We start from the raw sequence: 60948 nt of genomic DNA, 5'->3' as shown, positions 1-60948 counted from the left end.
TTTGTGTAAAAAGTTTTGGCCCTCCCTTCACACCAGAGAATACGTCTGAAATTGTGTATATTTATGGTATTGAAAGATAAACTATGTCGATGTTATACAATACCATACATATATTTTATGCATTTCTAAACTTTTCCTGTGTCATCTGTTGTCCACGGCTTCTGCAAAATTCCCCCCGAAATTCCCATTTAATTTCCCACAATGTATCAACACCACGATGGGGAAAGTTGCAATGCAGAAGGGATAACTGTATTGTCTTTCCAGACTGGCCGTGGCTCTCCAGGGTCTCCTGTGGAGGTCTTTCATCCCTCCCACACACCTGATCGTTTAATGGGAGATGCTGGGGGTTGAACTGGGACCATCTGCATACCAATTAGATGCTCTGCCTGCCCCTCCTGAAGGGGCTGTAGTCACAAGAGATGTTCTAAAACCTTTGCCTCTCCATCTGGATGCTTTTGGTGCAGGCCTCTCTCCCTGTTGTGAGGAACATGGTGTTCTTCCCATACATGAAGTTTTGCTAGCATGTACACCCTAGTTTATGGGCTGAGCCCCCCCCCCCAAACCCCTGGCTGCCCTCTGGGGCACTGCCGCTACATTTTGCCTTCGGCAACCTTTAGAGAAGAGGGGAAGCCAGAGCCGGAGTTGGCAACAAGGCCTCTGCTTGGCCGACATTTCCACATGGCCAATACCCTTCTGCATGAGCGGATCTTGCATAACTTCGCTTGTGTGTGCCTTAGAGATGCCCTCGATCCGTCATATTCAGAGCAGGGGCACAATGGGACCCCTGTCCTGTTCATTTGAATCCGTTCCTTGACACGTTTTATTTACTCTTCTTGGTTGCAGAAGGGAAGCCGGGCATTTAGATTCATTCAGGACTCCAGCTGGGCGATAAAATCAGGCACAAAACATCAGCCGACAATAGGGCAGGGGCAGGGGCCCACAGGTTTTGGTGCTGGCGACGCCCTGGTACAAACACAACAGTGTCAAACAGGTCTCTCGAGGAGATGTTCAAAAACCACTGGGGCAAAAGAACTCCACTTATTCCACCCCCCTGCTGACTCTTCCTCTTTTTCACAGGACTCTGATTCTTAAGACAAACAAAACAAAACAAAAGCTTGGCCACCAGTTCCCAGAGGTCATGCCCATGTTCCTCTATAGAAAAGACCCAAAGAAAGTTTGGGAGTATTTATATGCAGCAGTTAATGAACGGGATGCTGGAAATCTGGGCCCTGGCGGCTTTTCATTGCACAGATACAAGGAACGGGGTTCTAGGCTGTGGCCTTAAGAAATCTCAAGAGAAAATCCCATTTTATATGTGACTATTACTTTATAAATAATCTGTTCAATATATGGAATAAAGAGCAAATTGTCCCCACCTTTCTCACCAAGTTCAGAGGGCTGTTTCCATTGTAGGATGGCAGGTAGCGGATTGAATCAAATAAGAGGAGTCTGGATTAGGACGTTTTGGTGATTTGATTTGTAGCTTGTCTCTTGTCTTAAAAACTCTACGAGGTCTCCCTAAATCGACTGGAAACTGACTGCACTTTGCCGTTTGAGGAATTGCGCAGTAATTGTAGCAGAGAATATTCTCCAAATTGAGAAGGGGTTTTTTTTGCAACTAATGTATGTGAAGGAAAAATTATCCAATCATACTTCTCTCTAAAATATTTTTGGAACCAAACAGTGCATCCAATAGGAGCTTTATGTTTAAAATGGCAGAACAAATTAGGGAACATGACATGAGGCATATCACGGTGTGAGAATGGGCCAAAAGGCCAAAAATTGTATTTGATATCTTACAAATATGGGGTTTGTAAGAACCAGAGAAATGGTTTTATAAGATCAAAGGCTTGCTCTGAACCACTGTCTAGGCCTGCATGCAGGCAAGCCAAGATTAAATCTTTAAGAGTTACCCTGTGTGTGAACTATCAAATTCAGCACAGTAAAATTTCTCTTTTGTATGGGGAAGGTCTCTCTCTCTCTCTCTCTCCCCTCTCTCCCAAACACCTGGGTCAGATACCTACGCTGTCCAGTAAAGTTATCTTTTCTGTTCAAACTTTGGCTCATTCTGCACTTCTCCTCCATAAATCTATCCAAGCCACTTTTAAAGCTATCCAGGTTAGCGGCCATCACCACCTCTTGTGGCAGCATATTCCAAACACCAATCACGCATTGTGTGAATAAATGTTTCCTTTTATTAGTCCTAATTCTTCCCCCCAGCATTTTCAATGTATGCCCCCTGGTTCTAGTATTGTGAGAAAGAGAGAAAAATTTCTCTCTGGCCCTTTCCCCACTTCCCTTAAGCCCCGCGCTACTCGGGGAGAGTAGCGCGGGGTCCCTCGGCACTCCCCACTGAGAGGGGCGGCGACAGCGCAGCCGCCCCGACGCTGCTGCTGTCGCGCCCCTCAGCGCGAGGCATTCCTGGCGCTCTTTCAAAGGGCGCCTTTTGGTGACCCCCGGGCGCGCACCAGGGATGCCGCACACTGGGAATTGCCCTCGGAAAAGGGTAAGTGGGGAAAGGGCCTTTGTCGACATTTTCTACCCCATGCATAATTTTATAGACTTCAATCATATCCCCCCTCAGATGTCTCCTCTCCAAATCAAAGAGTCCCAAATGCTGTAGCCTCTCCTCATGAGGAAGGTGCTCTAATCCCTCAGTTCATGAACATCTGGAGGGCCATAGGTTGGAGACCCCTGGTTCAGACCTTTATAGTTTGCACATAGCTTACAGGGGTGTTGTTGTTTTGCACGTTTGTTTCGATTTGTTTGTTTCCATCTCAGCTTGTCTTGTTTAAGGCACTGATTACACCATTGCTGACACTGAAGGCTCATCACATGACTTGGGTATGCCCACACTGAAGGTACCCTTGGAGACTTTATCACAGGGGTGTCAAGCTCTGGTCCTCCAGAATGCCCCTGCCAATATGGAGCTTGGAATGCCCCTGCCAACATGGAGCTTGACACCCCTACTTTATAACTTTGGGGAAAATTAGAGGCCAAAAGGCTTCTAAAATGCAAAGTGCAAGTTTAGATCAAAGAAATGCAAAGGAAATACAGAGAAGTGTAGAGAAGGGACCGCAAAGGGTTAGTGCCTCCCCTTCTCCATACCCCGGCTGGCTACTCCTCCCCCCTTTCCTTTTGGTCCCCCTTTTCCCTCTCCCTCTTTCCTTTTACCCTCAGGGCCCAATGGAATGGTGATGGTGGGGGGGGGGGGCTTAGCTTTTAACTACCCTCTCCCAAGCTGATCTTATAGCCCCAGATGTGCTGGAAGAGTCTTCTATTGATTCTGTTCTGTTTATGCTGGACGTTGTGGAGTGCCCTGAGCTCTTTGGGGGTGGGCATCGGAGAACTCTAATGGCTGCTATCTATCTATCTATCTATCTATCTATCTATCTATCTATCTATCTATCCATCCATCCATCCATCCATCCATCCATCCATCCATCCATCCATCCATCCATCCATCCATCCATCCATCCATCCATCCATCCATCCATCCATCTATCTATCTAATGTATATATGTATATGTGTGTGTATATATATGTGTGTGTGTGTGTATGTGTGTGTGTATTACATATCATCTATCTATCTATCTATCTATCTATCTATCTATCTATCTATCTATCCATCCATCCATCCATCCATCCATCCATCCATCCATCCATCCATCCATCCATCCATCCATCCATCCATCCATCCATCCATCCATCCATCCATCCATCCATCCATCCATCCATCCATCCATCCATCCATCTATCTATCTAATGTATATATGTATATGTGTGTGTATATATATGTGTGTGTGTGTGTATGTGTGTGTGTATTACATATCATCTATCTATCTATCTATCTATCTATCTATCTATCTATCTATCTATCTATCTATCTATCAATCAATCAATCAATCAATCAATCAATCAGGCGCCCAGGCCCGGACGTCGCTCCTTGGGGCGGGGGGGGGGCAACCACCCCTTGCCCCCTCGGTCCTGCTTTCGGGGTCCCCCGCTCCCTTGTGTCGGGCACCCCAGAGGGAGGGGCGAGGGCGGGCCGGCGGTTGGGGGCTCCTGGGTGGTGCCCGAGGCGCCCAGCGGCCCCTCCTCCCCAGGCCGGGCGGAGGAGCTGTCGGGGCCGAGCCCGCCGCGCCGCCCGGGCTCTTGGGGCTCTTGGCTGGGCGATGGCGGCTGGCCTGGCTTGCTGCTCCCTGCTGCTGCTGCTGCTGCTGCCGCCGCCGCCGTGTCCCGCGGAGGGCGCCAGGGGTGTCGGGGGTGGGGCGCCCGACGGGCCCCGGCTGCGGGCGCACATGCAGCGGCTCTACGCGCGCTGGCGGGACGGAGGACGGGGGGCGCCCCCCGGAGCCGACACGGTGCGCAGCTTCCGAGCCAGCCGCGGTGAGTGGCGCTGCTGCTGGGCGGGGGTCCCGCGGGGGGTGGGGGTGTGCGCGTGCGCGCGCCGTCGGAAGGTCGCCCCAGAGCCCCTGGGGAGGGAGGCGCGGGCGATGCCAGGCTGCGCCTGCGGGGCTGACTCCTTAGGAGCCGGCCTGGCTTTCCGTGGCCGCCTGGCAGCACCCGGCTCTCGAGTAGCCCCAAAGAAGTGGCCAGGTGCTGGGGGGCGGGGCGGGGTTCCCGGTGCCTCGGATCCAGCCCGGGAGCAGGTGACCCGAGCCGCAGGGCTGCCCCCCTCCAGATGGGAGCTGAAGGTCGCCCGAATCCCAGCGGTCCTCCAGGCTGTGGCGAGAAGGGGAGGGGAGACTGACTCCATGGTAAACCAACGAGACTGGGTGGGGAGCCCTCCCGAAATGTCCCTTCCTTCCAGAGGCACGAGCAGGGACCCTCTCTCCAATGGGCGGTGGAGGGGGTGCTTTGAATGTCCCGCGACCTGCAACGCCTGGGGGTCAGATAGGATGGGCAGATCTTGGGGTCTCCAAACTGTGCCCTTCTGGCCCCCAGCCACCCCGTTGCTGGCCTGGCTTCTAGTCCACCTAGAGATTCAAAGACAGTAATGTAGGAACTTTTAGATTGTAAGGCAAAATGGCCAGGGTCTAGAGGGGACAAACACAAGGCTCAAGTGAGAGAGCTGTCACGTACATATTGTTGATATGAGCAGCAGTGGCGTAGGAGGTTAAGAGCTCGTGTATCTAATCTGGAGGAACCGGGTTTGATTCCCAGCTCTGCCGCCTGAGCTGTGGAGGCTTCTCTGGGGAATTCAGATTCACCTGTACACTCCCACACACGCCAGCTGGGTGACCTTGGGCTAGTCACAGCTTCTCGGAGCTCTCTCAGCCCCACCCACCTCACAGGGTGTTTGTTGTGAGGGGGGAAGGGCAAGGAGATTGTCAGCCCCTTTGAGTCTCCTGCAGGAGAGAGAGGGGGGATATAAATCCAAACTCCTCCTCCTCCTCCTCCTCCTCCTCCTCCTCCTCCTCTTCTTCTTCTTCTTCTTCTTCTTCTTCTTCTTGTTTCGAATGAACAAGTGTGCTATCAAGGAAAACGGAGTCTGTGACATGCTGCTTACCGGACTCTGCTGTTCTGCCCTGTGACAGGCTCTACTGGGTCATACCTGGACCCACTGATGCTTTAACCAGCTGCAGACAGACCCTCTGCTCAATAAGAGATCGGGGGTCTCACCCTGCAGCTGGCCCAGGCGGTAGTCAATTCTGACACCAGGCCAATCACCTTCAGACAATTGTGTGGTGGCAAAATGTAACCTGTCAGGTATTTGCAAAGTTAAATTGCCTGCTTGAAAGACTGTATTAAAAAGTATCTTTGAAATGTGATCTATGGACATTGGATTGTTTGGCTGATTGCAGCACCCTGCCCCACTAGTATCTGCTTCTTTGAACCAATCTACGTCTCTCTGTGTAACTGGGAAACTGTTGGCATTTTCCAACAGCAAGAGAGGGGATGGAGCCTTTTGCTGCCCCACCTCCCCAAGGGTGGCTGTGGCTGCAGAAGGCCTTACCCAGGGGCTGGCCTGACCATTCTCCCCCCTACTATTCAGCTGATCCATTAGAATCATAGAATCATAGAGCTGGAAGAGACCCCAAGGGCCATCAAGTCCAACCCCCTGCAGGGGCGTAATGAGTCAAACTGTAGCCCTGGGCAAAACCTGAGTTGGATGCCCCCCCCCCCCCCATGGGTGGCCACTCCACCACAACCAATTTTTTTTTGCACCAGGACATTGGTGCTGCAGGGGTGTGTGCATTTTAAGACATATCAGCACCACAATTTCAGCGTATCATCAGGAGACTGTCCTTATGCTACTCTCCACGTTTGGTGAGGTTTGATTCAAGGAGTCCAAAGTTATGGACTCCCAAAGGGGGTGCCCCATCCCCCATTGTTTCCAATGGGAGCTACAGCTTTGAGGGTCCATAATTTTGGCCCCCCTGAACCAAACTGCACCAAACCTGGGGGGGGTCCCATCAGGGCAGTCTCCTGAGATCCTGAAAGTTTTGAGACAGTGCCTTCAGAAATGTGCCCCCCCCCCCCAGCCTGCAACCCCCATTGACAGCAATGCAGAAAACTCAATGCAGAACAAAGATTCTTGGGCAAATTTCTGGGATGTTCCTGCAGGGGGCACATTTTTGGATGTATTGGCACCAAAATGTCAGGGTAGCATCTGGAAACTGTCCTTATGGTACCCCCCAAGTTTGGTGCAGTTTGGTTTAGGGGAGCCAAAGTTATGGACCCTCAAAGGGGGTTCCCCATCCCCCATCTCCTATTAGCTCCCATTGGAAACAATGCTCTAAGCCACAGTCATTTAGCATATCCAGGAATGCTCTCTCCTTACTATGACCTGAACATGCATTTTTCCAGTTTATATGGGGATAGTTAAAATCACCCATTACCACTACATTTTTGTTTTTGTTGGCCTCTCTAATTTCTTTATCCATCTCAGAATCCTCTTGTGTACTTTGGTCAGGGGGACGATAATATATTCCTAATATTAAACTGTCCTTCACACCTGGTATTGATATCCACAGTGATTCTGTAGGGGAACCAGCTCCCCTTGCATTGTCTATTTTATGTGATACTATGCTCTCTTTGATGTAAAGGGCAACTCAACAATTGTTCCTCACATATCCAGTTTGGCAGGACAACGTGGCTCTAATTCCATTTGGAGGGTCAGTGTGATGAAGAGAAAGTATTGGAAAATCTGAGTTCAGTGTCTTGCAACTGAACAAGAGCACTTTTTGGTTTTCATGGCTCGGGCCAATTGCCTTCAAGAAGGTAATCAGATAGTTTAAAGAGACGTCACAAATTGGACATCTTAAATAAAAAGAGAGAATCAAATGTGCTAGAATGTTGGTTGCAAGGTTAATGCAAATATGTTTTTTAAAATATATTTTTACAGAAATTGTGGCTCAAAAGCACCTTTACTGCTTCAACTTGACGTCTCTGCAGGATTCAGAGTTGATCCTTGCGGCCACCTTCCACTTCTTTTCTGGAAAATGCAGCTGGCCTCACAAAGCACTTTGCAGATGCTCAAAGAACTCTGCCTGCCACCTTCTTCTCGGGCCACCGGTGCTGTGGTTCAATGTGATCTTCCACAGTTTTGGTGAGAACTTGGCCTATGGACAACTAAAGGAGAACTTCCTTGTGTTTCCTCATAGGTGGGAGGCCTGGGAGATGAAGGAGATCTCACATGTCATCAAACAATCCAGGCTGTTTCGTGAGTTTGTCCTGTGTGCTGAACTTGAATCTAGGAAGAGTTACCATAGTGTCTTTGAAGAAGCTGCATCTCCCTGGCCATACATACTGGTCTATGCCACTGATTTGGCAATATCTGAGCCCAACAGTCTGGCTCTTTCCCTCCAGCGGCACGACCCATTCCCTTTTGCTGAAAGTCTTTTGCTCAGTGCTTCTGCAGACTCCCGCGCAAAGAGGGACACCCTACTGTCCATTCCTGTCCAGAACAATAAATTACCAGGGTTGGTGGATAATAACAACAAGCACAATGAACAGGATTTCTGGGGGATCCCATACAAGACCCTGAAATCAAAAGTTGCACGCAGAAACCGGAAGAGGAAACAGCAAGAAAGCACTGGGATGCTCCCCAAGTCTCAGGTTCTAAATTTTGATGAGGAAACGATGAGAGAAGCCGAACAAAAACAGTGGAGTGAACCGGAAGTTTGCTCTAGAAGACACATGAAGGTGGACTTTGCTGACATTGGCTGGAATGAATGGGTCATCTCTCCAAAATCATTTGATGCGTACTACTGTGCCGGGGGCTGCGAATTCCCAATGCCCAAGGTAGGATGTACAAGTAGATTACTTGCAAGGCTTAGAAATCGATCTCATCTCTCAGAAATATTGGAGTATGGCAGCTGATACAATTGTAATGGTGACACTTAAGGCTCCTGATTTTCACTGAATTATGTTAAGATGCTAAAGTTATCAATACAAGAAGATTTAATAATATTTAACAATTTGTTGTATTGATAAATCTAACACCTAAACATAACAAAGCTGGTCTTGCCGAGTTTTTGGAAACAGTATCTCCTGAGTAAATTGGATTTGCTAAAGAAAATGTGCTCAAGGAAAACCATCTAAGGGTGTTTTCCCACTTATCTTCTGCCCCGCGCTACTGTAGGCAAGTAGCGCGGGGTCCCCTGGCACTCCCCACTACAGGGGCAGCGACAACGCAGCCGCCCCGACGCTACCGCTGTCATGCCCCCTCAGCGCACGTCATTCCTGGCGCTCTTCCAACCGGCACCTTTTGATGAGGGGAAGCCCCGGCGCACGCCAGAAATGATGCGCGCTGAGAGCAGCGCGAAGCATACGGGGGGTGGGGGGGGGCGTGGCAGGTGGGGAAATGGCCTCAGTTAGTTAGGCTTGTTTCTTTTGACTAACGGGGAAAAAAATGAAGGTTGGGAACCAAACTGGATTCCACTATGATGCTACATTGAAAGGATTATTTGCATGTAAAAAAAAGTTGTGTGTATTGGTCTGTTTTTCAAGTATATTTGGTAATGTAAATTGTTCCTTATTTTCTGTTTGCTATCATGTACGGAATAAAAAAGAAAAGAAATTGAAAAGAAATGGGAGATGCCTTGTCCCTCCAGTCTGGCCAGGACGTCTTATAGTTGTGACCATTTCTGTCTTCTGCAAAAAGCTTGTGCAACAGGTTGGATGTTCAGAGAGGGGCGTTAGTCTGTCCCCACCTGTACTTCTTGCTTTCGCTGAGGCACGCGAGAACACTTCTGGCGTGATTTTTGTGCCAGAACAGGGCAAGGGCTGGGAAGAACCAGAGGCAGGCAATGGCAAACTGTTTGTCTCTTACCTGGAATGCCCCATGGATGGAGTCACCATGACTCTGTTGTGACTTTATGTATTTTATTGGACGTATATCCTGCCCTATCCCCATGGGGCTCAGCACAGGCTTCTTCTGCCCTGACTTGCCTGGTCTCATCAGATCTCAGAAGCTCAGCTGGGTTGGCCCATGGCTGCCATGCAGAGGCAGGCCGTGGCAAACCACCAGTTTGTCTCTTGTCTGGAATGCCCCATGGATGGAGTCACCATGACTCTGTTGTGACTTTATGTATTTTATTGGACGTATATCCTGCCCTATCCCCATGGGGCTCAGCACAGGCTTCTTCTGCCCTGACTTGCCTGGTCTCATCAGATCTCAGCAGCTCAGCTGGGTTGGCCCATGGCTGCTATGCAGAGGCAGGCAATGGCAAACCACCAGGTTGTCTCTTGCCTGGAATGCCCCATGGATGGAGTCACCATGACTCTGTTGTGACTCAGCAGCACATTCTTCTTCTGCCCTGACCTGGATGGTCCAAACTAGCCCAATCTTGTTAGATCTTAGAATAGTGATTCTCAACCTTCCTAATGCCAGGACCCTTTAATACAGTTCCTCATGTTGTGGTGACCCCCAACCCTAACATTTATCCATTTTACAGATGGAGAACACTGATACAGAGAGTCTTAGGCGACCCCTGGGAAAGGGTCGTTAGGCCCCCAAAGGGGTCGCAACCCACAGGTTGAGAACCACTGTCTTAGAAGCTAAGGGTTGCTTTGCAGAGGCAGGTCATGGCAAACCACCTCTGCTTGTCTCTTGCCTTGAAAAGTGGAACTTCACGGGATGACCCTGAGTCAACTGCGGCTTGATGGCACATTTTACCTTAAGAAGTAAAAAGAAGTCTTAACTATTCTGGTAATCTGCAGAGGTTACCTGCTCTTTGACTTCATCTGCTCCCTGGTCCTGTTTCCTTTCATGGGCTACATCTGTTGAAACACAACTATTCCGACTGCAGGCCCCTTTGTTTTGGAGTGTTGAAGGTATTATGAAAGAAGAAAGCCTGGTTCATCCTTTTGACCAGACTTCTGGGATGCTTTCAAGAAGGTATTTTCCCATTTATGAACAGCAAGGGAAACGTGTGTAACGACTAAGCAACAACAGGAACCCATTTATGCCTATAGACCAGTGATGGCGAACCTTTTTGAAACCGAGTGCCCAAATTCCAACCCAAAACCCACTTATTTATTGCAAAGTGCCAACATGGCAATTTAATCTGAATACTGGGGTTTTAGTCCTGCGTACACCCACCACTCTGCCCTGCGCTCGAGCAGGGGCCAGCCTGCTCTTGCCTCCAGCAAGTCCCATGCACGCTGCTCAGCACCTCTCTAGCATCTCCGCCTCCTCTTCCTCTGCCCCCCTCGGGCAGCAGCCATCCGGAGCACAGGAACCAGGCCCGCCAGCCGAGTCCTCCCTGCTCTCCGCAGGGCGTTGTGCCCAGCGGCCCAAACCACCCTAGATGTGTGTGTGTGGGGGTGCTTTTCTGCTCCCCCGCATGATGAACCCTGTGCGTGCGTGCCCACAGAGAGGGCTCTGAGTGCCACCTCTGGCACTCATGCCATAGGTTCGCCACCACTGCTATAGACCAAAATATTTTTCTCTGGATTAGCCAGTACTGTATATAAGGTGGCTGCTAACCTTTTCCGTCGTCCCGGTTTGTCTATAATACATTCAGATATATTTAATGGACCAAATATATCCATTGGATTGTTTAATTTGCCAAAAGTTTTTGATCTGGAAATATTGGTACTCTGACAAACCTATTTCTCTGGCCTTTTGTTTAAGTTCTGGAAGTGTAGAGTGGCATGTCCTTTAATAAAATCTTTCACTCTGAGAAATCCGAAATTTCCAGAACAGCTGTCTTCCACAAATTCCAAGCTATAGATTACTGAAGAGGACAGCTATACCAGTTTCCTCTTGTATCTTCATTAAGTCTAGATGACTACAGTTATTACCAAAGTTTGGATGATACCATTTGTCCCAATTTTGGAAGCTTCACCTTTGTTCTAGTCGGGCGTTCCAAGCGCTTGCGCAGGAGAGAAATAGTCCATATTGGTCTGCCTGAGCTGCTGTCCATCTTACTTCTTTGCCTAGCGCTAAGAATCCTTCCATGTTTTCCAAATGGGAATGCTTCCAAAGTAGATTCAGAATGTTTACACATGTAAATAAGAGGGGAATAAGAGGGGAAGTCCTCCTATGGATTAAAAACTGGTTGAGAAACAGGAAACAAAGAGTGGGTGTAAATGGGAAGTTCTCACAATGGAGAGATGTCGGGAGTGGTGTCCCCCAAGGATCCGTTTTGGGACCAGTGCTCTTTAACCTATTCATAAATGACCTGGAAGTAGGGGTGGGTAGCGTGGTGGCCAAGTTTGCAGATGATACCAAATTATGTAGAGACAGGTGAGAACCACAAAAGGATTTCAAGCGGCGAGCTGCAAGCCGGACCTTGATAAATTCAAGTGAGTGGGCTAAGAAATGGCAAATGCAGTTCAATGTAGCAAAATGTAAAGTGATGCACATAGGGGCAAAAAATCCAAACTTCACATACACGCTACAGGGCTCAGTGCTATCAGTCACAGACCAGGAAAAGGATTTAAGGCGTCTGTAGGGGTTGATAGTTCCATGAGAATGTCAACCTCAATGTACATGGCAGCTGTAAAAAAGGCAAGAAGCGCTCTATGCTGGGGATCATTAGAAAAGGAATTGATAATAAAACTGCAAAAGGGTATTGTCATGTCCTTATATATAAAGCAGTGGTGCGACCGCGACTTGGAGTACTGTGTCCAGCGTTCTGGTCGCTGCATCTCCAAAAAAAAGGATATTGAGGAGATAGAAAAAAGTGCAGAGAAGGGCAGCAAACAAGCGATGATTGAGGGACTGGAGCACCTTCCCTATGAGGAGAGGCTGCAGCGTTTGGGACTCTTTAGTTTGGAGAGGAGGCGGCTGAGGGGGGATATGATTGAAGTCTACAAAATTATGCATGGGGTAGAAAATGTTGACAGAGACATTTTTCTCTCTTTCTCACAATACTAGAACCAGGGGGCATTCATTGAAAATGCTGGGGGGAAGAATTAGGACTAATAAAGGAAACACTTCTTCACGCAACGTGTGATTGGTGTTTGGAATAATATGCTGCCACAGGGAGGTGTTGATGGCCACTAACCTGGATAGCTTTAAAAGGGCTTGGACAGATTTATGGAGGAGAAGTCGATTTATGGCTACCAATCTTGATCCTCCTTGATCTGAGATTGCAAATGCCTTAGCAGACCAGGTGATCGGGAGCAACAGCCGCAGAAGGCCATTGCGTTCACATCCTGCATGTGAGCTCCCAAAGGCACCTGGTGGGCCACTGCGAGTAGCAGAGAGCTGGACTAAATGGACTTTGGTCTGATCCAGCTGGCTTGTTCTTATGTTCTTATGTAGCATTCAGACTCTTCCGCACATGCAGAATAATGCACTTTTGATCCACTTTCACAATTGTTTGCAAGTGGATTTTGCTATTCCGCACAATAAAATCTAGCTGCAAAGTGCATTGAAAGTGGCTTGAAAGTGCGTTATTCTGCATGTGCAGAAGAGGCCATGTAGTCTGAGCAGTTCATGTAAAAACCACATCTTGTGCATTTTATGCTTTTAAGCAGGCATTTGCCACCAGAGGGAGGGATTGGCTAACATGGTGAGAAACATACAACTAGTGAAAATAATACGCAACACTTTATTTGTGGAATAAAATAGGCCGTAGCCGTAGGCATTTTATCGGCAATAAAGAACAGATGAGCGTATGGCGCAGCACGGGGGGGCCTGACGTCACCAGCCAGCCAGTCAGCAGCGCAGACCATGCTGACTCGATTACCCGGGGATGGGCCCGCCCCTCGCCAAGCAGGAAGGGAAGGGGCAGCACGCCGCCCTTCCCCCGGCAGCAAATGGCGGCCGCGGTAAGTCCCTGCCGCCCTCCTTGTTGATTTAATATAATTATATTTTGTTAAAGTAATCTTTTCTTTTCTTGCACTGGGACTTTGCCATCCATACTGAGTCAGGGAGTGTAGTTCTCTCTGTCCAGTGTTCCCTTTACTTCTGCAAGCAAGATGGGAAGCTGGCGCGAAGTGGGGAGAGCGCTACCCTGTCTTAAAAGTTTGCCTTTTCCAAGAAATAAAAGAACCAAAGCAGGGAGGGTAAGAAGGGCAGGCCAAGAAATTTGGGCAAGATTTATATAGGCAAAAGCAGCAGAAGGCAGATCCCTCCAGTACACCTTTGGTGTACTGAAGAGGTATTGAGGGTGTTGCTGTGATGAAAGAAAGCATTGCTACTCGGAAGGAGACTGGTCATCTGTCTGGATGCAACAAAACCCGGCCTTTCACCTTCAACCACTCACAAAACATCTCTCCTCCCTCTCGAGCTTCTGAAACTGTGCTGGGAAAACAACTTCCTTTGCCAAGAAGTGGTAATGATTTCCTCCTCTCTTCCAGATCGTGCGGCCATCGAACCATGCCGCCATCCAAAGCATCGTGAAAGCCGTCGGGATCATTCCAGGCATACCAGAGCCCGGCTGTGTCCCCAACACAATGAACTCCCTGGCCATTCTGTTCCTCGACCAGAGCGACAATGTTGTGTTGAAGGTGTACCCTAATATGTCTGTCAACAGTTGTGCCTGCCGATAGGCAGATTCAACACAAACTCTCTCTCTCTCTCTCTCTCTCTCTCTCTCTCTCTCTCTCTCTCACACACACACACACACACACACACACACACACTTTAATTATTGGCTGGAAATGGGAGCTCCCTGCTCATTTAAATTCCCAATTCCTAAAGAGGCTCTGAAGAAGTGAGATTTTTTTTTCTTTTGGCACATTCAAGTTCTAAACTTGCATAACTGAGATTAGGGTGCTTAGTGGAATCTTCTATATATAGCAGAGTTTCCCCATACCCTAACAGCTGCCAGTCAAGCTGGACACAGAGGGGCAGAGTCAATCTTTTCACCACATGGTGCTCCTCTGCTTCCTGTCGGGCAAACAGCAGCTCCCGAGGAACATCTGAAGCCAGGAAAAACTGCATTGTGGGACAGGGTTAAACTTCACCCCCATCCCATCCAAATGTGGAGTCCCTGCAGCTGGAATTTGTTCTTTCCAGACATTGGGGTTGTCCTGTCAAAGGCTTTCATGGCCGGAATCAACGGGCTGTTGTGGGTTTTACAAGCTGTGTGGCCGTGGTCTGGTGGTTTTAGCATCTGTGGCTGGCTACAGCCACACAGCCTGGAAAACCCACCACAGGACATAAGGACTGTGTTCATAGGCTTCCTGATGTCATGTATAATTTGGCATTTATACAAAATGTATTTAAATGAATACTTCTCCAAGGTGGGAAATGGATAGGACAACTCAGCTTCCCCCTGAATATCTTCCCTTTGGTTTTCTAGCATGTTTAGAACAGATTTCTAGTTTATCTCATAGGAATTTTCATTTCTGTACTGAAGCTTTTAGTGCGTATGTTTTCTTGTAGGGCACCGTAGATGTGAACGTGATGAGCAGAACAACTGTACAGTGGGGGACCCTTTAACTGACTCTCCTCTTAGTGCAGCCCCCACATATGTGCCCATTGCTGATTCTGGCAACCTGGCCACTCTCACATGCAGACTCTTAGCTTTTGGTTTTTAAAACAACGTATATAATTTGTGATGTACATAGAAGCATTGAACCCTGGGGGCAGCACTGATGGGTCAGACGGCCTTCAGTGAGAAGATGGAGGGAAGGAAATTATTTTCTGCAAGGGATCTCCACTCATGGGGTTTAGCACAGCTTGACAAATCCCAGCGCTAGGTCACCATGGCATCTAGAAATTTCATTGTGGCTACTGTTAGAAAATGTAGTCGTACACAGTGGTGGGATCCAAACATTTTAGCGGTAACGAGGGTTCCCCATGGTGGGTGGGGATTCAAACTGTGGCCATTAGCGCCAATGGGGCTGGGCGGGGCAGAGCGGGGCAGGGCACAACGGGGGCGGGGCATTCTGGTATACGGCGGTACCGGTCTGTGGCAAGAAGGGAATTCGCGCCTGGCATGCTTGCCGATCGCTTACGGCGCAGGAAGCGAATGCCGCGAGAAAGTTTGCGCAGGCTGCCACGCGCGCCCGGTGCACCTCCTGCTAGACTGCTTTAAGTTCTCGCGCGCTAGCTGCTGAGAGGGAGGGCGTATAAACTAAAGGCGCAAAAAAATCACGTGGCAAAATCACCAATTAGTAACCCCCTCTCGGCACACACAAATAATTAGTAACCTACTCTGGGGAACCTGTGAGAACCTGCTGGATCCCACCTCTGGTCGTACATTACCCTGAAAACTGAAATAGGATTCTGGCTTCTACAGCCAAAATTTAAAAAAAGGCAGCACCTGAGATACAGACTTAAAAAAAATCTAATAGATTTATTATCCTGCCCTTTCCCAGCCAAAGGCTGGACTCAGGGAGGCTCACACACATTATTAAATGAACAACAAACCAATATCAAATCCAAATAAATATCAACAATACTAAGCAATAAAACACTAAACAACAATTTCCTCATGGTGGCACCTAGTAAATTTAGATCACTATTAGGGTACCAATAGCCCTGACATAGCTTAAAAATTCTTCCATTTCCCCATCCCATTGTAATTTAATTTTTAGCAGTGGGGGGAAGAGCCAGCAAGTTAGAAAGGACTACAGCTGGCTCAACCAAAGGCCCGGTGGAATATCTCCTTCTTTAAGGCCTTTGAAACGTACTAAGATTCAGCAGGGCCCTGGTATCGGATGATAGGGTGTTTCACCAAGCTGGAGCCAGGGCAGAAAAGACCCTGCTCCTGGTCGAGGCTAGCTGGACATCTTTGGGGCCAGGGACCACTGGGAGGTTACTACCGGCACAGCGAAGTACCCTCTGGAGACAATGTGGTGAGATGAGGTTTAAAAGATACGAAGGTCCCAGACAGCTAGCACATGCAGACATGTAGCTTTTAAAAACAACATATATAATTTGTGCTATATTCAGAAGCATAAATCTGTGGTCGAATCCCCACTTGAAATTTGCACGCAGATCCAAACCTGTTCGTTGTGAAACTGTGTCCTCTTCATCGGAGTTTCGCCCTCCCCACCGCAGTGAGCACACAGCAGATACACCCAGTTGCAGAACTCTTAGCAATTCCCATTACCAGGCGATCTCGCTTCGGCGGTCTCCCCTGATTGGCTGGTGTGCCTTGATGGGGCGGGACCTTTTCCCACTTCAGAAACATACATTGTAGGGGTGTGATCAAAAAACCAGCATGTAAAAGTTTAATGTTTAACTGTTTAACTGTGCAAACAGTTAATCGTTACCTGTGTAAAACAATGAACGATTCAAAGTTACGCGTTTGACTGTTTAATGTTTGCATCCCCTTCTGCTGGCCGATTGAAAAGCGGAAATGGAACCAAGGAAAGGCTGCGTGTGCATCGCAGTGCTGATTGGGTGCCCAAATTCTGCGTCACACTCCAGGGCGGGAAACGAGTCAGGGTTTCAACCCTCATCCCTCCCCTTGGATCAGCCCTGAACCGTGTTAATGGGGTCTATGCCACTTGCAACCAGGTCCAGCCGGAATGCGGATTAACGGGGAGAATGAGTGCCAGAAATGGCATCTGCCACGCAAGCCATGGGGAGTTCGTCCCTCAAACCTGGTTAGTTTGTGTTCTGAAACCTGGCTAAGACGGTAGTGGGGATTTGACCTGTATCATGAGGAGAGGGAACCAAGCTCTACAGAGTGAGCGTGTGTATGTATATGTTAATCTAATGTTAGAATCCTGTTGCCACCTTTAAGACCAATGAAGCTTTATTCTCAGTATAAGTTCTTGTGTGCAGGCACACAAAAGCCTGTACCGAGAATAAAACCTGGTTGGCCTTAAAGGTGCCCACTGGACCCAAACTTTACTCTACTGCCTCGGACCTACATGGCTACCCACCTGAATCTATAGTTGAGGGTTTGTTTCTCTCTTCTCATAGGTATTTTGAACAAAGACCCTTTCCGCACAAATCCCCTAAAACGTTTTCAATCCCCCTTTACCACAATGTATGTCCACCCCCACCCCCTCGAAATGATTCCTGGCCATATTTCGTGATTTCTTCCCTCCCCCTTTTTTTGAGCACATTGTCCAACTGATGCGTCTGTGCTTTACAGCTTCATGCTGTGATTCTCCACTCCTTCTATAATCCATCCTTCAAAGATTAGCTCCCCAAAACTAAAGAAACTCACAGAAATAGTGCAGGAAAAACAGGGGGGGGGGGAAGGAGTGAGTTCAGAAAATGAGACCAAGGAGGAAGTTCAGGGAAGGCAGAGGCGCGTGAGAAACATCTTCAAGATATTGCTACAGGAAAATGAAGTCGTTTTGAAAATGTTTCAACTAAAGAATTGTTTTAAAAGGGGATTCATTTAAAACATTTTGAGGCTGCAAATAAAATGCTTTGAGAACCAAAGAGAGTTTAAAAAAATGCAGAACTCTATGGAGGAAACAGTTTATTTCCTGCCTCAAAACGTTTTAAAAGGTTTTTACAGAGAGGGGCTATGTAATCGTATTCCATGCGGGCTTTCGTTTCATTTCAGGTTGCTAAACAGACTCCTGGATTAATAGCAATGACTTTATTTACTAAAAATAAATAGAAAAATTTATAGTTTTTTTTTGTAAATTACTTATTCTGGTCTGATTGACTGTTGAATTTTAATTAAAAGAAACAATGCACTCATTTCTACAACTATTCTCCCTGTCTCTCGGCTGTATTATTACTCCCTTCCCACACATACACCCATACAAAGCAACATTGCTCATGGACACGACAATATTCCCAATAATTTTGTGAAGGGATAGTTATTGTCTCCTATAGACAATCTGTTCTTTCCATGTACTCAATAATTGAGAATATGGGGTAATGTATGAAGACGTTTAGAACAGATTATGGGTTATTTCTTTATCTGCCAAAAATGAACATTCTTCATTCTGTTTGCTGTGGGAACCAACAAAAATTTCTTCCACCCCTCCCTCCCCCCCCCCCCCAAAGGCTGTTTTCAAAATACGTTTTCTTGCTGGCGAGGAAATATTAAAGTCCCCATAATTAAGCAGCGATGATGATGGCCCCGGAGAGAAAGATAGATGCTTTCCTAGATGCCAAGTGCCTCGACCAGGCCCATGTGCTTGTCTGATGTTTATAGAATCTTCATTAGCAGAGAGCTGGAATAGATAAGGGGCTGAAATGTAACATCAATGGCTCGAGATAAGGGCAAAGTGTGCAACCAATCTGTGGGACGTCTCACAAGGGGCCGCAGCTGGAAAAACCCTTGGCAAACCACACCGTTGCTGTCCCCTGCTTTTCTCATCCAACAAGAAGCGTGGCCTCCCAGATCATCCTTGGGGTCTTTCCTGTTTGGAGCCACTGAACGCACGCAAGATGCACTGTTTGGGGGCCTGGATCCTTCTGAACGTCCTCCTCCTCCAGCTAGCACATGGCAAACCCCTTTTAGACCAGGGCAAGTTACTCACGAGGGTAAACACTCGCGAAGACGCTGGTGAGCTCGGGAAGGTGGAGGGTGATACTCATTTCAACTTTAAAGCATTCCTGGAGAATTTGAAAGCCGATTTCCTGAGGAGCTTGAATTTGTCAGCCGTTCCATCCCAAGAGAAGTCCCAAGAGGAGCCGCCCCAGTTCATGATCGACTTGTACAACAGATACACCGAGGACAAGACTTCCAGCCCCATCTCCAACATTGTGCGCAGCTTCAGCCCTGAAGGTAGGAGATGTCTTAAATGTGCAGAGGTGGATTTCCCAAGGAGAATGCCTTGTCCCTTGGAAATCCCAGACCCAGTGGTGAATGTTCTGTCAGCGGCACCTGGGCCTGTTTTCTTATGTCCTGTAAGAGATAGGACTATTTTACACAGCTTTAAAGAGATGGCTGTGTCAAACGGACAGAAGAACTGGGGATTTTTCTCTCAAAATAGCTTTGGCCACATAGAGAGGAACTAACCAGCAAATGTAGGTGAAGAATTTGGATTCTGGGGTTTGCATAAGCTCTACAGTTTGTTCCATATTTAAGCACATCACGTGATGACCCAGGCTTGTCACATCTCAGAAACAAATCAGGGCCAGCCCCGCTTAGTTCTCGGATGGGAGACCATCAAGGGAGTCCAGGGTTGCTATGCAGAGGCCGGCAAGGGCAAATCTCCTCTGAACATCTCTTCCCTGCAAAGCCTTCCAGAGCTGCTGTCAGTCGGCTGCGCCTTGACGGCATTTTCCACCAACTCCAGTGGAAATTCAGACTGGAAATGTGAGCGTGAACAGCATCACCCCAAGAACCAGGTTCCCAAAGGAAAATAACGGGGAGCTGAGCATCACTTCATCCCCCAATGAAGAGCAGGCCAGCTCTTCATTCAAAGGGATCGGCTGCTCATTCAACAGTCCTGTTTTGCACAGTGACTGAATCTGGAGGGTTGAACAGGCCCAGTGGGGCGAGAAAGTCCCTGTAACTTCCAGCCATTCCTCTTTCTGAGAAATATGCCCAGTTCCTGGCACTCAGCTCCCATTTCCCACGGCTGCATTCTGGTCAGATGTGGCCAAGGCCATCCTGCTCATTTGTACCTAGAAGAAGGGACAGTAGAAGTGCTGGCGTCCTCTTGCTTCCGGGGTGTGCAGAGGTGGGATCCAGCAGATTCTCACAGGTTCCCGAGAGTAGGTTACTAATTATTTGTGTGTGCCGAGAGGGGGTGACTAATTGGTGATTTTGCCACGTGATTTTGGCCTCTAGCAGGAGGTACACCGGCGTGCGTGGCAGCCTGCACCGGCGTGCATTCGTTTCCCGCCCAAGGACCGGTGCAGCGGCTGCGTCCTTGCCACAGCCCCGCCCAGGAATGCCCCGCCCCCGGAATGCCTGGCCATGCCCCCATTGTGCCCTGCCCATCCCCATTGGCGCTACGCCACAGTTTGAATCCCACCACCATGGGAACCTGTTACTAAAATGTTTGGATCCCACCACTGGGTGGAGCCCTTTCACACACCACTTACTGCCTCATCCTGTCAACTGGGAATGCTTGGGATTGAACCTGAGACCTTCTGCATGCCAAGCGGAGGGTCCTCCACAATGAGCCACAACTGCTCACCCCCCTGCTGAAAACCGTTTATTTCCAAATGAGACCCGGCAGAGGGGATCTGCTCACCTCGACTTTCAGTCCTTTGATTTAATCTTCAGAAAAGTCAGGGGCAGGGTGGGCTTCAATCATAAAATCCTTGCCCTAAAGTTCTGGCCTGCAAGTCCCATTGTTGCAAACCAGCTCGACATCCCTGGTGGTCAGCCACCCTAAAACACTCACGGGATGGCAAAGTCAGGATGAGAACCTACAGAACCCTACCTGGCCCCGAAACTCAGCAGATGTTAAAAACTTACCCCTTCGTTCTGTCTTTCTGCAGCTGATATATGCACTGAATTGTCTGCAGATCCCATAATTACTGCTCTAGGTCTGTGGTGGCGAACCTATGGCACAGATGCCAGAGCCCTCTCTGTGGGCACACACAGAGTACTCCCTCCCCACACATCTAGGCTGGCCTGGGCTGCTGGGCTCGATTATTAGCATTAAACCTAAGACCTAGTTTTGGGGAAGCAGTGTAGGTAACCCTGTTAAGTGCTGTTAAACCCCACTGATTTTCATGCGAAGAACTAAAGCACAATCCTTTACCTGGGTGTAAGTTCAGTTGCTGGCAATGGGGCTTGCTTCTGAGTAAACCCTCCTAGGGTCGTGATTCACTTGTTGGAAGAGTTGCACAGTTGTTTCAAAGCAAAGCCACCGACTACCGTTAAGCTTACTCCCGAGTAATGCATGCCTTGGAGCCAACCATTTTTTCTAAACTAAAACCTCAGTATTCAGGTGAAATTGCCGTGTTGGCACTTTGCAATAAATAAGTGGGTTTTGGGTTGCAATTTGGGCACTCGGTCTCAAAAAGGTTCGCCATCACTGCTCTAGGCAATCACTGAATACATTCAAGTTGCAACGAGGCTATGTGTGGGAAAGTGTCGTTTATGGTCTGTTCCATGCTACCAGCATCAGAAGCAGAAATATAATAATAAATAGTTAGGTGGCAACCAAATTATGGTGATTCCTGAAGTGGTTTTCAAAGCAAGGGATGATCAGGGGTGGTTTGCCGCTTCATTTCGCAACATAGCGGCCTCCCTCTTCCTTGCTAGTCTTCCATTCGAGTAGGGACGGCGGCCCACCGGGCTTAACCTCTGAGCTCTGAATTCTGACAAATTCAAGCTAATCTGGACTATTTAGGCAGAAGCAGGAAAAGTTACTGTGTTGTAAAATAGGGAACAGAAGGAAGAGAAGATGTGATGTGTCCTGGAGGAGGGTGGGGGCTCAGGGAGCAAACCTTGGTGCATAATTAGGGGCTGAGGGGGTCTAGAGCCCCAGGTGCTGCTTCCTGGGGGCCATGTGGGAGAGCATTAGGGGGTAGAGCCAACAGTATAAAGCATAGGTGTCAAACTCGCGGCCCTCCAGATGTTATGTACTACAGTTCCCATCATCCCCTGCCAGCACCATGCTGTTTGACACCTGTGGTATAAAGCTAGAGCTGGTCAACCCCAGCTGCTCAGTTTGATCCTGACCTCAGTTTAAAACTAGACCCAGGCAAGCTGAGGCCTGCATAAACGGGCCTGCCCCATTCCCCACCTCCACGTGACATTCGAGGGGGGGGCGAGCCCCACTGGCCGGTGATCAACTGCACCTCTGCCCCAAACTTTACAAAAAGCGCAGCTGAGAGGGGCACTACTGGACAGTAAGCAGAAGCATCTGTAATTTCACATGTAAAACAACATCATTTGCATGCCAAGGATACTGATCATCCTGAGAACTTCCTGATGCAGCATTCAACTACCTGCACATTCCTCCTTCTGTAACCGGCAGTTGTACTGACAGTATTTTAAACTGTTTTCTTGCAGATGTTTCTTCACTGGAAATGAAACCATTTCAGAAATACATCTTGCTATTCAATGTCTCCATCCCACGGCATGAAGAAGTCACCAGAGCTGAGCTAAGAGTCCACGTCGCCTGTCAGGAGGAAACCACGTGTTTGTCTCACGTTCAAGGAAAACTGACTGTTTACGATGTCTTTGGAGGAGATCGTGGGGAGCGGCTGAAAGGGCCCAAATCCTTCCTGATCTCCAAAGACATCCAAGAATGCGGCTGGGTGATGTTTGACGTGTCTGGCGCCGTGGTGAGATGGGTCAGAAGAGAAAAAACAAAGGCCAGAGAACAGCTGGATATTTCTGTGGAAAGTGATGGGCCGAATGACCCCGCTTGCGAGAGGTGGCGACTCAGCGTCATGCCCGACTCTAACCATTTGCCCCTGCTGATAGTGTTCTCCAACGATCATAATACCAGAAGCAAGGAGAACCACATGGAACTCCAAGAGATGATGGTGCATGAACAGGGGAGCATGCCCAAGAATCTGGCGAAGAACAACACAGCTCACAAACCCAGCACGGCATCTGGCAATGGAATCCACCAACCCTCTACCAGAAGCAAACGTAGCGTTGAAATGAACCACTGTCGGAGAACTTCCCTCCGGGTGAATTTCAAAGACATTGGCTGGAATTGGATCATTGCCCCCCAAGACTATGAGGCGTTTGAATGCAAAGGGGGGTGTTTTTTCCCTTTGACAGATAACGTCACGCCAACCAAACATGCCATCGTCCAGACCTTGGTCCACTACAAAAACCCCAAGAAAGCATCCAAAGCCTGCTGCGTCCCGACCAAACTGGACGCCATTTCCATGCTTTATAACGATGACGCTGGGACGCCCACTCTGAAGTACCAATACGAGGGGATGAAGGTAGCTGAATGTGGCTGCAGGTAGTAGTGGGGAGAGGGAGGGGCCTCTCTGAGAAGGGAGGTGGGAGGGACTTCCGGCTTTGCTGTAAATTTGTACATGGGTCAAGGAAACACTAAGAGGTGCACTTAGATCTGTTTTGTACGGACATTTCATAGCACAACCCTGGTTTGTGAGCAATCAGAACACATCGGAGAATAAGAACTGTCAGATTCCCAGCTCAATGCCGAGATCAGCCTTCGTTTTAGCAATCCCTGGGTCTGCTCCAAGATCGAAGAATCTGCAGCTTCCTGTTAAGCAGATCCTACTGACTGAACATCTGCCACGGGCATGGAGCTGGGCTTTTTGTAGGGCAAGAGTTCCTTTTAGAGGAATGTGTGGGTCAATTGGGTGTACACTGCTAAACTTCTGTGTGAAATAATGTCATAGTTTCCTGATTTGTCCCACACGGTAGGGGGAGAACGGCAAGTTGAGAATTCACTGAAAAAAGAAAAGTCTTATGAAATATTTCAAAGTGATTAGAGAAATGGTATTCGTGGCATTGGAAGCCCGTTTCCCTTGAAACATAATCTTGAGCTCCACATATTCCAAGAACCAATAATATTATCTTCCTTTCTTATTATGGTAACCGAAAAACACGTTTGGGGGACACAACACATGGCTCCAACTTGCAGTTCCCTGATCATACACTGGGTGGCGAAGAGGGAAGGGACACAATTCCCCCCCTCTCTGGCTCTCCTCCTCTGAGAACCCACACTAGGATTTGGGATTTCATGCAGGGCTCCCAACTGGTAGGGACAGCATATTTAGCCATCTTCCTGGGTCAACATCCCCAGCAATGTTTGTAAAAGCCCCCTTCATGGCTCTACACGGATCAGGACACAGATGCCGTTGAAATTGCAGTCTGGGTAAAAACGAATGAAATGTATACTTTTTAGAGCCCAAGCCGTCCCCCAATGAGGCAGCCGTTCACATGCAGAGGGACTGATGTAGGGCAGGGGGACCCATGGCTCCTGTCAAACTCCTTTCCTGGCACTTGTGAAATACTGTTCAGGCAGTGGGCGGGGCTTTTGCCCAGCAAGGCTTCTGATAGGCCATTGGAGATCTGATTGCCCGTGCACTGCTTTGGTCACAGCTGTTCAGTGGGAGCCATTCTGTGGCTGTGCCAGAGTCCCAAAGGTGCCTGCCAGCTCAGAAAGGTGGGGGACCCCTGGCGTAAGGGTCAGCAGAACTGTGTTCAACCTCACATCCTTTCACTTGCCTGTCATTACGCAAGTTCAGAGTTCGAGTGACTTGAATGAGGGAAGATGGAACAGAGCATCCGAGATTTGTGGACAGGGCTTCTGTTCCCAGTAGTGGCTGAGGTTCTGTGAGATGCATGTGGTGGAACAGGGTACCACTGAACTACCTTTCTGCGCATTGACAGGGTGGCTCATGCCCTTACTGGATGAGTATATCAAACAGTACTCTTTTATGTGCTAACTGCCATGTTGTATGTCATCACTGCATATTTGTAATGTAGTAAATAAAGCTTAGGTTTTACAAGTCACAAATTGCACCTATTTGAATTCCCTCTGAAATTTCCAAATCCCACTCAAAAAGACTCTACTGTCTAGATCAAGGGACGTAATAGTACCACTCTATTTTGCATTGGTCAGACCTCACCTGAAATACGGTGTCCAGCTTTGGGTGCCACAACAAGAAGGGCACTGACAAGCTGGTTCAAAGGAGGGTAACCAAAATGGCCTTAAATCCATGTCCTATGAGCAGAGACTTAGGGAGCAGGTAGGTTTTGTCTGGAGAAGAGAAGGTTAAGAGGTAACCATTTTTAAATATTTGAAGGGATGTCGTGTTGAAGAAGAAGCAAGCTTGTTTTCTGCTGCTCCAGAGACTAGGACACGAAGTAATGGATTCAAAGTGTGGGAAAAGAGCTTCCACATACACATTAGAAAGAACTTCCTGGATGGTCAGGGCTGTTTGACCGTGGAATACGCTGCCTCAGAGGATGGTGAAGTCTCCTTAACTGGAGGCTTTTAAGCAGAGGCTGGAGGGCCATCTGTTGACATTGCTTTGATAGTGTGTCCCTGCAGGGCAGGGCAGGGGGTTGGACTGGATGCCCCTGGGGGCCCCTTCCAACTTTATGATTCCGAGACTCTTCTGGGCCTCCAATTATTTTGACCCCAGACTCTGAAATGAAGCACATGAGGAGTATCAAATGATCATTTGCTAAGGTGTGCATGTGGAAAGTGAGTTGTTTGTATTGCCCTTGCTGATCTCCAGGCAACTTTGTGGAATTTCTGCTCAGAAAAAGGGTAAGGTTTTCCTTGACATTTGTCAAAACAGTACAGATGACCAATAATCTATGGAGGGTGTAAAATTGCCCTTTGTATCGAAGTCCCTTTCATTGAGAGTAAGGAGAGTATTTTATGGGGTGTTGTATGGTTTCTGGGCTGTAAAATAAAAGCATTTTATCCTGGGAAACGAAATCAGACTGCAGCTGCTTATGATGTGAGCCTTAGCAAGCTAGTAAGGTTTATTAACATGCAGCAAGAATCTCATCCTCTGGAAATCTTGGTCTTTAAGGGACGCTGGACTTGAATCTTGCTGTTATATAGAAGACGAATCAGCCCCTGTCAGCATGGCCAATTGGAAATTGTACTCCATGAATATCTGGAGCACCATAGGTTGGCCACCCCTGCCCCATGGGATCGCCATAAGTCAGTGGTGACCAACATTCCCCTCAGCTCAAACCAAGATGGAATCTTGATATTGGCCCCTCAGTTCAGAATAAAACATTTCAGACCAACTATCTCAACTACTTCAGTCATGTAGCCTTTCTCTATGAAGGTGGTCAGTTATTTAAGTTTTTTCTATAAATCAGGTTCTACAGTTGGGAGGCTCCATCAGAAAAAGGCCCAGAATGAATTTGTCCCAGACATCACGCAGAATTTATGTGCAGAACTTCATAACTCCAGCGTGCATGGGGCTGGGCCCTTGTCATTTGGGACTCCAAACACTGGTCAGTGTCATCCAGCCTCAACTTTTCTGAATAGTTTCCTTCTCCTGTCAGCCGGTGTCTCATCTTATCCTGCACGTCTCTATTTTTACCCCTTTATGGCATACACTTGAGTGATAAGCAGCACAGTCGGCCGTTTCTAAGACAAGCCTTCCTCTGAGGAGCAGTATCTGTTATCATCACACTTGGGCAAAGATTTGACCTTCTGCACCTCTGGAGCGTTTCCATACGAATCGGCAGCTGGACTGTCAGGACCAGTTTTTTGAGACACCCCGTGCCATCCTTTCCCCCTCAGATTTCCAGTTTCTCTCAGCCTCTCTATCGCTGTCTTTCCCTCTCTCTCTCTCAGACACAAGAAGATCCATTGCTAAAAACCCGAAGAGGACAAGCAGATCTTATCATACACCAAGGAGGCATCCTGGAAGGATTGTCTGGTCAGTCTGCCACAGCCAGAATAACAAAGAGGCTTTAAAAGACTAAGGCCTATTATGTATAGAGCGCTTCCCGCAACACTCCTCCCCCCACAGTGCCTTGGCAGCGGAGACTCCTTGTGTTTCCTTGCTTGCACGTGAGGAGGGCCCCCACTCCCTGCTGCGCGGCTTCCCTGCCCCCACTTCCAGGTGGCACCCCTGTCCAAGATTGACAGCTTTTTCCAGCTCTTTAAATGTAATATTGATATTCCTTATATCATTATATACGGTATATATTATTATAAGGTGACCAGACGTCCCGCTTTTGGCGGGACAGTCACGCTTTTGAGCAATGTGTCCCGTGTCCCGCGGGGTTTTTTAATTCTCCCGATTAGGCAGTGCGGCAGTGCGGGAGGCACACGCGGCCGCAGGAGCGCACTGCCTTTTGTGGCGCTCCCCGGTTTCCCGCCCTGTAACAGGGCGGGAAACGCAGCCTGCGCTGTGTGCTCCTGCGGCCGTCGTGCGCCTCGGCGCCGCACTGCGCGCAACCTTCTAAACTTCCCTGTTTCCTGACCGGGGAGCCCCGCGTTGCAAAGGTGAAAATCTGGTCACCTTATATTATTATGAAGGGCTAGTTATCTCCCCCCACCCACACCCATTTGATGGTGCTGTAAACTTTAGGTAGTTCTCAGCTCGTATCTGATCTTAGTTCTGCCAGCTCAGGATTCTTACTGGCTCCGTAAAGGCTTTTCAAGATCAGCAACGCTTTTATCACACTTCCAGTAAACCTGTGTCCCAATTTAGCGAGAGAACCCTCTCCAGCAGTCAGTATTCCATCTGATTGTCAAGGAGCTAGAAATGGTCCAGAATTTAGTGCCTGAATTTGCTTGATTTCTTTTGCCCTTTTTTTGCCTTTTGCTTTCACGTCATGTGTATTATGCTTGCAGGCATTACGGCAGCGGCAGGAAATGAATGTATCAAATAAATAAGCACAAAAAGGGTATATCAATATTATGCAGGCTGTTATTGTTCTTTTAGGGTTTTTTAGAGAAATGCCAGCCGTCAATCCCTGCAAAGGAGTGTGTGTCCCCCCCCCCAAACTCCTTGTAGCAATCAGCAGCCGGCATTTCTCTAAAAAAACAATAGCAATGATAGCAGCCTGCACAAAATCAATATAATAAATATCGAGATTACATTTAAAGGGCTAAAAACCCCCACCAATCTTCAATCTTGTTGGACAGAGGAGCGATCCACAAGCAGCAAAACCCTGAAGTGACGGGGAAAGGTTGAGTTTCCCCACACTCACTAACTGTGGGGCTTCTGGGATTTTCGGCACCACAAGGTGGATCATAAGAGCATAAGAACATAAGAACTAGCCTGCTGGATCAGACCAGAGTCCATCTAGTCCAGCTCTCTGCTACTCGCAGTGGCCCACCAGGTGCCTTTGGGAGCTCACAGGCAGGATGTGAAAGCAATGGCCTTCTGCTGCTGCTGCTGCTCCCGATCACCTGGTCTGCTAAGACATTTGCAATCTGAGATCAAGGAGGATCAAGATTGGAAGCCATAGATCGACTTCTCCTCCATAAATCTGTCCAAGCCCCTTTTGAAGCTATCCAGGTGAGCGGCCATCACCACCTCCTGCGGCAGCATATTCCAAACACCAATCACACGCTGCGTGAAAAAATGTTTCCTTTCATTAGTCCTAATTCTTCCCCCAGCATTTTCAATGAATGCCCCCTGGTTCTAGTATTGTGAGAAAGAGAGAAAAATGTCTCTCTGTCAACATTTTCTACCCCATGCATAATTTGATAGACTTCAATCATATCCCCCCTCAGACATCTCCTCTCCAAACTAAAGAGTCCCAAACGCTGCAGCCTCTCCTCATAGGGAAGGTGCTCTAGTCCCTCAATCATCCTCGTTGCACTTTTTCTATCTCTTAGATATCCCTTTTGAGATGTGGCATATATCAGTATAGAAATATCTGCCCAGGAGGAAACTTTCCCTCAGGGCAGGGCAGAGCACCTGTGAACAATCAGCCTAACACATTTCAGTCTTCTGGACATGAATTAGGGTTGCCAGTTCCTGGGGATTTGAGGGTGGAGCCTGGGCAGGAAACCTCAGTAGGGCACAACTCCATGGGGTCCTCCAGGGGAACTGATCTCTGGGGTCTGGAGATCAGGGATCATTCTGGGAGATCTCAGGATTGCACCAGGAGGTTGGCAACCTGGCATTAATGGATATGCCTGTGGTCGCTCCTGCTCAGCCCCTGAACAACCTCTGGAGAGCGTTAATAATGGGTTCAAGATGCAATTCCTTGACTCTCAGGGGCCATTTTTAGCCGCCGCCTCCAGCTCCAGGGATCTGACTTGGCCTGAACAAATGATCATTCCGATTCTCCCATGAAGCAGCAACAGAGTCTTCTCTGTCAACAGCAATCCTGCCCTCAGAGAGCCCCTTCGAGGGTCAAGCCACCCTTCTGTGCCATTGTTTTGTTCTTCTGGGGATTTGCTTGTGCTAAAATAGTGCCTGGTCACACTTGTAAAGGTTTCAATGGTGTTGATGGTAAAGTAACCTTGAGTGCATTCCACAGCCCGGGCGATGGGCCAGCTTCAACTGCGGAGACTTTATCTCTGCGCGGGAGATGAAGTCTCCGTTCCCATGGGAAGCCGGGAGGGGGATGGGTTGGATGGAGTTATAACCTGTGCTTCTGGCGGGAAGTGTCATTCCTGCCACTGCGTGTACTTGAGCTTTCTAAGATGTCTGAATAAACGGTCTTTTTCACCAAAGAGCCTTTTATTTCTGCTTCTATGGAATTCCTTACAACACTCTTGCAGGATGCAACCCTCTTGTACCATCTATATCCAGCCCGTGGAGTGAGTGCAGTCCCTTGGGGTAGGCTGACCAGATGTCCCGTTTTTGGCGGGACAGTCCTGCCTTAAAACAATTTGTCCTGGGTCCTGCGGGTTTTTTCAAGTGTCCCGATTTTTGAAAGGCTGCCACACTGCCTTCTGGGGCGCAAGGCAGTACGGCAGCCTCCCGCACGTGCGGCCGCAGGAGCGCATGGCCTTCTACAAGAGCTCCCGTTTCACCGCTATCCTGCAGCGGGAGCGCCCCAGAAGGCTGAATCATCTATTCTGGCGCATCTATGTCGCGTCGCGACAGCCCTACCTGCCAGTCCTGGTTCACAAAGGTGACCATCTGGTCACCTTACCTTGGGGCTGCCTGGCAGTCTGAAAACACTGCGTGGAACTGAGCTGCCCAGGAGAGCTGCCCCTGCTGGGGAGCCCCTTATTTACATGGCACCAATATGGTGGCCATGTGGCCGCGGATCCATGCAGCTTACGGGGAATGTTGGTCACCACTGACTTATGACGATCCCATAGGGCAGGGGTGGCCAACCTATGGTGCTCCAGATGCTTATGGACTACAATTTCCAATTGGCCATGCTGGCAGGGGCTGATGGGAATTGTAGTCCACGAACATCTGGAGCACCATTGGTTGGCCACTCCTACCATAGGGGTTTCAAAGCAAGAGTCATTCAGAAATGGTTTGCTGTTGTCTGCCTCCTTGTGGGCTAAGAGAGTTCTGAGAGAACTGTGACTGGGCCAAGGTCACCCAGCAGGCTTCATGTGGAAGAGTGAAGAAAACAATGCTCTGGATTAGAGTCTGTCACTCTTAACCACTACACCACATTGACACTACTATTGTTACTGCTATTATTACTATTAAATTATGCTTATTACTTTTGTTGATAGAATCACCAACCGTAAATGTTGGAACAATACCTATTTCTCCATCTCTTGATTTCTCCATCACCTTTGGGTGGGGAACTGTATAAAAAAACTGTCTGACCATAACTGTGCAGACACTATGCAGACACTAAAATTCCTCCCTCAGTGAAATTACGGGAACATCCCCACTGACTGAGCTGGAAGCTTTAAAGCAGACAGAACATTCTCTTCCTAAGTTTTAGCAGATCAAGTGAATCTCAGCTACAGAAATCCAAGAAAGACTACGAATGCTCGCACGTGCGCCCAGAGACACATTCTATATCCAGCCGTCGAGTTTAATGTCTCATGGCTTAAAGCACGGCCAGCCAACACCATATGCTGTGTGGCAGCATTACCAGTAAATCCTAATTGCTTGCAAATTATGAAGATTAAAGTCACCCCAGATTTAGGTACGTTCTAATGAGGCAGAAGTGGGTGTTCAGGTCTGATGTGAACACTTATGCTCAGCAATGAGGACATGGAGGCCTGGTTCTTTTGCAAACAGTGAGCCAAATCACAAGTGGGCTGCATTTGACACCTCCGAACCCTCAAACGCAAATAGAATGCAGGGAAGAGACCTGCAGTGCCATCCAAAACAGAGTGACACATGTCTAAGATCCACTGATGTCAATGGGCTTAGGTAGAAGGCTGCAACTCTGTTCAGGACTGCTGACTGCACACCAGTATTTGCCAATGGAAAACATCCTTTGCAGATCCATCATCACTTTGCCTCCATTTCTGGTACAGTTCAGCTGCCATAGGGTTGCCAGCCTCCAGGCAGGGCCTGGAGATCTTCCGGAGTTTATAACTGACCACTAGGTGGCCGAATTCCCCACTGTGATGCCTCCCCCCAAACCCCAGCCTTTCCCAGTCTCCACCCCCCAAACCTCTAGGAATTTTCTAACCCAGATTTGACAACTCTAGATTTGTTGCGGACGCCAGCCCCTCAGCCTCTTCCTCAGCCCCTCTCAGCCATGTTTTCCCTAAACCCGCTAGTTTTGAATAAGCAGGAAAGAGGCAAGGTGGGGTTGAATCTTGATGTGGCCACGTCAAGCTTTTGCGTGGCATATTTCACATGGAGTCAGTGCATTGATTTGCTCTCTCTCTCAGTATACTTAAAATACATATTAAGGGGTATTTCATAAAGAAGACAACGACCACTATATCCTTGGTGTATCCTAAACCGAATCAGCATGAATATGCTGCGGGACCATCTGGCCCCATATGTCACATCTCGGCCTCTGCGTTTGGCAGAGGCCAATCTGCTGGTGGTCCCTGGCCCCTCCATGATGCGGCTGGCTTCCACCCGGGCCAGGGCCTTTACGGCCCTGGCCCCTGCCTGGTGGAATGCTCTCCCACCAGCTGTCCGGCCCCTGTGGGACCTTCGTGAGTTCCGCAGGGCTTGTAAGACTGAGCTATTCCGCCGGGCTTTTGGGGAGGCCAGCTGCTGATACCCTCTCCCTTCCCTTCCCTTCCCTTTCCTTTCCCCCCTCCCCTTTCCCCCTTCTTTTAACAGCTGGGACCCTGCTGTCCCTCTAGAGGAGTTTTAGCCAATAGGTGCCATTGGTTTGCTATTCTGAAATTTTATATTATGATTTAATTGCTGTGTTTCATTTGTACCGGTACTTATTGTACTGTGGTATTATTTGTTATTAGTTGTTGTTGTTGTTGTAAACCGCCCTGAGCCCTCCGGGGGAGGGCGGTCTATAAGTTCAAATATAAATGAATGAATAAATAATATATTTAAGTGTCCTCACAGAGTTATTCTACAGCCACAATGTATTAACCCACTGTTTCTCTCTCTGCTGCAACCCTTTTCCCACTCATTTGTTACAGCCATTGAGCAGGCAGTGAAATCTGATCCCCTGTCCAGTGACAATACCAGATTATGTGCAAAGCAACGAACTATCGGGCAAAGCCCACAAGCATCACCAAATGCCCTGCGAAGATGGCCTCGTGCGCTTCTTTTCCTGAAGTTCAGGAATGTTTCATAAGAGTGTTGTAGAAACACAGAACAAAGCTCCAGCTGATGCCCTTGAGACTAATTTGATTAAGGGGTTACAGCCAGATTTACAGATTAGCGTTGGATTAAAGTGATATTCTGTGCTCTCCGACTGTGCTCAAATTCAGCCCTGAATCGCAGACAGAACGAGCGGGTCAGCAGGAAGTTAAGCTCGTCTCGGGCGGCCAGGAGGCTAGATTTCCTTCACAGCGCGCTGTGTTCTGCAGTCTCCAGGCGGAATGAAAATGGCAGAGAGACAGTGTCATCTGCTCTTGATAGCTCTGGTGTTTTCTGGCATCTGTGCTGAGGACATCCTCCAACCAACGCTGGTGCTCGACATGGCCCAGCTTCTGCTGGATAAATACTGCTTCCCAGAAAACCTGGTCGGGATGCAAGAAGCCATTGAACAAGCCATCAAAAGCGGCGAGATCTTGGACATCTCTGATCCCAATCTTCTGGCATCTGTTCTGACCGCCGGTGTGCAAGGCGCCCTGAATGACCCGCGGCTGGTGGTCTCTTATGAGCCTTTGACTCCAATTGCCCCCAAGCAAGAAATGGAAGCTTTTCCAGCATCAGAACAGCTCCTAGAACTTATTGCACACGTAGTGAAGTTTGACGTGCTGGAGGGCAACGTGGGATACTTGAGGATCGACTACATCTTTGGGCAAGAAATTATACAGCAAATCGGCACAGTCCTCGTCGAAATAGTGTGGAAGACCCTGATAGAGACGTCGGCTTTGGTGCTAGATTTGCGCTACACCACAGGTGGGAAGGTCTCAGGAATCCCCTTCCTTGTCTCCTACCTGTACCATAAGGAGCAATTGCTGCATGTGGACACTGTCTACAACCGTCCTTTCAACACCACCACTGAGATCTGGACTTTGCCCAAGGTGCTGGGCACGAGGTACAGCGAGGACAAGGATGTCATTTTGCTGACCAGCCAGTACACCACTGGAGTGGCTGAAGCGGTGGCCTACATCCTCAAGCACATGCATCGGGCCATCATCGTGGGAGAGAGGTCTGCAGGGGGCTCCTTGGACATTCAGAAGTTCCGGATTGGTGCTTCCCAGTTCTACATGATGATTCCGGTGTCCCGTTCCGTGAGTCCCTTGAGCGGCAGCGGGCAAACCTGGGAAGGCAACGGAGTGGTGCCAAATGTAGCAACTTCAGCTGAAAGAGCACTGGAGGAAGCCCTGGCAATTCTTGCCCTGCGCAAGGCTATCCCTGGTACCATCGACCAGCTGATGAGCATCCTGAGGAGCAACTACTCCATGGTCGATCGGGTGCCTTCGTTACTACAGCACCTCACCAGTTTTGATCATTCTTCCATCCTGTCCACGGCGGACCTGGCTTCCAAGCTCAACACTGAACTTCAGGCGGTGTCTGAAGACCCACGCCTCTTGTTGCGCGTCACCACTGCGGGAGAGACTGTCCCTGGACCAGCAGAGCAGCAGGTTGCCACAGCTACCAATCTGCCTGACAACGAGCAGTTTCTGCAAGCTCTAGTGGACACGGTGTTCAAAGTGTCAGTGCTACCGGGCAATGTAGGCTACATGCGCTTCGATGAGTTTGCTGACGCTTCTGTCATAAGCAAGCTCGGGTCTTACATTGTGCGTCGAGTCTGGGAGCCGCTGCAATCGACGGACAACTTGATTGTGGACTTGCGCTACAACCCGGGGGGGCCATCCTCAAGCGCTGTGCCAATTTTGCTTTCCTACTTCCAGGACCCCTCGGCTGGCCCCGTGCGCCTCTTCTCGACCTATGACAGAGGCACCAACCACACCCAGGACCACCACAGCCACGTGGAAATGTTAAGCCAGCCCTATGGGGTGCAGCGCAGAGTCTATCTGCTCACCAGCCGCCACACGGCCACAGCAGCTGAGGAATTTGCCTACCTGATGCAGTCCCTCAGCCGGGCAACCCTGGTGGGTGAGATCACTGCAGGCAGCCTGACCCACACGCGCACCTTCTGTGTGATGCAGCAGGGGGAGAGGGCGGGTTGTGGCCTCCTCGTCAGCATCCCCGTCATCTCCTTCATCGACAACCACGGGGAGTGCTGGCTTGGTGGTGGGGTGGTGCCTGATGCCATCGTTCTTGCTGATGAAGCTCTGGAGAAAGCCCAGGAGGTGCTGGAGTTCCACGAGAGCACGGGGGCGCTCATTGAGGACGTTGGGCAATTGCTGGAGGCCCACTATGTCATTCCAGAAATGGCAAGACGGGCCAGTGGTGTGCTCAGGTCCAAGTTGGCCCAAGGTGGGTATCACACAGCAGTGGACTTTGAGACGCTGGCTTCTCAGCTGACCGGTGATCTCCAGGAGGCTTCTGGGGACCACCAGCTGCTCATCTTCCACAGCTATGTGGAGCCCTCCCCAGAGGAGCAACCTCCCAACAAGACCCCCTCGCCTGAGGAATTGAGCTACATCATTGAGGCCCTTTTCAAAGTGGACGTCTTGCCCGGAAACGTGGGGTACCTGCGTTTCGACATGATGGCCGAGGCAGAGACGGTGAAAGCCATCGGGCCACAAGTCCTGCACATGGTTTGGGAGAAGCTAGTGCACACCTCCACCATGATTGTCGACATGCGCTACAACACAGGCAGCTACTCTAGTGCAGTGCCCATCTTCTGCTCCTACTTCTTTGACGCCAAGCCTCAACAGCACCTTTACACCATCTTTGACCGGAGCACCTCTCATAGCACTGAGGTGTGGACCTGGCCAAAGGTGTCCGGCAAGCGCTACGGTTCTGCAAAGGACGTCTTCGTCCTCATTAGCCACATGAGTGGCTCAGCTGCTGAGACTTTCACTCGCTCGATGAAGGACCTCCATCGGGCCACCGTCATTGGGGAGCCCACGCTGGGCGGGTCTCTCTCAGCAGGCATTTACCGCCTGGGCAGCAGCCCCCTGTACGCCTCCATCCCTAGCCAGGTGGTGCTCAGTCCGCTCACAGGCAAAGTGTGGAGCTTGTCTGGGCTGGAGCCGCACGTCACCACCCAAGCGACGGAAGCCCTGACGGCCGCCCAGAGCATCATCGCCTTGCGCGCAAAGCTGCCCAGTTTGCTGCAAACCGTGGGCAAGCTGGTTGCTGACAACTATGCCTCTGCTGGCCTCGGAGCTGAAGTGGCCACCAAACTGGCTGACCTGCCCCGCAAGGACCCTTTCAGGAGGATCAACAGCGAGGCAGAGCTTGCTGAAGCCATGACAGCTGACCTGCAGGCTCTTTCTGGAGACGTACACCTGAAGATAAGCCACATCCCTGAGCATTTGAAGGAACGCATCCCTGGGAGTATAACCATGCAGGTGAGTACCTATTTGACTGACTTTTAACAACGGCCAGGAGACCGGCGGGCAGGTTGAACTCTACCTAATTTCTGCCCTGTTAAGAGACTGCTGTAAAGATCAGACTGACCAGGACACAGGTATGACAGCTCTTGAGTCTTTAGTTTGTCACGCCCTGAAAAAAAAATTCCCATCCTATTACCCATAATTCAGTGTGCCCTTGCCCAAATTCTCTGCAGAGGCATCTTAGGTGGAAAGTGCCATCAAGTCATAGCTGACTTATAGTCACTCCATAGGTTTTTTTAAGGCAAGAAAGGAACAGAGGTGGTTTGTCATTATTTGTGTCTACATTATGATCCTGGAATTCCTTGGTGGTCTCCCCTCCCTGCACTAATCAGGGCCAACCTTGCTTAGTTTCTGAGATCGGATGAGATCAGACGGGCGAACCCAGGATTTTGCTTCCTACTCATGTGAATGAAAAGCCTGCTTGATGACACAGACTGCAACTCGACCGGGGGGTGTGTGTGTGTGTGTGTGTGTAGCCAGAGGGAAAAGATCTAAGTAGCCAGTTAAAGGGGTGTTTTGTCATCAGTTGCATAGACCAGTGATGGCGAACCTTTTTGAGACCGAGTGCCCAAATTGCAACCCAAAACCCACTTATTTATCGCAAAGGGCCAACACCGCAATTTAACCTGAATACTGAAGTTTTAGTTTAGGAAAAAAGGTTGACTCCGAGGAGTGCGTTACTCGGGAGTAAGCTTGGTGGTAGTTGGTTTTGAAGCAACCATGCAACTCTTCCAATGGGTGAATCATTGCTGACCCCTCAGGAGGGTTCACTCCCGAGAGACAAACCCATTGCCAGCAACTGGAAGAGCTTACTCTCCAAGGTAAAAGGAAGGCGTGCTTTAGTTCTTTGCATGAAAATCAGTGGGGTTTAACAGCGCTTAACAGGGTTACCTACACTGCTTCCCCAAAACTAGGTCTTAGGATTAATGCTAATAATCAAGCCCAGTGGCCCAGGCCAGCCTAGATGTGGGGGGGGGGGGCACTCTGTTTGCACGTGCTCACAGAGAGGGCTCTGAGTGCCACCTCTGGCACCCGTGCCATAGGTTCGCCACCACTGACATAGACAGATGTCCACCCGCAGATCTTCTGGGCTGGATGCATATGACAGACACGTGGCCACCTGCCCGGCTGCTTTTCATGAAGGTTCTGGTATTCCTAGTGTCCCCTTGAGAAGAAAGGCCCCTTGCTGTTCCCACATGCTTCCAGTCTTCCTTGGCTTTCTAGCTGCACTTTGAAAATCCTCTGAAAGTGACCCATGGGGACTAATTATTCAAGAGACAAGTCAGCTTGAGCACCTTGTGTTTTGCCCAGGTCTCTAACATTGCCAGCTCAGCTTCTTTTGAAGATGGTCCAGCTGCATTAAAGTATATTTTGTTTCACAAAAAGATGTTAGTAGATTGTATATTCGTACACCACAGAACTGAATATGCCGGGTTTTCTTTGTTTTAGAATGCTCCATCTGGGTCCTAGCGCCTACCTAGCTCTGTTCCTCCCACTCGTATGACAGTCATTCAATGATCTATAATGCTCTTGTTTCAAAATACCATGTTCAATAATGCACAGAATAATGGTTTTGACAAACGCTGGGTGTAAAAATGAATGATAATTCTCATATTTGTTTGGGACTATATTCTAATGCGGAAGCATACAATTTTCTCAACTGCTGTACCTCAGCTGACTGTGTCTTTATCTGAGACACAGCATAGTACTGATAAATGGACAAGAAGGGAATGTCTGAAGTCCGGACCTTCCGTCATGTCTCTTCTGGGAATGTTGGGCTGTTGCTAAGAATCCGCTCCTCAGTGATCAGTAGAAGGTTCTGATCTGGCTGTCCTTGCTTGGTCAATAGTGAGGCTGGTCTATGGCCACTCACTCAAGCCCCAACCCAAACAGGGTGGGCTCACAAGGTCAGAGCTGCTGGCAGGCTGCAGGGATGGCTCCAAAGAAGTGAAGCGACGTAGCAGGCCTCTGGAGGGAGTGGGGCTGGCCTCTGAAGCAAGATGGACAGATGATGGGGAAAGGTAACTAGGACAATGCCAGGTGAATGTGGGTGAGATAAACCCGCCCAAGCCAATGAGAGCTTTCCTCCAGAGGTGGGATCCAGCAGGTTCTCACAGGTTCCCGAGAGCAGGTTACTAATTATTTGTGTGTGCCGAGAGGGGGTTACTAATTGGTGATTTTGCCACGTGATTTTTGCCTGAGTTACGCCCTCCTCTCAGCAGTAGCGCGCAGAACTTGAAGCAGTCTAGCAGGAGGTGCACTGGCGTGCGTGGCAGCCTGCGCCTGCGTGCATTCGTTTCCCGCCCAAGGACCGGCGCAGCGGCTGCGTCCTTGCCACAGCCCCGCCCCCCAAAATGCCCGGCCACACCCCTGTCATGCCCCGCCCAGCCCTATTGGCGCTACGCCACAGTTTGAATCCCACCACCATGGGAACCTGTTACTAAAATTTTTGGATCCCACCACTGCTTTCCTCCAATTCTCAGTACTTCCTGGTCATGTGAGTGGGGTCAGTTTGGCATCCCCATGGTTATTTAAAGACGGCCCAGAGGCAGGCCAGAGGTGCAGTAGCTGATCCTGCTCAGAACCCTGAGGAGCAGGGGTCAGTAGAGTTGTTTCAGCATAAAGTGTAAAAGGGACAAAAGCATTGCCCTCCTAGAATTAGAACTGAACCTCTACGCTGTAGCGATCGACTGCCCCGGAGAACAAAGCAGCGTCAACGTGTGCACTCCATAACATCACATTCCCAAAGCGCTCCCTTCCTCCCTGGCCATGGGCCACTGCCTCAAATTGCCAGGAACTGTCAAGCCAGAGTTGGCAACTTGGGCAGCTGCAGGGAGTGGGGAAAGCTCTTGCCAGCTCTGGTTTGGGAAATTCCTGGATATTTGGGAGAGAGAAGCAGGGCAGAGTTTGAGAGTGGGAGGAAGCTTGTGAGGGTATAAAGTCAGAGTGCACCCTTCAAAGCAGCCCGTTCCATTAGAGGAACTGATCTCTGTTTTCTGGAGATCAGGTGTAATACCGGCTGATCTCCAGGATCTACCTGTAGGTTGGCAACCCTAGGAGGAATGTCCAATCCCCTTCACTGGCCTCTTTAACCCCAACTACCCATAATTAAATAAAAGGGAGGACACAAGCTTTGAATAAACAATTGGTAGTGCACAAACTATTATTATTAATTAATAATTATTAGGAACCTTTTCTTTTATTAACCCCCATGTTACCCTTCAAAGATTGTGACCGTGTTCCACTCATTTCAGATGGTCTCCCCAGAGAATTTTGAGGACTTCGTTAAGTTTTCTTTCCACACCAAAGTGTTTGAGAACAACATTGGTTACTTGAGGTTCGATATGTTTGGAGACTGTGAACTTTTATCCCAAACCTCTGACCTGCTGGTGGAACATGTCTGGAAGAAGATTGTCCACACGCGTGCGCTGATCATTGACATGAGGTAAGTCAAAAGGGGCAAATGAGGCAGTGTAAAATGATCAAAACGTTTGCTGAATTTCATTTAGCTACCAAGTGTACGTTTCTGTATTAATTTTTTAATTAGTATTTTTGCAACTTTAGCCAAAGAAATCACAAGAAAAGAAAGTACATTTACAATAAGGCAGGGGTCTTCAAACTATGGCCCTCCAGATGTTCATAGACTACAATTCCCATGAGTCCTACCACTTGGCCATGCTGGCAGGGGCTGATGGGAATTGTAGTGCATGAACATCTGGAGGGCCATAGTTTGAAGACCTCTGCAATAAGGACTCCCAATTTCATCTGCTCCATTAGCACAAAAAGATACTATATATCACTTGCTTTTTAACAACACAGATAAAATTGAACCTTTAAAGTTACTACTGGTAAACATCACACTTTTCTCTGTTAGATCTTATTTTGATAATCTATTTATCTTCAAAACCACTAATCATTATTTTGTCGAAGGCTTTCACGGCCGGAATCACTGGGGTGCTATGTGGTTTCCGGGCTGTATGGCCATGTTCTAGCAGCATTCTCTCCTGACGTTTCGCCTGCATCTATGGCTGGCATCTTTGGAGGATCTGATAGTTGGAAAGGAAAGCAAGTGGAGTATATATACCTGTGAGTAAAGGTCAATAGGTGAGGGCATCTGAATAGGAGTGGCCTGGCAAGTGAGTAACAATGAAGTAACAATGAAGTGAAGCATGTGAGTAACAAAAGAGATAGCAAGGTCAATAGGTGAGGCATCTGAATAGATCAGCTTTGATGTGGTTTCCCTGTGGCGTTCCCCCTGCCCCGCCTGCAGCCCGGGCTGGCAAACCGTCCCTCCGTCCCTAACCGAGGTGTTGGGGCCCTAGGTCAGTGGGTCCCGGGTCTTTCAGGGGCCTTCACCTGCCAACTGCTCGAAACCACAGGGTGGTTCCAGCCCAGGAGGAGGTAGCAGCTTCCTCCCTCTGGCACAGGCTGACCTGCCACACCAGGCTGGGGTCAGCCCAGCCCCTTGGGTGCAGAGCCAACCACGCCCACGTGAGCAGCCGCCCTTCCCTCCTCCACTCCCTTTCCTCGTCCCAGCGTCCTCCCTCCTTCATAGTCCCTCCTCTCTCTCCAACTTCCCCGTTCCCTCGCCTCCTTTCTTCCTCCCTCTCTTTCTCCCTCTTTGTCCCGTCGCCGTTTCCTGCTCCCCTGCTCTACACCCTCCCTCTTCCCGTTGCGGCACCAGCCTCGCCTCTCCCTCGCCTTCTTTTCCTTCCCCTTTTTTTAAATAGGCGTTCCCCTCTGATTGGAACTGTTCCGGCCTGCTCGTTCACCGGCCCGACGCCCGCCAGGCGCTTCTCTTTCGAGGCGCTGGCTTCCGCATGCGGTTTAAGCCAGCCGTTGCCCGGCTTCCCGCAGCGCTTAGCTGCAGTGCTCGGGGCTTCCCCGCCTGGCCTGCAGCCGACCGGCGGCTCGCTTCCTGCCGGTGCCGGCTGCTGCGGGTCCCGCCCGTCCGACCTCCCGCTGGCCCGGCTCCGGCTGGGCGGAAGTCCGGGAGTAAGCCCGTCAGCGGCAGCCACGGCGACTCAGACCACCCAGCTGGGCGCTGGGCCTGCCCCAGGCGTCGTCCTCCCACATCCAGGCCGGAGAGGAAGTGGCGTTGGTGTGCTGGGCCCCAGGCGGTGCACCACCGTGAACCTGAAAGGGAGAAGGGAAGCGATACCGCATTAAGACGCGGGGGTTATGATCTTTCATGTGAGCCAACCACTTCAGGGGCTCATGGTCAGTGACCAGTGTAAAGGGACGCCCTTCCAGGTAAAACCGGAGGGCCCCGATGGCCCACTTGATGGCCAGGGCCTCCAGTTCCACAATGGCATAGCTTCCTTCGTCAGGGTTGCAACTTGCGGCTGATAGATAGGCCAGGATGTTCCCTCGCTTCCTCCCAGTCTTTGAGACAGCATCGCCTAAGCCGTTGCCCGAGGCATCGGGCATGGACTATGAAGGGGCGGGTCGGATCGAGGTTTTCTGGACGAGGCGCTGGCGGTAAGGCGTTACCAAATCAACAAAGACCCGTTGTTGCTTCGGGGGCTATCTCAAGGTCTTGAACTGGTCTTCTTCAGGAGGTCCGTGGGGGCAGCCTACTAGCCGAATCGAGGAATGGAATTTGCTGCCAGTAGCCCCACCATCCCAGAAGCGGCGAAATTACGCCCTTCCGATGTTAGGAGCGGGACCCAGTCCTCCAAGGGCGCCACCTTAGTCGGCTGTGGCAGAGCAAGCCTCCGCCGACTACCATATAACCAAGTACTTCAGCTAGCCACAGAACCTCGGTAGGTCGCTTTGGCCGGATGGTTTTTCGACTGTGAGAGACTCAGCGTCTTGCACTGACCTGAAAGCACCTGGCGCACATAGCGCCAGATGCGCAGTCGAGCCCCAATTAGACTATACACTGCAGAATATCGTCAGTATGGCGCGGTAACAAAAGCTTGGCAGTGACACTGTCACGGTGTCCACCAACCGCTGAAAGGTGGCTGCCGCCCCGTGTAGCCCGAAAGGCATAACCCGGAACTGGTACAGTCCGGACGGGGTGGCGAAGGCTGTCTTCTCTCGGTCTTCTGGCCTCATGGATACCTGCCAGTACCCTTTGGTTAAGTCCAGAGCTGACAGGAACTGGGCCCTACCTAATTGAATTGCACCATTAGGTCCAGCCAGCTGCATCGTAGATTTATGCATCCAATTTGGCTGGCTAAAATTTGACCGCCCGATAGTCGATGCAAAACCGGATCGACCCGTCGGGTTTAGGCACCAACACTATGGGGCTCCGCCAGGCGCTGCGGGAGGGCTCTATCACCCCGAGGGTCAACATGTCCTGTACCTCTTTTTCGATGGTGGCCCACCGCTGTTGGGGGACCGGTCGCCAGGCGCAGCGCACCACTGACTGAGGCGGGGTATGTATTTCGTGCTGTAGCACTTTTGTCTGCCCAGGTCGTTTCGAGAAAAGGCGGGGAAACTGGCCTAACAGGGTTTCCAGGTCCTGCCGCTGGGTGGCCATTAAGTCTGCGGCCAAGTGGGGGGAGGTTCCCCCGGGAGGTCCGTTCTCCCACGGCAGCTCCCCGGCCGGGAGCTCCGTTGGATCGACCGCTAAGCCTACGAGCGGCTCTCGCTCTTGCCACTCCTTTAAATTATTGATGTGGAGGGGCTTCCGCTGCCGCCGGTGGGACCCACACTGAACTTCGTAAGTGAGCGGCCCCAGTACCCGGGTTACTGTGAAGGGACCCTGCCACGGGTCCTGATTGCTGCCTCCCACCAGATGCCGCTGCACCAGGACCTTGGCCCCCTCGCGCAGCGCCCGGACTTGAGTGCCCTGGTCATACCGGGTCTTTTGTCGTAGTTGGGCGGCTTGCAAATTCTTCCGAGCCTGTTCCATCGTCTCCTGTTGTCGAGCCTGTCGGGCCTGCAGAAAGAGATCAACCGGTTGAGGTTCCGGGGGGGTCTCTGGGACCCAGGTGTCTTCCAACACCTTCAGCATCCCCCGGGGTTTACGTCCGTACACTAGTTCGAAAGGGGAATAGCCTAAGGAAGCTTGTGGCGTCTCCCGCACGGCAAACAGGATGGGATCCAAAAAGAGGTCCCACTGCTGGGGTCTATCAGCGGCCAGTTTACTCAAGCGCGCTTTTAAGGTCTGATTGAACCGCTCGACTAGGCCGTCGGTTTGGGGGTGCGCCACTGCCGTAAAGATCTGCCGTATGCCTAGGGTTTTGCACCAGCCCCGCGTGGTGTGAGCGGTAAAGGGGGTTCCTCTGTCCGAAAGCAGTTCCCTAGGTAGCCCAACGTGTGCGAAAAAGTGCATTAAAGCTCTCAGCACCCCGTCAGCTCGCATATTGCGTAAGGCCACGGCTTCGGGGTACCGTGTGGCGTAATCAAGTATGACCAGCACGCGTGCGGGCCTTGAATCCGATGCGGTAACAGCGGTAATGAAATCCATAGCGATTAAACCGAAGCGTGGCTATGATCGAAGGGGCCGAGGCTTAAGGGTGCCCTAGGGGCCGCCCGGGAAGCCTTCCGCTGGCACACGTCACAGGATCGGCAGAACTGCTTCACATCCTTATACAAGGACGGCCAGAAAAAATGTTCTCCTATCTTCTTGACGGTGTTATTGGCCCCCTGGTGTCCCGCCCAAGCATGATCGTGGGCTTGGGTTAGCACCTGCTCCCGATACGCACGGGGCACTAACAACTGTCGACCCGGCCCGGGGGTCCCCGGGACCTTCCTATACCACACTCCTTGCTCTCACATGGAAATGCGCGGCAGGCGATAAATTTTCAGCGGCCGATCCACCACGACCCTTCCCCGGGCGCCAGACCACGCCAAGGCCGTAAGGGAGAGGTCCTCCTGCAGCCGGCAAAGTCGGGGATTAGCTGCCCACCCATTGACTTTGCCTTCGTCCGTAGCCAGACGCAGTGAACTGTCCCTGTCTCGGCCGGCCCTGGTTCCTGCCTTTACGCCGCTTCCAGCAGTTCAGCGAACCCTTGGCGTTCCCGCCCAACAGGGCCGGGTATGGCAGCAACCATTGCCAGTTCAAGCGTCCCCTCCCACGACCCCCGGTAGGGCTATCTGCACCACCGGGTAGGTTTCGGTGTGCTGATGAAGGCACGCCACCGATATGGTGCGCAACACGGGTAGCCCCGGAGGCAGGAGCTGGTCCTGTACCATTGAGACCGAACTACCGGTGTCCACTAGTGCCAGCACGGTCTGCCCCAAGTACCAAGGGCAACAAGAAGGGAGAGGGCCGCGGGCCTGGTTCACCGGCATCAGAGCGAATCGTGCCACCCGACGTCACATTCCATCAGGGGCAGTCAGTGAAATGCCCTGCTGACCACCACGAACCGCGGGCCCTCGCGCCCGGAGGCATCCCCGCGCCGACAGTTATATCCCGGACGTATACGCTCGCCTCGGTTTTACTCGGCGCCGGGGGTCCCGCGCCGCCTACGCTCCTGGCCTGGGGCCTGGCCCTACCGGGGTCCGACCCACTCGGACGGAGGCCCCGCCCCCGGGGGTCCAGCCGGCCCCAGTCCTTGTCGCCCCCCTCTCGCACCTCGGCGGCCACAAACCCTTCCATCAAGGCCACCGCATACCGGTAACCCAACGGTTGTCCACGACCCAGGTGCGCGTGCCGAGGGGCAAAATCTGGAGGAACTGCTCCATTACTACTTGATCTACTACCCGCCGTGCGTCGGGGTGGACTGGCTGCAACCAACGCCCCGCCAAATCGGCTAGGCCATTGGCAACCACCCTGGGCCGGTCCCCTTTCCTGAAGGGCAAGCTGGCGGCTAGCGGTATGACTCAGCGAGACATCATACAGCTCCAGAACGCCTGCTTCAACTTCGTAATCCCCGTTCCATTTCGTGGGAGAACTGGCGCCGCCCGCCTGGGCTTCTCCTGTCGGTAAAGGGGTCAGCACATGTATGCCACTGGTAGCGGTGCATCCCGCCACCTCTACCGCCTCTCGAGCGGCTTCTAGGCTGTCACTATCATCCTCACTGGTCAGCTTTGTCAGGGGGCACCCAAGACTGGCCCTTGCGCCTCAGTGGCCCCGGTGCCTCAGCCTATCTTCTGGGCCAGAAGTGGGTGCAGAGCGGCATTTTAGGCGTCCTGCGGCTGCATCGCGTTTCTTTCATAAATGACACCTGGGACTCCCTGCTGAAGATGTACCAAGTCCGTGTCAGTTTCGTTTTGATCTTCGGCCATCCACTGGCCGAACTGGAAGTAAATCCATCTAAGCCCTCCAGCCTGGGGATGCCCGGCTCCTGTGCGGAGCCCTCTAGCTGGGGACTAGCCGAGGGCGCAGAAGCCTTGCGCCCGCTGCGGTGCTGAGGCGGAACCCACCCTGCTGGAGACGGTAACTTGGGTAGGGGCGAGTGCCACTGGGCTCGTCCGTTATGCCCGCATTCTCCACCACCTTGGCGTTCCCCTGCCCGCCTGCAGCCCGGGCTGGCAAACCGTCCACTCCGTCCCTAGCGGGGTGTTGGGCCCCTCGTCCAGTGGCCCCGGTCTTTGGGGCCCTTCACTGCCAGCTGCCGAAACCACAGGGTGGCCGCCCAGGGAGGAGGTAGCAGCTTCCTCCTCTAAGCTTGCATGACCTGCCTACACCAGGCTGGGGTGGGGAGCCAGCCACGGGTGCAGAGCCAGCCAGCCGTGGTGTAGCCCCTTCCCTCCTCCCACTTCCTTTCCCTGCTCGTCGCGTTCCCTCGGCCGCAGTCCCTCCTCTCTCTCAACTTCCCGGTTCCCTCGCCTCCTTTCTTCCTCCCTCTCTCTTTCTCTCCCTCTTTGTCCCCGTCCAGTTTCCTCCTCTCCCTGCTCGCCCAGCACCCCTCCCTCTTCCCGTTGCGACCAGCCTCGCCCTCCCCGCTCTTCCTTCCTTAAATAGGTTCCCCTCCTGATTGGGGCTGTTCCCGGCCTCGTCCTCGGCCCGGCCGCCGGCCGCCGGCCGTCGCCTGGCGCCCAGCTGCGCTTCTGCGGTTTAGCCAGCCGTTGCCGGCTCCCGCAGCGCCTTTCACGGCGCGATGAACTTCCCGCCTGGCCTGCCGCCTGACGGCAGCTCGCCAGCCAGACGGCTGCTGCGGAGTCCCCGCTTGATGCGACCTCCCGCTGGCTGGCTCGGCACAAGGGCGAGTCCGGGGTAAGCCGTCGCGGCAGCCACGGCGACCCCCGGACATTCCCTATTCACCCTATTCACCAAGGTCCCCATAGCAGACACCATGGCACTCATCAACCGGAAATTCCCAAAAGACATCACAGCCCTGTTTCAACATTGCCTCACTACTAGCTACTTCCAGTGGGATAATGAATTCTATGAACAGAAAGATGGGGTAGCCATGGGTAGCCCTCTTAGCCCTGTAATAGCAAATTTTTATATGGAACACTTTGATGAGCAAGCCCTGGAAACAGCACCAAAAAAGCCCACCATATCGTTCTGTTATGTAGATGACACATTCACCATTTGGAGCCATGGAGGAGAAGAACTAAACAAGTTCCTGGACCATATCAACAAGATCCACCCAAACATCCAGTTTACTATGGAAAAAGAAAATGAAGGAAAACTGCCATTTCTAGATGTCCTAGTCAGCCGCAAACCAAACCAACAACTGGGCCACACAGTATACAGAAAACCTACACACACTTATAGATATCTACACAAAAACTCCAATCATCATCCAGGACAAAAAAGGAGCACCAAAAAAACTTTGGTAGATAGTGCAAACAGAACCTGTGAACCCCACCTCCTTCAAGATGAATTGAACCACCTAAACTGGGCTCTACAGGCTAATGGTTACTCTTCTATAGACATCAGAAGAGCTGCAAGACCAAGAACAAGCCACATGAACAAAGATAAAGAGCCATCTAGAGGGAAAGTGTTCTTACCATACATCAAGGGAACTACTGACCGCATAGGAAAACTGATGAAGAAGCATAACATACAAACAATCTACAGACCCACTAAGAAAATCCAACAAATGCTACTTTCAGCAAAGGATAAGAGGGATCCTCTAGCTACTGCAGGAGTCTACCGCATACCATGTAACTGTGGACAAGTCTACATAGGAACCACCAACGCAGCGCTCAGACTCGAATCAAAGAACACGAAAGGCACTGCAGACTATTTCAGCCAGACAAATCAGCAATAGCAGAATACATAATAAACCAACCTGGACACAGAATATTATTTGAAAACACAGAAATTCTGGACCACTCTGACAACCACTATGTCAGACTACACAGAGAAGCCATTGAAATCCACAAGCGCATGGACAATTTCAACAGAAAGGAAGAAACCATGAAAATGAACAGAATTTGGCTGCCAGTTTTGAAAAACACTAGAGTCAAGACAGTGACTAATCAGCTCCATACAGGTACAGGATGACTACAGATAATCAAAGGGAACAAAGGCCAGACTACTTCTATTCAGATGCCTCACATATTGACCTTGCTATCTCTTTTGTTACTCACACGCTTCACTTCATTGTTACTCACTTGCCAGGCCACTCCTATTCAGATGCCCTCACCTATTGACCATACAGCCCGGAAACCACACAGCACCCCACTAATCATTAATTTATTTTTTCTGTTTTCTCCAAACAATCTATCAACAGTTTCCAAATGTCCAAGAAGTTAACTAAATTCTTTAAATAGTGAATCTGTCCATCTCCACTCAATTTTTCAATTTCAATAAGCCTTTATTGGCATACAGAACATACAATATAAATACAGTTAAAATTACTAGATAAAACTTCACACTGGATCATAAGTTCAGCTCGCAAACCTCAGCCAGAAACTTTGCCACTGCGAGGCAACAGTCAAGGTCATTGCAGTTTAAGAGCATATTTACTTTATCAACCTCTGTCAGGGTTTTCATGGAGTCAATGATTTGTACTAATAAGCTGGATCTTGGTTTCTGGTAAAGTGGGCAGTGGAGGAGAATGTGTGCAATGGAATCCAATTGCCCTGGGCTGCAGGGGCAAAGCCTCTTATCGTTTGGTAGACCCTTGAGTCTTCCTCTATGGAGCGGGGATGGCATAATATTAAACCTAGCCAGCATGTAGGCTCTCCTATATGTAGGGTTTTCCATCTCCACTCTCTAATACAGTGGTTCTCAACCTGTGAATTGTGACCCCTTTGGGGGTCGAACGACCCTTTCACAGGGGTCACCTAAGACTCTCTGCATCAGTGTTCTCCATCTGTAAAATGGATAAATGTTAGGGTTGGGGGTCACCACAACATGAGGAACTGTATTAAAGGGTTGCAGCATTAGGAAGGTTGAGAACCAGCCTTCCCCCTTCACAACAAACACCCTGTGAGGTGGGTGGGGCTGAGAGAGCTCAGAAGAACTGTGACTAGCCCAAGGTCACCCAGCTGGCATGTGTGGAAGTGCACAGGCTAATCTGAATTCCCCAGATAAGCCTCCGCAGCTCAAGCGGCAGAGCAGGGATTCAAACCCAGTTCCTCCAGATTAGGATGCACCTGCTCTTAACCACTAGGCCACTGTGCTCCTAGTCTTTGTAATCTGCTGCTCCTAGGAACTAGGCTTTGTAATCTGGAGATTGGTTGTAATTTCAGGAGATCTCAAGGACCCATCTGGAGATTGGGAACCCTATGATGGGCCACAGCTTGTTTGGACCCAGCTTTCCCAGCATGCTCAGAAACTGCATTTCACAGTCCTGTGGCCTTTGCAATCCTCTTGGTCCATCCCAGGTGAATTTAGGTGGTTGTCCAACCACACTGTGTGAGAACTTCCTCATCCCCTATCTGGGATTCCTGTGATCATGTTCATGGTCCAACAGGACTTCTGTGTGGTCCACTGAATGAGGCAGTGGTTGTCTCTATGGCGAGAGTTTTTTGGAGGTGATTCTGGATCACTGAAGCCCACCCTGTGATAGAAGAGAAGCACATCCCTGTGGACATGAAAGAATTGTAGATGAGTCCTGTTGCCAGAGAACAGGGTGTCTGTTACAAAGAATCCACCAATCTAGATTTGTGAGTCTGCATTTTCAGAGCCAGGGGCACAAGAGTTGATGGAGAGAATTGACTCATCCCACACTTACTGCATTCCATGGCATTTGGTCTCAGGTAGGGGCCATTTGGAAAGTCAGTCTGTTTTCACCTTGCGTTTACACTAACATGATCTTATTTCCCCCTTTATGTATGCAGATACAATGTAGGGGGCCCTACTTCTTCCATAGCAACTCTGTGCTCCTATTTCTTTGACGAAGGACACCCCATTCTTCTGGACAAAGTGTACAACAGACCAAACAATACAACTACTGACATTTGGACCCATTCACAGCTTAAAGGTGACCATAATTATAGTGTAAATTTCTGTTTCCAGGATAGACGGCTGCCTCTACCACATTAGTTCATCAAATGTTAAAGCCAGGCCCCTAAAATATGGGCCACTGACAGGTAGATTTGAATTGGGGGTGTGGCTATAGAAAAATGATGAACAGGTGAAGGATACGAACTTAAAAAGAATCCTGTTGGATTGGGCCATTGGTCCAACTACTAGCCCAGCATCCTGTATCCCATGGAGGCCAAGTAGATACCCAGAGAAGACTAACATGCTTGGCATGGTGGTCAAGGTCTCCACAAGCAGTTGAATTAATCCCCAGACACTTCCTGGACTTTCTCTGCATTGAAAAGAGGTGGTAGTCATCTTAGGGGACCAGGAAAAAATTACAAAATTGGAAGATTTATGTTTTGAAAAATCGACTGGTGGAGAAGAAATGCTAGGCGACTCCAAGCAGAATGCAGTTAAAAGCACTGTGATGGCCCAAGGGATTCCAGAGCTACAGCCGTTTTTACCCGCCATGGCAATTTTGAAAAAATGGGTGTGTGTGTGTGTGTGTGTGTGTGTGTCTGAATTTCAAAAAACTGATTAGTGCAGCAGAATTCTCAGGGGCCACTAAGTTCAATGCAGTTAAAGCCGCTGCTTTAGCCCAAAGGATTCCAGAGATACAGGTGGTTTTATAGGTGGTGCCCATTTTCGCAGTGGAACTTTTTTTCTACAGTGGAAGCACACTGCTTTCACTTCCTTCGAACAATGCAGATCCACATTTTTATCATTTGGTGGGACAGAGCATAGCATGCTTTTTGTCTTATGTTTGCATGTCACCTTGTGTGTTGCTTCAGATTTACAGTGGTTGATATGTTTCTTGAAACACTTTCACCTATAATGTTTGTTCACTTATTAAATTGACACAATTAGATCAGTTGGTAATTTTTTGTTTGGGGCCAGGATGTAGTCAGATGTCTTTTTCGGTTCCTGACATTCTGCTATACCCTTCTTTCTTTCTTTCTTTCTTTCTTTCTTTCTTTCTTTCTTTCTTTCTTTCTTTCTTTCTTTCTTTCTTTCTTTCTTTCTTTCTTTCTTTCTTTCTTTCTTTCTTTCTTTCTTTCTTTCTTTCTTTCTTTCTTTCTTTCCTTCCTTCCTTCCTTCCTTCCTTCCTCCCTCCTTTCTTTCTTTCCTTCCTTCCTTCTTTCTTTCCTTCTTTCTTTCTTTCCTTCCTTCCTTCCTTCCTTCCTTCCTTCCTTCCTTCCTTCCTTCCTTCCTTCCTTCCTTCCTTCCTTCCTTCCTTCCTTCCTTCCTTCCTTCCTTCCTTCCTTCCTTCCTTCCTTCCTTCCTTCCTTCCTTCCTTCCTCTTTCTCTCTCTCTCTCTTTCTATATAATGTTCAAAGGGGCCCTTGCCACTCCTGAGCTCTACCTGGAGATGGGGGCGGGGGGTGGGAGGAGAAGCTCAGCTGGCCCTGCTCCATGTGGAGATTCAAGGAGATCAAGCCTGCTTTTCTGGAAGGGGGCTTGTGTGGAACTTGGCTATCTCTGGCTTGGCCTTGGGAGTTTACTCCTGGGATGGGCCACTTGTCCGAGCCTTTCTGTGTTTCTCTGTTCCCAGGAGTGGGTTGGGATGTACCAACTATATTATCAACCACTTGGCACTTTTTATGCCAGAATCATCTTTCCTTTGTTCCTTGAAGTCTGTCAATAAAATCCTTGAAAACTATCAAGTGGTTTGTTGTCTGATCCGGGGAGCTGACAGGGGAGGAGTGAGGCCTGCTTGCCAGTGCCCAATCTTGCCCTTGCCTGACCTTTCAGGACTGGGGCACAGTTGTGTGGAGGGGCATGGCCCTGTAGTGTTCCCCCATGAAGTTGCCCCCAGGGCTTCAGCCCCCCACGCCCCCTAGATATGCCACTGATGCAGGGCCATTTGTTTCACGTTCAAAAGGTCGCTCTTTGCCTGCTCTCACCAACAGTGGAGATTATGGGATCTGCCCGCAGTAAGCGTAGGGGGAAGGGGAAAGAGGCATGCGTAACAGAAGCTGTGCCCCAAAAAGAATCTTCCTTCAGTGCGGGGCAGAGCACCAGTGTATAATTGGATGAAGCAATTAGCTCCCATTGGGCAAGGTGGGCAGCTGCCCAGGGCATCACCTTGTGGGGGGCATCAAAATGCTGGGTTCGTTTTTGGGTATTTTAGTGGTTTTCCATTTTTGGCCTGCAGGGGGCGCAGTTTTTAGGCTAGTGGCACCACAATTTCGGCGTATCATCAGGAGACTGTCCTTATGCTACCTCCCAAGTTTGGTGAGGTTTGGTTCAGGGAGTCCAAAGTTATGGACTCCCAAAGGGGGTGCCCCTATTCCCCATTGTTTCCAATGGGAGCTAATAGAAGATGGGGGCTACAGTTTTGAGGGTCCATAACTTTGCCCCCCCTGAACCAAACTGCACCAAACCTGGGGGGCATCATTAGGGCAGTCTCCTGATGAGACCCTGAAAGCTTTGAGACTGTGCCTTCAGAAATGTGCCCCCCACAGCTTGCAACCCCCATTGACAGCAATGCAGAAAACTCAATGCAGAACAAAGATTCTTGGGCAAATTTCTAGGATGTTCCTGCAGGGGGTGCATTTTTGGATGTATCGGCACCAAAATTTCAGGGTATCATCTGGAGATGATGGCACCCCCCAAACTTGGTGCAGTTTGGTTCAGGGGGGGCAAAGTTATGGACCCTCAAAACTGTAGCCCCCATCTCCTATTAGCTCCCATTGGAAACAATGGGGGATGGGGCACCCCCTTTGGGAGTCCATAAGTTTGGATTCCTTGATCCAAACCTCACCAAACTTGGGGAGTAGGGACAGTCTCCTGATGATATCCTGAAATTTTGGTGCTGATATGTCTATAAATGCACCCCCTGCAGGCACCAATGTCCTGGTGCAAAAAAATTTTGGTCATGGTGGAGTGGCCGCCCATGGAGGGGGGGCATCCAACTCAGGTTTTGCCCAGGGCTACAGTTTTCCCAGGGCTGCCTCATTACGCCCCTGGGCTGAAGTGTTCTGCTGACTTTCCGCTCCCGTTCCCTCTCTTGCAGGTGAGAGATACGGTTCCCAGAAAGGCCTGGTTATCCTCACCAGCTCAGCGACAGCCGGGGCTGCAGAGGAATTTGTGTCCATCATGAAGAGGCTGAACAGAGCCTTCATTGTGGGGCAAAGGACCAGTGGGGGTTGCCACCCCCCACAGATGTACCATGTGGACAGCACCAACCTTTATGTTACCATCCCGACATCCAGATCTGCCCTTTCTGTTGCCAGCACATGGGAAGGTGTGGGAGTGACGCCGCACCTGGAAGTCCCCGTGGAGATGGCCCTTGTTCGAGCCAAAGTGATGCTCAACACACACCTTCAACCTCCCAGCTAGACAAAGGTGCCAGCCCAGAAGAGAAAGCTGGAAAAAAGAATTAGCAAAGAAACATACCAAGTGACCTACTGGCTTCCTCTTGGTGGCAAATACCTGTCCTCCTGAGATGGAGCTCTGTCAGTAAAGTAGTCCAGTCTCTTCCCTCTGTACCTGAATTCTGAGTTGGGAGCTCATTTTGTGTCGTGCGAAGAGAACTGCGGGGTGGGGTGGGGGACACCAGTTGAGTGCTTGAATAAAGGAGAAGGTTTTTAGTTTCAAGGTAGTATTCCGTAATCCAATCTTATTTCTGTACACACAGGAAAGCATGAAGGCATGGGTTTGTCCTCAAGTTTGTACTCTGCATCTGAAATGCATCTTCCAAGCCCAATGCTCCCCTCTTCACCTTCAGCCAGGTGTCCCCAAATTTTCTGAGCCTATGGGCACATTTGGAATTTTGACACAATGTGGTACACAAAGTCACGGAAATGCTGCCACAAAATGGGTAGCGCAGGAGGCAGAGCCAGCCACAAGATGACTGTCGCAGCAAACCTTGAGCTGTGGTGGCAGCTGACTTTAAAAATCTGCACAGCCAATCGAAGTCCCAATGACCAATCAGAAACCTTGCTGGGCAAAAGCCCCAGTCACAGTTCTCTCAGAACTCTCTCAGCTCCACCTCACAAGGTGCCTTTTGTGGGGAGAGGAAGGGAAAGGAATTTGTAAGCCTCCTTGAGTTGCCTTACAGGAGAAAAGGGCAGGAAATAAATCCAAACTCTTCTTCTATCATAAGCAATACCTGAAGAGATAGCAAAGCAAAGACCTTCAACCTACAAAATATCTCCAGTTACCAAGAAGCTGTTCTGACGCTACTCACATCCATGGTTTAAAGAAACTGAAGAGATCCACATGAAGTAAAATAAACCTGGCGCCAAGTCACAATTAGGTTGACTGTGCCCTCAAAGCTTCACAACAAGATTGCTCAAAACAAATTCTCCATCTACCATCACATTGAGACAGCGTTGCCTTCCAAGTTGTGTTCTCTGCAGGGCTGATCTGAGTAGCACCAATACAGCTTTTTGGTAATTGGAGATATTTTTGCAACTATTTTGTGGGCTAAAGCTCTTTATTTTGTTATTTCTTTAAGTGTCGCTTATGAGACAGATTTTCTCGTGGGGAGATTATCTCTGTAGTCTGGAGATCAGTTGTACTTGGGTTGTAGGCTGTGGGCACCCTATTTCTCAGACATGGGAAGGGATGGCAGGCCTTTTTCAATAAGGGGGCCAGTTCAGAGAACTTCAGTTATCAGAGCCCTGGAGAGCTGACAAAGTGGTCAGAGCTTGTCTCTCAGAACGTCAGTCTGATCCTGCTGACCAGGTTCTATATCCTAAGCGGTTTTTTTTAAATATGGTTTTTTACATTATTTTCTCATTTACATAAAATATTTTTAAAAAGCAGAAAAAGATCAGAAATGGAATATAGAAAATTACAACAAAACATCATACAACTATATTTGACATTTTAAATTCAGGGAAGTCACTTTCCCTTACTTAATTTCCTTTGCTACACTAATAATATATTAACTTACAACCACAATGGGGGAAAGAGTCTAGCCATTAATTTTTTAATCTGCAAAGTATGCAGAAATTATCAAAATGCAATATCATTTTTCACCATATCAGCACAATACATAAAATATAGTTTCCATCTCTCTTCAAACTCCTGTTTTGGTCTTCTGTTGACAAGGTTAGTTAGGTTGGCCATTGGAGGGAATTCTCTCATTTTCTTCTTCCCAGTTTTCTCATTCAGAGCACTTCTCCGCTCTCCATTTGGTTGCCAACATCACTCTGGAGGCGGTTGACAAAAACAAAAAGTAATTACTGTATTTCCCTGGTAAATCCTTTGGAAAAATGCCCAGTAACATAGTCTTTGCATCTGCTGGGATTTTATGTTGAGTGTCCTTTGCATTTCTGCCTATGTTTCTTTCCAGAACTTTTTCACTTTTTTTTGCATGTCCGTCACATGTGATAAAATGTCCCTGCTTCTTCTTGACATTTTCAACCAATTTATCTTGACAGCAAGACCAGGCAGATGTTAAGCGTAGTGCACAGTCTGTTTGCTGTCAAAGGGGAGCCGTGGCATCAGAGCTGAAGAGGAGAGGGTCAGCCTCAGTCACCTGCAGGCTGCAGAATTTGGCCCCAACTCTGCCAGTCAACACAGCAGGGCAGTCTGCCCTCCAGGTGGCAGGCCCATGGAAGCCCAGTAGCACACTCAACTCAGCTGGGCCAGACATAGAGTTGCCAACTCCAAGAATGACAACTGAGTTCCAGACCACAGAGGGAGAAAATGGTTCCCCTGGAAGAAAATGGTTCCCCTGGAGGTTGCTTTGGGGGGAGGTTCCTGTGGCAGGATGCCACACTGAGATCCCTTCACTCTCCAATCCCCCCTCCCATAGATTCCCCTCCCCCCAAAAAATCTCCAGCAATTTCTCAAACTGGAGTTGGCAACCCTAATCAAATGAGGAATAACCCCCCCCCCCCAGAACATGGGACATCACTGAGCATTATTATATTAGTCCCCCTGGCTGGGGGGTGGGGATAGAGGAGGCAGCTAAAGATGCCAATGTAACCTCAGCTTGTGGGTTCTGTGGGGCCGAACTTGGAATGAGTTTGCAACAACAAATTTTAAAAACAAAATGCTTTACTTTCTTAACATATAACATCAACATTTAACATCACACTTCGAGGTCCTGTTCAGGTTGCATTTTCAAGTCCCTATGTTTACAGTCTACTGATACTGCCAAGTCCAATTCTTCTTTGCAAGTGGGTTGGCTCCTGAAGACTCCAAGGGCTTGGTGAACAGGATTCAACATGATGAAGGTTTCCAGGAGAACTCTCACTCATTACAAACATTTTAAAAAAACCCTTAACAAGGTATTAAGGGCTTATACAACCAAGGTCCGAGTCTGGTAGCCTTGTCTCCAAACTATGAGCTCTGCAGCCTTCTGCTGCTTTGAGTCTCCACCCCTTTCTGGGTCAACCCATTCTGAGCATGGGGGTTACACCAACTTCTGGTGGGACCTGGAGATCACCTGGCATTCCATCTCATCTCCAGAGCTTAGTTCACTTGGAGAAAAGGGCTGTTTTGAAGGCTGGACTCTATGAGATGGTTCACCACAGAGGTCCTGCCCCTCCCCCGGCTGGCACCTGGCAACCCTGGGAAGTGGAAGGTGAGGCTGGAGGCCAGCCTGACCCAGTCACAACTGATTGGCACTGACTCCTGCTAATCAACTCAGGAGGGTGGGGCAACCCTCAGGAAGACTGGTAGGGGCAGGCATACCTCAGGGAGTCTCCCTCAGGTTGGCCAGGGACTCATCCAGAGAGAACATATTGGCCCACCTGCTAGTTAACTAGCCAATGGGCAGGGCAGGAGAAAAATTGTGGGTGCTTCTAACTAACCCCTTCCTCTCTGTGTTCTGAGACCTGTCAAGGCCCCCTGAGAGAGACTCTGGAAGGTGAGTTAGTTGTACCCAACCCAAACAGTGCAGCAGATGCTCACATTTGTTTATCTCATTTATACCCTGCTTTTCCACTCCCCCACTGGAGACCCGGAGCAGTTCACATCTCCCCTTCTCCATTTTATCCTCACTATGGCCGAATTCTTGCTTAAAATTTAATCTAGATGCAACCAAGTTTCAAAAGAATCGGCACCTTTTCATCCAGGTTCCAACATCCTCACTGCAGCATGTTTCTAGTGAAGACATCTAGGCCTGCCCCTTGGGGGTGTGCCTGCTGTCAGGGGTGCAATTGTTAAGCTAGCAGCAACAAAAATTCAGAGTATCTTTGGGAGACCCTCCTGATGATACCACCCAGGTTTGGTGAAGTTTGGTTCATGGGGGCCAAAGTTATGGATCCTCAAATGTGTAGCCCCCATCTCCTATTAGCTCCCATTGGAAACAATGGGGATGGGGGCACCCCCTTTGGGAGTCCATAGCTTTGGGCTCCCTGGACCAAACTTCACCAGACCTGGGTGGTATCAGTAGGAGACTCTGCTGATGATACCATCCAGGTTTGGTGAAGTTTGGTTCATGGGGGCCAAAGTTATGGACCCTCAAATGTTTAGCCCTATCTCCTATTAGCTCCCATTGGAGTGTTTTTTCAAAAAGGTGCATATGCAAGCAGGTTCAGGAAAATCCCGTGATAAGGGGGGTGGGTGAGGGGAGGAGTGCCAGAAACAGGACTGATCTGTGTTCTGCGGTTCGGCAGTGGGGGGATCTCAAGGAAACTTGGATATTTTGGGTGATTATCCCAGGATTAATCGCCAGTGGGAAATTGCCCTATAACCCTGTGAGGCAGGCTAGTCTGAGCATGCAACTAGATCAAAGTCACTCAAGGACCACGGTCTCTCTACACTGGACTATTGCTGGTCTTGACTGAGGTGAGATTCAAAGAGCAAACTAGCCAGTGAGAAGTGGAGACTATAATAGACGTAGGTTTTCAGCTGAAGTCAGGATCTAACCACTCCCCCGCCTGAATTTGTGTAAAGACCCTGATATCCTTTGGTGGTCTTGCATTCAAGTACTCACCAGGGCTGTCCTTGCTTAGCTTCTGAGAGTTGATCTGACTGGGCCAACCTGGCCAACCCAGGTTAGGGTATCTAAGATGACACCTACACAATTCCCTGAACTGCCCAATCCTTTTCGCAGGACAGACGATCATGGAGTTGATGCACGATAGTTAAATGTTTCTACTGACCCCATTCGATTCTTTAGAAATCTTAATACAAATTAACGACACAACTTCAATTAATTTCATTCCTTTATTTCTTTAGAAATGTGTCCACAGGGTTTGGTTTCCAAGGTTTGTCTTGAGTTTCAGCAGTTGTGGTTCTGACTGTATCTACGTGGTCCACAATAGATGGGGAGGGGGCATTTGTTAGCGCAAATCCTTGACATGCAGCGGATTCCAGGTTTAATCCCCAGCATTTCTAGCTAAAAGGGCCAGGAAGTCGCTGACCTGAGTAGATCTTTACCTGCATGAGACAGCCTGAGAGAGATGCTGCCAGCCTCAGCAGGTAATACCAACCTTCACGTGTACTCAAAAGCCATGCACCAGTTTTCCTCTGCAGCTCCACAATCCCAGACCAAATTATGGAAAAGAAAAACTGAAGGCCAGGAATGTCTTAAAGACAAACAACATTTTTCTCTGGAGCAGCCATTCACAAGCCACAGTTCACGTATTCAGGTGCCCCCGGGAAGGAAATCCATTTTGCAGAAGAGGAAGAAGAGTTTGGATTTATACCCCCCGCCCCCATTTCTCTCGTGTAAGGAGACTCAAAGCAGCTTACAAACGTCTTTCCCTTCCTCTCCCCACAACAAATACCTTGTGAGGCGGGAGGGGCTGAGAGAGTCCAGAGAGAACTGTGACTAGCCCAAGGTTGTAGGAGTGTGAAACACATCTGGTTTACCAGATAAGAGTCCATTGCTCATGTGTAGCAATGGGGAATCAAACCCGGTACTCCAGACTAGAGTCCACCTGCTGTTAACCACTATACCATGCTGGCTCTCCTTATAAAGTACTGAACCACTACATCACACTGCAGACTTTATAAAGTAAATTACTGAAGTAAAGGGGGGGGGATGTTCCAGAAGAGGGAAGCTTGGTGTGAATAAAAAATTCAGGTGCAATTTCCCATATAGAGGACTACAATGGGTTAAATTATCAACGTTATGGACAGTGACAGAGGTCAGAGGTTCCAACCTTTCATGGGGTACAAATAAGCTAATAAAGAAGAATAAATACAACTGATTAAGAAGAAGAAGTCTGAACCATAAGGAAAATGAACAAACATCACTAAAGGGCTGGTGGTGGAAAGAGCTGCCAAGTTTCAGTTGACTTACAGCAACATCATGTGTCTTTCTAGGCAAGAGATATTCACAGGTGGTTGGACTCTAATCTGGTGAACTGTGTTTGATTCTCTGCTCCTCTGTATGCATGGTGGATTCTAATCTGGAGAACCAAGTTTGATTCCCCCGTCCTCCAGATGAGCGGCGGACTCCAATCTAGTGAGCCCAGTTTGTCTCCCTGTTCCTACACATTAAGCCTGCTAGGTGATCTTGGGCCAGTCACAGTCCCCATTGAACACTCTCAGACCCACCTACCTGACAAGGAGGGTGCTGTAGGGCGGGAAAGGGAAGGTTATTGTAAGCTGCTTTGAGACTCCTTAAAGGTAGAGAAACGTGGAGTATGAAAACCAACTCTTTTTCCCAACCAAGTATTATGCAGGGCCAACCCTTCTTAGCTTCCAAGAACTGACAACGCTGGGTCATTCAGGTCAGAGTCATTGAGACCACAATGCAACAGAGAAAAGGACATATGCATGTTCCTGACGTTTATCATAATAATACTACCAAAGTGTAGATGGGAACAAAGTTGGCATCCATGTCTGTTTTAGGGTTTGTGACTCTGCTGGGTGCTCCACTGTGGGGGATGAGAAACTGTTTTAAGTTGGGGGACTGTCAACAACGAGGGGCCCGCCACCCAAGAACAGAGGAAGAGGAAGACAGATGCACGGCGGAATGCGCTGCCATGTTGCAGTCAATTTATGGCTCGGATTTTCAAGTCATGGGATGTTCAGAAGCAGTCTGCCATTATGGATCGAAATAAAATTAAATCTTTCTAAGGCCCCTTCTACACACGCAAAATAATGCGTTTTCAAACCACTTTCAAACCACTTTCTTAACACTAACAAGACAAAGGAGCTCATAGTGGACTATAGAAGGAATAGCTCAGAAATTCAGCCCTTGACTATAAATGGAGATCAAGTGGAGCGGGTGGCTAGTTTTAAATTCCTGGGCGTTATGATTAAAGAGGATTTGACCTGGGGAGTACAGACTACCGCGGTGGTTAAGAAAGCCCAGCAAAGACTGTACTTTCTGAGACTTTTAAGGAAGCAACAACTAGATGGAAAACTTCTGGTGTCCTTTTACCGCTGTGCTATAGAGAGCGTCCTAACCTACTGCATCTGTGTATGGTTCTCCAGTTGCACAGTGGCGAATAGGAAGGCGCTCCAAAGGGTGATCAATACTGCACAAAGGATTATCGGCTGCCCTCTCCCCTCCTTGGAAGAAATCTATAATGCCCGAGTCTAAATAAAGCCCAAAATATTCTAAGGGACCCGTCTCATCCAGCACACTCTCTTTTTAAACTGCTACCATCTGGCAGACGATACAGGGCCCTCAGAACTAGGACAAAGAGGCTTAGAGACAGCTTCTACTCTAGAGCTGTGGCTATGCTAAACTCCGCTGCTTCATATTGATGTATTTGGGGCTATGTAGGGATGGGTGGAGGATGATGATGTATGAGTCTGAAATTGCATGAGTCTGAAATTGTATGAGTCTGAAATTGTGTGCATCGAGGAATGCTGCTGTAAATTTCGTTGTGCGTGCACAATGACAATAAAATGCTTATGCTTATGCTTATGCTTTCACAACTGTTTGCAAGTGGATTTTACTATTCCGCACAGCTTTAAAGAGCACTGAAAACAGTTTGAAAGTGCATTATTCTGCATGTGTGGAATGAGCCTAACAGTCATTACTGAAAAAAAGCCTCTCTTTTCTCTACTGGTTCTCATTTTAACAGTCCTAAGCCTTCAAAACCACTAGACATCATTTCCCCCCGTTTTGTCTACATATTCTATCAAGGGTTTCCAATAGCTCACAAACTTAATTTCGCTGCGTAGTGACCAGATGCTAAAAAATTTCTTTTAGAGTTCAAGTGTTAATATTTGGTGCAGAACAAACTGGAAGTCTTTACGAATGAAGTACTTTATAGGGTGCTGTGTGGTTTCCGGGCTGTATGGCCGTGTTCTAGCAGCATTCTCTCCTGACGTTTCGCCTGCATCTGCATCTTCAGATCCTCTGAAGATGCCAGCCACAGATACGAAGCGAAGCGTCCATTCTGTCCATACAAGCAAAACCTAATATTCAACCATTGAAAGCCTTCGACAATACGAAGTACTTTATAATTTGGTGAATGTCTGTCTCTGGGCGTGTTTTTGATTTTGCAAAGATTTTGAAGCACAAATAAAAAAACCATCAAGAAGTACAGTTATCCTTTCCCCATTGCGGTTTTGATCTATCCAGGCCATGAGAAATTGAATGGAAATTTTGGAGGAGTTTTGCAGCAGCCGCAGGTGGCAAACGAAGAGCAGCAGCTGTCACAGAAAAAGTTCAGAAACTCAGAAATGCATAAAATAGATGTATAGTGTCATATAATAGGAACATATTTTATCTTTTAATACCATAAATATACTCAATTTCTTTTTTAAAGTTAAAAGAAAAGAAAAACAAATCAGACTTATTCTCTGGTACAAAGGGAGAGCCAAAAATATTTATACGGATTTCCAGATCACAGGGGGTGCTGTGCCCCTAACCCCAGCAATGAGGAAGGGATCACTATAGTTTGCCCCCTTCTTAGAAGGCTCTGGATTTCCTGGTGGTCTCCTTTCAGCCCTGCTTCAACTCCCAAGATCTAGATCACATTACGACCAGTCTGGACCACATTCAGGCTGGAATTGTGTGATGTTGAAGCTTCGCTCATTTGAGATCTGACTAC

General features: G+C 49.4%; 4 protein-coding genes across 5 annotated transcripts in view; 3 read left to right on the top strand and 1 right to left on the bottom strand.

Moving 5' to 3' along the window:
* Positions 1–4115: 4115 nt before the first annotated feature.
* Positions 4116–15250, top strand: GDF10 (growth differentiation factor 10). Its single transcript, XM_048506195.1, has 3 exons — positions 4116–4389; positions 7352–8250; positions 13765–15250. Exons 1-3 carry the CDS (start codon positions 4176–4178, stop codon positions 13954–13956), a joined length of 1305 nt encoding a protein of 434 aa, XP_048362152.1. The 5' UTR covers positions 4116–4175; the 3' UTR covers positions 13957–15250.
* A 3463-nt stretch (positions 15251–18713) lies between these two features.
* GDF2 (growth differentiation factor 2) lies at positions 18714–23179 on the top strand. The gene is made up of 2 exons (XM_048506645.1): positions 18714–19067; positions 22263–23179. The coding sequence occupies exons 1-2, from the start codon at positions 18728–18730 to the stop codon at positions 23177–23179; spliced, it is 1257 nt and encodes a 418-aa protein (XP_048362602.1). The 5' UTR covers positions 18714–18727.
* A 9322-nt stretch (positions 23180–32501) lies between these two features.
* RBP3 (retinol binding protein 3) lies at positions 32502–52618 on the top strand. The gene is made up of 4 exons (XM_048507038.1): positions 32502–35646; positions 38946–39136; positions 48832–48974; positions 52035–52618. Exons 1-4 carry the CDS (start codon positions 32590–32592, stop codon positions 52358–52360), a joined length of 3717 nt encoding a protein of 1238 aa, XP_048362995.1. The 5' UTR covers positions 32502–32589; the 3' UTR covers positions 52361–52618.
* A 7713-nt stretch (positions 52619–60331) lies between these two features.
* The window catches only part of ZNF488 (zinc finger protein 488), a 15690-nt gene continuing 15073 nt past the window's right edge, over positions 60332–60948 (bottom strand). For both annotated transcript variants that reach the window (XM_048506240.1, XM_048506239.1), the window contains exon 5: positions 60332–60948. This exon is cut by the window's right edge and continues 1453 nt beyond it. The gene's annotated coding sequence lies outside the window, so the exon portion shown is untranslated.

This window comes from Sphaerodactylus townsendi, linkage group LG08, assembly GCF_021028975.2.
Source record: "Sphaerodactylus townsendi isolate TG3544 linkage group LG08, MPM_Stown_v2.3, whole genome shotgun sequence".
Classification (NCBI taxonomy): domain Eukaryota; kingdom Metazoa; phylum Chordata; class Lepidosauria; order Squamata; family Sphaerodactylidae; genus Sphaerodactylus; species Sphaerodactylus townsendi.
Note: the sequence above shows the minus strand (reverse complement) of the source record. Positions and strands in the feature narration are given on the sequence as shown.

What these genes read in the sequence shown, in the direction of transcription:
- GDF10 (XM_048506195.1), top strand. Translation starts at nt 4,176, where the DNA reads ATGGCGGCTGGCCTGGCTTGCTGCTCCCTGCTGCTGCTGCTGCTGCTG. An exon ending in CAGCTTCCGAGCCAGCCGCG is followed by an intron (nt 4,390 to 7,351) that starts GTGAGTGGCGCT and finishes ATATTTTTACAG; the next exon opens with AAATTGTGGCTCAAAAGCAC. An exon ending in GCGAATTCCCAATGCCCAAG is followed by an intron (nt 8,251 to 13,764) that starts GTAGGATGTACA and finishes CCTCTCTTCCAG; the next exon opens with ATCGTGCGGCCATCGAACCA.
- GDF2 (XM_048506645.1), top strand. Translation starts at nt 18,728, where the DNA reads ATGCACTGTTTGGGGGCCTGGATCCTTCTGAACGTCCTCCTCCTCCAG. An exon ending in GCGCAGCTTCAGCCCTGAAG is followed by an intron (nt 19,068 to 22,262) that starts GTAGGAGATGTC and finishes GTTTTCTTGCAG; the next exon opens with ATGTTTCTTCACTGGAAATG.
- RBP3 (XM_048507038.1), top strand. Translation starts at nt 32,590, where the DNA reads ATGAAAATGGCAGAGAGACAGTGTCATCTGCTCTTGATAGCTCTGGTG. An exon ending in CTGGGAGTATAACCATGCAG is followed by an intron (nt 35,647 to 38,945) that starts GTGAGTACCTAT and finishes CACTCATTTCAG; the next exon opens with ATGGTCTCCCCAGAGAATTT. An exon ending in GACCCATTCACAGCTTAAAG is followed by an intron (nt 48,975 to 52,034) that starts GTGACCATAATT and finishes CCTCTCTTGCAG; the next exon opens with GTGAGAGATACGGTTCCCAG.